Below are 64,421 nucleotides of genomic sequence, written 5' to 3'. Positions count from 1 at the left end.
CCCCCAGCCCTGTCCTGTCCCCCACCCTGAGCTCCCCCACCCTGTGCTGCCCAGGAGCCGCAGAGCTGAATGCAGGCAGCGGCCTCCGTGCCCAGACACCTGAGGGGAAGCAGACCCCGGCACCTCCGAGGACTCTCCTCCCGGCTCCCGCCTGCCCGGCTGTGCCACCCATCAGCAATGTCCCGGCCACTCTGTGCCTCAGTGTCCTCCCTTTGTGAGGAGGGCTGCGGTCCCGTCTGTACCCTGTCTCCCCAGTGGCTTCAGGGGGAGGGTGCACACACAGCACCCAGGGTGGGCCTGGCTGCCAAGCGTGTGGCACGTTCCTGGGGACCACTGACAGCACCTCTGTGGCCCTGGCAAGGCCACCTTGTGTGGAAGCCAGGCCGCCTGCACCGAGGCCCACTGGCTCGTGGAGATCTCCTCGTCTGGAGCTTTTCTGGGCCACCCTGGGCCGCAGGGACTGTGCCGGGGCCGCGTCTGGTCAGCGCCAGGCTGGTCAGCAGCCCAGCCCTCGCCCTGCGCCTGCCCTCTGGCCAGCAGGGTCCCTGGGCAAGACCTAGTGTGAGACACCCCCAGGGAAGGGGCTTCTGGGTGGCAGCGGGGGACAGCCTCCTGGGCCTTATTTCACAGAAGCTGGTGCTGAGCCGGCCCCGAGGACAAGAACCAGCGGTCCCCAGCCCGGCAGGCCCTGGAGCAGGACGTCCATTCAGCCCGCGCTGGGAAGGAGGCTCGGCTCTCTTGACGGCGGGTGGGAGGCTGCAGGGGACAGGGGTGTCCTGTTGACAGTGCCCCCGACCCCCCTCCAGGTTGGTGCCAGGTGCGGCCCCCCAGGACAGACGGGAAGAGCTGGCTGAGGCGCTTGGACCGGCCAGTCCTCGCCTGCCCCCAGCCCTGCAGAGCCCAGGCTTCTGCACAACCTGCCTCCAGGCTCCCTCCAGAGGACAGCGCCTTGGGTTTAAGGTCACACTGGAGGCTCACGAAGGTCACGTCCCTTCTCAAGGAGACAGCCCTTATGGCAGGGCCAACCGCCCAGCAGAGTCCCGCCCTCAGGAGACCCCTCCCTCGCCCGCCAGCCTGCCCAGCGCCCCCAGCTCCTGGCAGGACACAACGCTTCCCACAAGCCAGCTGTGGCCGGGACACGCCTCGAGGACAAGGTCTTCCATTAGAAAAACAGTAATGACAACAAAAACACTGTGTATCAGGACTGTGTGGGACTGATTCACGCCCCCTCCCCACTTTGCAGGGCTGCGTCTCCTCCCCACACCAGGGGCTGGAAATTAGAATGGACACAGAGTGCACACAGCTCTGGGGGTCAGACCCAGGCAGGGGAGGGTCCTTCCCGTCTCTTCAGCTTCAGTGGTCACTGTGTGCCTTGGCTTGTGGCACGAGCTTCAGAACCGTGTTCACGTGTGTGTGTGCGCGTGTCTGTGGACTTCCTAAGGACACAGCCTCTGGGTCAGAGCCCACCACTGCATGTGACCTCACCTTGACCAGGGACATCCACGAAGGTCCTGATGTGAGAGGTCAGGCAGGCTCAGAGGCTCTGCGCGTGAACTCTGAGGGACACTCCCCACATGCCTAACGCGAGCATCCCTCCGCCTCGGCCTGTTTCTCTCTGTTGACCATCGTGGGCCCTTAAGCTTCCTGGGCCAGGTGCTGTGTGTCCTGGAGAGCCACCCTGGTCTCCGTGCTCCCCAGCACCTGGCACGGCCACCTGGCTCCCGGACAAGCCCTGGCTGCCCCAGCCCCTTTCGGGGTGGGCCTCGGCAGCCAGGGAGCCCTGCTCACGGGCCTCCCGGCTCCCGGCCTCCATGCTCCGATCTTCCGTCCCGGGCACCTTCCCCGCGGGCCGCCCTGTGCAAACAGCCTGCTCTGGCCGCCCCCGCCCGGCTCCAGGCTGCTGATAGGAAGTCGCAGGGCGGACTGTCCTGACGCCACTGTGGTCTCTCACAGCCAGCCGTTGCCAAGTGCGTTGGCACCTGGGCCAGGCTCCACCGTGACTTGGCAGGGCCCACGCAAGCTGCTGGCCATGATGGATGTGTGTCCCTGGGCCCTCCCCACCCGCCCCGGCCGACGGCCACCACGGTGCCAGCCCAGGGACCGTGGCAGCCAGCCCCCAGCAGCTGCCAGGCCCGCGTGCCAAGACGCAGAGCGGCCCTTCCCAGCCTCCAGTGGCCCGGGAGGGCTCCCTGGCCCGCCTCTGGGAGGCCGCAGGGTCTCTCCTCTCTCCTCTCCTGGCCAGGCTGCTAGGAGGGCGCGGGCGGGCAGGCGGTACCCTGGGGTGCTCCCACCCACCTGCCGCCACCCTCCCTAGGCCCCAGCTCCAGGCAAGGTCACACAGAGAGTGGACGCAGAGATGCCCAGAGCTGGAGGACCCTGGCCACCAGGAGGCCCCAGTCATCCACGGAGCAGCTGGGGAAACTGAGGCTGGACCAGGAAGACCAGGAGCCCAGAGTGGACCCGGGTGGCGGCTGTGACGGAGACCCTGGCTCAGCAGCTCCGGATCCGGGGCAGTAACTCTAACTGGGCAAATGGCCTTCCCTGCGCCCAGCCTCCCCAGCCAGGGTGGGGACGAGGAGGCACAGCCCCCAGGGCTGTGTCAGGGCCACGGGTGTCCCCCGGCGCAGGGGCGCGCCCCTGCTGTCAGTGTCCCAGGTGGGGGCCACAGAGCCCCTGAGTGGCAGGGTCCCGAGGAAAGTCAGGGGGGCCCTGGGCCCGAGGAAGAGGCAGCCCCCAGAGGCCAGCACCCCTGTGTCCACACATCAGCCACTATGAGGCACCGACTGCATGCAGGTACTGTCCTGTGCTGCTGAGACTCAGGAAGCCCTGAGTCCCCGACTCCAGGTGCTGGCCTCCGGTGACACTACAGAGAAAGGAAGGGCCGAGGGGACGTCAGGGTCCTGCAGATGGACCCAGAGTGGCCTTCCCAGCAGTGACAGCAGGTGCTTGGGCTCAGAAGGGTGCCACTAATTCTCTCATCGGGCTGCTCCCCAAAAGCCCAGAGGCCCCAGAGATGGCCCCTGAGCGTCCCCTCTGCTCCCGCATCAGAGGGTGGACCTCGTCCTCTGGCAGGTGGGGTCAGTGAGGCCTCGGGCGAGGCGGGCCACCAGCAGAGGCACAGCCAGAGGGCAGGAGACCCGCACGGGCGGGGCCGAGAGGGAAGGAGGGCACGTGTCCTCCTGATGGCCTGGCCACACGGGGCCATCGAGCACTTGGCAGGAGGCTCTTGAGACCCAGAAAACATGTTTAAAGACGCTTCATTTTACTGGATTTAAATATAAAACTTGAAGCCCGTGAAGTGGCGTTAACCGCACGAGGACTGTCCCCTCTGCCTGGAGATGGGGGAGCATCCCTGGGGCTCTAGGGACGCATGACCTCGCCTCCGTGTCCTGAAATGGAGCCACCGGCTGAGCCTGCGGCAGCTCGCCTCGTCAGACTCGTGCCACTTTTTCAATATGGCGGATTGTGATTCCAAACCCCCCAAGCGACTTGCCCCGTGCGCCATGGTCAGGGCTGCTCTCGAGGAACAACGGGTCCCCGCGGCACCCAGGGCGCAGGCAGCCGAGACTCGACCCACACCTGTGAAGGTGACAAGGAGTGGTGGCAGAGCCCTCGCCACGTCCCACAGGGCTCAGGGCTGGCCAGCTGTCCTACTACCCCGGACCCTGCCGGAGGGGCTCCATGGATCCCCCCGGACCCAGAGAGACACGTGACCCTCCCCAGGTCACACAGCAAGTTGGGCAGGGACCTGCAGTTCACAGCCCTACCCAGAGTGCAGGCCCTGTGCGGGCTCCCGCGTCCCAGGCACCCAGCACCCAGCACCCGGCACCCAGCACCCGGACGATCCCACCCTGGAGGGTCTAGTTGTGCCTTGTTCCTGCCACCAAAAAACCCCTCCACACAGCGGAGCTTCCTCTGGCCACTTGTGGGAAGCAGGGAGCAGAGGACGGAGCCAGCCCCAGGGGGCCCTGGATGGAGAAGGAGAGGGACTTGGGTGGCAGGGGGCAGCCAGGAAGGTCACGACCCCGGACACTGCAGGGGGAGGGAAGAGCGGGGAGGAGGCCGCGGCCCCCCGTCACTCTGTCACCCAGCCCAGGGCTCGAGGTCCTGAGGCACCCCAGTGCTCAGCGTTGGCCAACTGCCCTGGCCTCACGCAGGACAGGTGCCTCCCACCCTCCCGGCTGATGGGGACACCCAGGTACGCGGGGTCACGAAAGCCGGGGTCCAAACCCCGGGCAGCAGCGCAGCCCTGGCCTCAGCAGGTGTTGAAGGTGGGCGTGGGGAGTGGTCTTCAAGACGGCAGAACTCCGGGCTTCCTCACCAGGGCAGAGGGCCCAGGGGCCCCGGGAAGACTGTCCCCACAATGGGGACAAGCAAACCCAGCCAGGGCGTGCCCTGCTCGTCTCCATCCCCTGCTGGAGAGGTCCCGGCTAGTGGGGCTCTGTGGCCCCGTCTGCAAATCCCCAGAGTCCCCCCGCATCTTCCAGGGGCCACTCAGCCGGGCCAAGTCCCAGAGCTGCAGGGCAGACCAGGGGTGGGACGGCCTGGCTCCGCGGAGCCTCCCTGGTCTGGGACAGAAGAAGAACTTTCCCGGGAGAAGTGGCCGAGACCCAGAACCCGCACCCACTGGGACCCCGGGCAGGAGCGTCCTCGCTGTGGCCAAGGGGCCTCGGGCGGGTGACGACGGCCTCTCAGGAGCCCCAAACACCTCCTGCTCCAGGTACAGAGGGCTGCCCGGCTGTGGCCAGGTGGGCCTGCTGCGGGCGTGGGCTGTGTTCGCAGGACACAGCAAGCCCTGGCCAGCTGCGGCAGAGGCTGGAGGCCCCCGGGGGGGCAGGCTGAGGGCCACCCTGAAGGCAGAACCCGGGCCTGCCCGGCACAGCACCCTCCGTGGCCAGCCTGGTCACCACTGAACCAGGCCCAGGAGGAAGGGTGGCCCTGCCCTGGGTCACTCGGGCACTCGGACGGGCTCTAGACTCCCTGCACAGTGCTCTCGGCCAAGTGCCACTGGGACCTGGCCATCCCTGCCCATAAACTGACCTTTGACCTTGTAAACAGTGACCTCACTGCCCAGGAGGGCCGTGCTCAGCAGTGCTGTCCTAGAAAACAGGACGATACCTCCCGTCAGTCACCCAGAGCACGGGAGGCGGGCATGGCACCCAGAGCTGCCAGCTGTCCCCTCTGTGCCTGGCATTCGCTCCTGTCCACCCCCCGCCCCCCGTGCATGCCCAGACTCCAGTGGGCATGGGACCCCCGCCCAGCCTCTGAGCCCCTCTGGGCCTGGGGGCCACACAACACAGAGGGCCACTGTGACCTGAGGGTCCATGGGCCCTCTTCCCGCGCGGAGGCTGGGGCAGGCGGGACAGGGCCTGCAGGTTCCGGAGTGGGAGGCCACGGTGAGCCCGGCAGGCTCTCCCCTCCTCAGACCTCGGTCTCCTCATCGCCCCGTGGGGACGGCGGCCAGGCCGTGGCAGCTGGGAGAGGAGAGGCCCTACTGCCCGGCACCCAGGAGGCAGCGGGAAGAGGCCACTGCTGTCGTCACTGCGGTGACAAGAATGAGCACACACCAAGGGCCACCATGGGCTAAGGAAGCAACTGCACAGGCCGCGCGGCCCTCCCAGCTCGCGGGGGTCTTGCTTTTCACACGTGCTCAGTGGGGACAAGCGAGACCTAGGGACCCAGCCACCCTGACCTGCCTCGGGCGCAGCCCCATGGGCTGAGCCAGCGTCCCCATAACGGACCCTTGAGGTGACCCACGCACAGAGGTGTGCCTGGGATCGAGTGTCAGGGCTCGGCTCGTGTAGGTGGCCCCCGGGGTTTGGGCCGGTGGTGAGGCTGGGCACCGTGGCTGGCACCTGGCAGAGCACGGGGCTGCCCTCCTGGCCGGCCCTCCAAGGGGAGGAGCAGGGCTGGGCCCACGGTCCCTTCAGGACACGCCCCCGGACCCATCTTTAGGGCTCCACAGCCTCCCAGTGGTGCCCCCCAAGGCCCAGGTGTCCTGGTCAACAGCAGGTGCCACATCTGTACACTGGGAAGAAACCCCCCAGGTGCACACCAGGCAGACGCCACACCAGGCTGACACCTCGCCTCGGCCCGCGTCATGGCATCGGGGCTGCAAAGGTGCCAGGTAGGTGCGCGGGGCCCCTCAGCTCACGCCTCCCACCGGAGCACACCAGGCTCGTGTCACAGGGAACACTGCTGGCTGGGAGGAGGACCAGGCTGACCGGGTCCTCGGGGCAGCGAGGGACCTGGGCACCAAGAGGGAGATGTGGCTCTGAGGTCCCACAGAGCAGCCCCAGGGCCGGCGCCGGAGAAGCAGGAGCCAAGCTGAGGCAGGACGGTGGAGACTGCGGGGAGCCAGGGCAAAGGACAAAGGGCAAAGGGCAGGCACACCCCAACCCGGAGCCAAGGCCAGGGAGAGAAGCTGTGAGGACCCGGGACCCAGGTGTCCTGAAGTCCAAGAGAGGGCCGAGGGAGGCCAGCAGGANCAGAGGCTCCGGGACCAGCCGCACCGTGCTCCCCGGGCCTCCGCCCCGAGGCGGATCCAGCCCTAGGTCACGGGGCCCACCGACGATCCCACCACCCACAAGCAGGTGCTCGTCCCAGGGGACACCCAGGACCTGCCAAGGACCAGGGGCTCGGGGACTACTGCCACCGCGTGTGGAGGGCAGCAGGGGCCTTCGGAGGAGCCTCTGGCCCAGCACAGGGGCTTGGGAGGCCGGGGCAGGAGGACCATGAGGAGGCCAGCCTCAGCAACACAGCAAGGCCCTGAGCAGCTCCTCGAGACCCTGACTCCAAATACGTATAAAAAGGGGCTGGGGGTGGCTTGGGGCTAGGCGCCCCGGGTTCAGTCCTCGATACCGAAAAGAAGGGGTTTCGCCTACCCGGTTCTGCCCGCCAGCCCCGCCACCGCCCAAGAGCCCCGAGAGCCCTTCTGCCACATTTGCTGACCAGGGTCCTCCTTTCTGCCTCCTGGCTCCTCCCTCCCGGGGACCACGACAAACTGTACCCCAGAAATCCACAAGTGGAAGCCCTGGACCCTCGGCACAGAAGTGGCTGGTCTTGGGGACGAAGGCTTTCCGGAAGGCATAAGGGGACTTAGGGTGGCCCTAACCCATCTGCGTCCTTAGGGGAAAAGGCGATCGGGACACGGACACACAGAAGCCCGTGAGAGGACACAGGGAGCAGACGCCGTCTGCCGGCCACCGAGAGGCCTCGGGAGGAGCCGGCCTGCAGTCCCCGGTCCTGGACGTCCAGGCCTGTGCACCCAGCCTTGCCCAGCCCTGCCCACCAGCCAGGAGTTGGGGGACCTGGGAAAAGGACAAGGGCCACCCAGGGCCACTCCCTCGTCTCATCCCAGCCAAGGTCAGGGTCCCCACTGGCCTCCAGAGGAGCAGCCCTGTGGGACGCTCTGACATGGGGCAGCCACACCTCACGCCAGCCCCAGGAGCGGGAGGTCACTGTCCCATCCCACAGGTGTCCCTTGATGGAGGTGGCTCGGCTGCTGTGTTGGGTGGGGAAGCCCAGCCAGCACGGCTTCCCCTCGGGACAGGACACGCCACCCAGGGGACCCTAGGCCTTCCAGGGCCGCCGTCTCCCCGCCCTGCCTCTGGGCTGGGTCACACCCCAAGGGACTGGTGCTCTCGGGGCTTCGCTGATAGATGTGTCTCTGATCCCTGGAGGATGGGGACCCCAGAACCAGTCAGCCTTGCCAGCCACACTCGGGTCGGCACTGCACGCGGGGGCTTCAGAGGCTCTGGTGAGTGAACGGGCCTGGGCGCGGGGGTGGGCCGGCTGGTGGCTCTAGTGTGGCGGCCTCTGCACCCACGACACCCCTCCCGGTCTTGGGCCCAGGTCTTGCTTGGGTTGAATCTTTGCTCCGCTGCTGGGTCCCCACAACCTTACACAAGTGACCTAGCCCCTCGGCCTCCCAATCCATGACAGGACAAGCTGCTGCCCAGGGCCCTTGTGGCATTCGACAGGTGAGACCAGACCTGGCCACCATCCTCCAGGTCTCAGGCCGCGAAGCCAGTCTGCCCAGCTTGGCCCTAGCTCCCTGGATGGCCTGCCCAAGCTGCCCTGGTGAGCTCCTCCAGGCCCTTAAGTACCCTCTTCACTTCCTCCAATCCCATCCCCATGCCACCAAGGGATGTGGAGAGATCACCCAGATTTTCAGATGGATCAATCAGAATGAGATCTGACCCCGTGTACCCCTCCCATCATGTAAAATATGTCTAGGTAAAGGTGATCATGGCTTCAAGAAGTCGGAAGCTGCCACTTTCCTTCTAACTTACTGATTCACACCCCCCCCCAAGTGTGTGACTCTCATCCTCATAGTCCAGAATAGCTGCGAGAGCTCCAGCCATTATGTTCATATCCAAGGAGTCTGGTGACTTGCTTGTCCAAAGGGGCAAGAGTAAACAGAATGCAAGCAGAGGTCTGAAAATCTTTTGTGAATTTAAGCTGCCAACTTGGAGCCGGGGTGCTTTGCTACCATATGAACAAGCCCAGGCTAATTTCCTGGGATAAGGGAGCATTCGCTATTGAAGGTGAGGCCCTGACATGGGGAAAGACATCCTCCATCCAGCCGGGCTGGATCCGTCAGTCAGCCAACTCACCAACCAGAAAAGGTGATGGACCCTCCCTTGCTGTTTTGAGCCACAAAGCTCTGGGCTGTGTGCTAGGCAGAAAAGCCACGGGGAGGCTGAGAAGTGTCTATCAGCTGGGCCACAAGCCCCTGAGGGTCTGTGACGTCAGGGCAGGCATGCACAGCCCCCACCCCAGCAGAAGGCCAGGTCCTGCTCCAGTCTTGCCACCCAGAGTCCCCGTGGAAGAGAGGTGGCCTTCCCACACCTCAGTGCCAAGATCTTCCCTGGCTACCGTGACCTGAGTCACGTGAGGAGGGAGGCTCTGCTCAGGCCACACGGAGGCCTCACCCCCCCAGGTGGTCAGTGGAACAGCCGCTCATCGTCCACCTACTCAGGGGTTGCCCCACCGGGTACACTGGGCCTCCAGGGACCAGCAGCCACTCACCCTGAGCCGCCTCGGTCTGCCTGACTGTAAAATGGACTGCCCCGACCAGGTGTCCACCAGGCACCCGTCTTGGGCTGGCCTCTGGTCCCAGCTCCTACCTGCACTGTCCCCGATGGCGGGCCCCTGCACCCTGCGTGCCCACACGCCCATCCTCTGCAGTCCCTGCCACAGGGCAGCCCTCGCCCATGCCGAGCCCTGACCAGCTCCCGGTGACCTCAGGGATGCAGAGGGCCAGAGGCAGAGCCCCTCTCCTAGCTCGGGCCTGAACGTTCGTAGGTGCACATGGAACAGCGTGAGCTCTGGAAGCTTCCAGGGCGACTTGGGAGGCAGACACTGCCTCCGGGTCCCCAGCATCTCACATTCCTTCACTTGGCCTTCAAGGCCACGCTGACCAGGGATACGCCCAGCCAGCGTTGCTCAGCCTCCGAGGAAAACACCACCCACGGGGGCTCGTCCCAGGGACTCGAGCCTCTCTGGATCATGCAGCACAGCCACCCTGGGAGACGGGGACAGGGGACACCCCGGGGGACTTCCACGTGACAAGAGTCCTGATAAAGGGAAACTCGTAGGGGTGCAGGTGGGGGGCGCTCGGCTTCCCGGCCTCACAGCCACCCCCAGCCACCTCCGTTTGCCTCTGTGAAATGGTGGGGAGACCAGATCAGGGTCCCAGGCAGGGGCAGGGTGCTGTGGCCAACTGGCAAGTGCCCGCCCGCCTGGGGGGGCAGGGGCTTCCCCCTGCAGAGCATCCCCTGTCACTGCTGGAGAAAATGGAAACTGAGTGTCTGGGAGCTCCTCCAGGGGGCTGGACGACGGTGGCCCCACAAAGAAACGTCCACCTCCTGACGTTATGGGCCCATCTGAAAGTCAGGTCGGGCGACCCCACCCTGTTCCCACAGCTCACCCTGCCCGAACTGGCCCCTCCCGTGAGAGCCGCCTCGCCTAGAAGCTGACCCCCACCCACCTGCACCCTGACCACGTGCCCACTGGGGCCAGCTTCCTTCCTGAGTGGGCACGGGAGGTGCCAGTTCCGAGGACGTGGTGACACTTTGTGAAATGTGTCTTAGGACTGTCCTTGCCCCTCCGGCCCCCCACTTTGTGGTTCTTCTGTTTAAATGGCCCCCCACCTGCGCTCAGCGCCTGGGCGGGAGGACTCTCTGCTTTCTGCTCCCTCGGGCCTGGCCAGAAGAAGTCCTTTGTCTCGTCTTCAAAAAGACCCCGAGTTTTATTGGGGATTTCAGAATCGCGCCTTTCAGGCTGCCCCCAAACCTGTCAGCCTGCCTGTGTTGGGAAAGAGGGTCTTCACAGCTGGGGTCGAGTTGGGAACCTAGAGACGAGATCCTCCTGGGGAGCTCGAAACCCAACAGCGTGTGTCCTCGTACGGGATCAGAGGACACACGGGAGAAGCAGACTGCAGGGACGTGGCCACAGGGCAGGGGACACCTGAGCCTCAGGAGGTGGGAGGGCAGGAAGGAGCCTCCACTGCAGCCTGCGGAGGGCGTGAGGCCCTGCAGATGCCCAATCGTGGGTCCCTGATTTCAGGACGGGAGAGTGGCCATCTGCTGTTACGGTGGCCGGTTGCAGCCGCCACGGGAAGCTCACGCTCCCCCGGACTGGGGCCAGCCTTTCCCTTGCTGCTGGGCAGCCAGCCTGGCCCTGGAAGCCCGGGTCAGTGGGGTCTGGGTCTGGCTCTCAGGGTGCAGAGGAGCTGGGGGATGTTGCCGGCCTTGGCTGCCCTGCAGAGTGGAGGGGGTGACCGTGCCCCGGGGCTGGACAGGCGGCAGCCTGGCACACTGACATGGCCTTCCAGGCCTAGCAGCGGGACCTAAGGCCTGCAACGGCAGCGGGCGCCCCTCGCTCAGCGCCGCCCTGCCCGGCTGCCACAGGAAGGGCAGAGGCCAGCCACGGGCCTGGGGCTGCAGCCTGGTCCTCCTGGGGAAGGCAGCGCCGTCACATGGCGGAGGTGCCAGGCTGGTGAAAGGCCACCCCCTCCTGGCACCAGCGTCCCTGCAAATGCCTGGCCAGAGTCGGTGCCAGCAGCTTCAGGGGCCGTCATGTGCCCGGGCTGCGGGCGGCGTCCGGCCAAGGCGCCCGCCCTCCCCTGGACACACCTTTGATTCCGAGGAATGTGTTGCCCTTTTCATTCCTTGAAGGGGAAAGCCCTCCCCCTGCCCAACTCTCCCCGGGACCCCGGCTGCGGGCCACTGCCAGGGGTCCTGGGAAGGTCATGGCCTGCAGGACCCCCACCTGCCTCCCCAGGCCCTTGAAAGCCCTCACATGGGAAGGACACGGGGGCCGGGCTTAGGCCCGGGTCCTGGAGGTCACCTCACCCACTGCCGACCTTGAGCCCCCTCCTGGGACACAGGAGTGCTCCCCAGGGCCCCTGGAGCACCCAGTTAGAGAACTGCCATCCTCATGGCCCCACCTGATGACACCAGAGTGACAGGCGTCCAGAGGGGCTTGGGGCCGGCTGGGCTGTCTGGCCAGCTCTGACGGAGTCAGACCACGACCTCAATCCTGGCACGGGCTCCCGGCGCGGGCTCCAGGCGCGGGCGTGGCGAGCTCGGGCAGCCCGACCGGACACCGCTCCTCCGCCCCAGCCGGGGCCGCGGGCCTGTGGCCTGCCCGCTCTGGACCTCAGCCTCCCTTAAGAGGCAGTGGCCCCTCCCCCAGCGTCTGACCCTGGAGGGAGGCTGCCGAGGCCACACGGGCAGCCCCACCGACTCCGCGTGGCCCTGCTTCAGGGACCCCAAGGCCTGCCCTTGATATGGGCCTTCGGGCACTGTCTCCGAACCAGCCTGGCAGGCCAGGGGCAACGGCACTCCGGCCACTCCGGGTCAGCTCCCCAGACTCTGTACGGAGACCCCTCTCCCGGTTGGGAGGCTTCTCCCCCGAGCTGGGGGTCATGAGTCAAAGGTGCACATTTCACTGGGGTCACCTGGTGGCCAAGGAGCAGGGCCCAGGGGCTGCCCACCCAGGCCACAAGGCCCCACTGTGAGAGGCTCAGCTTCACCAGGGGCAGCTCCTAAGAGCCCCCAGGAGCGTGGGGACAGAGCAAGAGGTAGCAAAGCTGGACCTGAACCTGCACTTCCCAAAGAGACAGCATCTGTGCTGGGCACATTGGCTCGGCCAGGCGTGGGGACAAGGGGACAGCACAGGGACAGCATGTGAACACAGAGGGGACCGGAGGCCATGTCCAGGGAGCTCAAAACAAGGAAGTGACTTCCGAGTGTGCACATGCGCACAACCACCCCAAGGGCATGCGGCCGGCTCTGCCGCCACCCGCTACCTTGGAGATGGTCAACCCTTCAAGAGCTGCGCTCTGCCAGGGATCCTCGGGGACAGAAACGTCAGAGACACCAGTGTGCGATGAGGATGGAGCCGGGCCCAGGCCAGCCAGCGCCCAGCGTGAGAAGAGGGCACCTGGGCCCCGCTGTCAGGGGCACAGGGCGTCCCTACGTCACCGCTCGGAGAATCAAAGTGGGGAGGAGGAAGGGGGCCCCTGTGCCTTCTCGGGGTGGACGCCACCAGCTCGGGGGGACAGCTGGACTGGAGGTCTCATGGGCAGGCCAGACTTCACAAAGGACACTTGGCATTTATGAGTCATGGCTGCAGGGCCCCCTGCAGGACCAAGGACCTGGCACCAGGGGAATCTGCCCCGCCCACTGCGGGAGGCTGGCCGCCCAGCGTGGCCCACAGGTCGGGGGACTCGGCAGGCTGCGCTGAGCTCTCGAGGATCGGGATTTGGAATGCCACACGGAGCAGTTAATGATCAACTGGCCACCCCCACCCAAGAGACCCGGAGATCACAGGGCTATAAAGTGCGCCCGGCGTCTGCCCAGACCAGACCACCAGGGCACCGGAGCTCCCCGGGCTCCCCTTCCCGTGACCTTGTGCAGCCCGCGGCCGGGGGGACCCCACGCGGGGTGGTCTCCACTTCCCACAATGCCCTGGTGGCATTGTGAGGGGACACACTCTTTCCCAAGCTGCAGGTTTGGGGACGAGGCCTGCAGTTTTAAAGTGTGCCTTTGCCACTGGAAGGAAAGGCGGGCACAGGGATGGTCACCGCCAGCCTGGGCCACCTCTGCCAGCGCTGCTGACTTCTGCCGGTTTCTAGGCCAATTCCAGAAACGTTCAGCAAGAGCTGAGGAATGTTCCAAAGGTCCGCGGAGAGCGCAGGGCAGTCGGAGGGCGCTGCGGGAGCTCGCGCCCAGCCCGGGTCAGCCACGTGCTCCCTCAGCTGACCCGGCCAAGGCGAACCGCTTGGGCGTCAAAAGCCGGCAGGGCCCATCTTGACCTTGAGCTCCGCTTCCTGAGAGACCCTTCAGGAAAACAAGGACTGCAGGACAGAACCGGGGCCCTCGGGTGCCCAAGTGTGTCAGCACCGCCTGCTCCCAGCCCCAGTGGTGACCCGGCCCTGGTGTCCCCACAGCCACACCCAGGGCTCCTTCTTCCCCCACCTCCCCAGGACCCTCCCCCTCCACAGGCTTTGCTACTCTGCTCCCACCGCCACCTGCTCCCTTTCTCCGCCAGGTAACAGACTCCTCTGTCCATCTGGCTTAGTGGTGCCCTGGTCAGGGAGGCCCGCCCAGCAGGGGAGGCGAGGACAGATGGGCCACCCTCCAGGAGAGATTCACTGTCCCCAGCACCCCTCACAACTCTGGTGGCAAAACTGTCTGTGCGCTGGGTTGTTCCGTGTCCGAGCGCCTGAGAGCAGGAACCAGTTGACCAGATGCTGACCACCAGGACCCGAAGAATGTGTGTCCGGGACCACAAGGAGGAAAGGGGAAGGAGTCTGGATGGACAGATGGATGGACAGTGGACAGATGGACGAGTGGATGGGTGGGTGGACGGGTGGACGGATGGATGGATGGATGGAGATTGACCGGTGGCTGGACAGGGGGGTGGAGCCACCCGTCCTGGGGGAATGACCTGCATTTCCCGTGTCCCTCCCTGGAGTGGAGCAAGGACCTGCCTGGGCAGCAGGGGGCCGCCTCCTGCCGAGCCTTGGAGACGGGGGACCCTGCAGGCCGACTCCCTGGCCTCCTGTCCTTCCTTCTCTGGGCACGGCTCACACTGTCCCTTCCTAGAGCGCTGCCCCTCCACGTCCCGAAACCAGACTCCCCCTCCAGCTCGTGCCCGCTCCAGAGACAGGCTGAATGACCCATGCTCTCTCCGCCAGGCCCCGACCCCTGAGTGTGAGGGACGTGTGCGCAGGACAATTGACAGCCCTGTCCTTAGACCCCTCGGCCTGAGCCCAAGCCCACAGCCTCTTCTCACCAAGGCTCCTTGCTGAGCCTCAGTCTGCACATCTGAAGAAAGGCACCTCGTGGAGAGTGGGCAGGTCACAAGGGCAGTGCCCGGCGCAGGGAGCTCAGCGCAGCTCTGCCAGGTGGACAGGTTCACCTGAGGCCCAGAAGGGGCAGCCGTCCAGGGAAGAAGGCTCAGGTGCCCTCGGACACGGCAGGGCCTGCAGACGACCTGGCCTGCTCTCCCCTCCCAGCACACCCGCAGACTCGGAGCCATCCTGGAGGCGTCTGGGGTACTCACTGCCCTACTGTCCACCACAAGAGCCAGTGTCCAGCCACCAGGGTGAGCCTTGAAAACGCTCCCTGCTCCACTCTGTCGGCTCCCACCTCCCGCAGCACACGGCAGAGGCTCACGCAGCCTGTGGAGCCCAGGGGCACCGCCTCCGCCCCAGCTGCCCGCTCAGCCGCCGCCCTTCGGACCAGCTGTCTTCACCTGGGCGACTGTCCCCAGGTCTGTGATCAGCTTCCACTGCCCCATCCGTGCCACAGCCACACCCACAGGTCCCACTGGAGACCCTGCTCTCACCGCTCCCCGGGACGGCCGTATCCCAGCCCCTGGGCCCTGAGGGCCATTGGTAAATGGTGACCGGGGGGATGACAGAAGGGTGACGAGCCCCTTCACTCAGTCTACTGCACGTGACTAGAGCTGGCATCAATCAGCAGAGCCTGGTGACAGCCAAGCCCCAGGCTGATTGAAAGGGTCTGCCCCTGTCCTCCACAGTGGGCCGTAAATGTGTAACTGATCAATCAACAAACCATCAATAACTACCGCACCGTGACAGGGCAGGGTCACTACGTGCACACAGTGGCTTGGACGTCTGCCCAGAGAGGCGGAGCGGGTCTGATGGGCACCAGGGGCTCCTCTTGGGTCTCAGTTAAGACCTGGATGATCCCTCAGGATCCAGGAAGGCGGGCGGGTCTCCTGGGGCTGCTGTGACCAACGGGCCAAACTGAGTGGCCTAAAGGTACACCTCTGCTCGCAGTCTGGGCACGGGAGCCCAAAAGGGGCTGTGGGTCCCTCCAGGATCCTCGGGAGGAGCCCTCCCACTTCCTCCAGGTTCTGGGGCCCCCATGCTCCCTGGCCTTGGCACTGCAGTCTCTGCCTGTGTCTTCTGTGGCCTCCTCCTCTTCTGGCCCTCACAAGACACTTGATGCTAGGCCCACAGGATCATGCAGGATGACCTCACCCCAAAGTCACTTTGTATTCATCCACTTCCTGTTTGCCAATAACAAAATACCACAGACTGGGTGAGTTATAGAGAAAAGAGGTTTATTTGGGCTCACAGTTCTGGTAGATGGGCAAGACACCTCCTCTGGTGGTGTTCTCAGGGGTCCATCCTGGTGACCTCAGCTCGTCCTGGTCTCCTCCCCAAGGCCTTGCCCTCTGAAGCCCCACAACAGGGCCTTGATCCCAACATGAGTTGGGGGGGAGGACAAGCCATATTCAACCACCGCCCCCACCTGTATCATACCTACAAAGACCCCTGAGCCATGCCCACCAGTCCTGGGGGTCAGGACTTCCACGTGTTTTTAGCACATGACAAATGCCCTGAGCCCAAGAGGCATGGCACAGGACAGTGACAGGCAGGAGCTGTGACCCGGGTGCGCCTGGGTGGTGGGTGGGGCTGTTCCTGCAGGCCCCGCCAGGGCTGGCTTCACACTGGGAGGGACAAGGTCCCCAGAGGTGGTGGGGCCGTGGGGACAGGAGGAGAGGTGGGCACGTCCACAGAGGGCCGCGGCATCTCAGGCTGGCAGGGGGCGGGGAGGGCGCCAGGCTGGGAGGCCAGCACAGGTAAGAGGGCGGGTGGGGGTGGGCGCAGCTGGGGACCCTCCGGTAGCCGAGGAGGCCCCTCCCACAGACGTGGGCTGCTGCCAAGTTCACGGCCAGGTCCAAGCAGATCTCAGCGACCGCTGCTCAGAGGAGAGGCAGGCAGCACCTGGCCAGGGCCATCCTCAGGGTTCTCAGCACCCAGCCTGGACGCGCCCCGGGGAGCGCTGGGTGTGGGAGCCACCAGTTCCCCTCCCAGCAGGGGGACCCAGCCACCCCTGCCACGGCAGAGCTCGGCCCGGCCCCCCAGGGGCCTCACTAGGCCCCTCAGGCCCTTCCCGCGTCAAAGACCCCAACTCCTGAGAGACCAGAGCCTCGGCCGCTTGGGAAACGTGCTCACTGGACGGCCTCGGCCAGGGGTCACCAGCTTCTCCAGCAAGGGAGCAGCCCGGGCTGCTCACCCCTGCTCAGGACTCCGCCGCCAAGGGGCCTCTCGGACACGGACAGGACACGGCAGCCACCCGCCCAGGCCACACAGCTGCCCCTCTCCCACAGTCCCCTCTGCCGTCATTCACAGCAGAGATCCTTTCTCCTTCCCAGAAATTGAGGTCCCCAAAAGCCTCCAGCTGCCATTTGCTGTCCCCATCTGGCCTTCTGTGGCCAGCCCCCATGGAGCTGGACACTGCTGCTGTCCCCTGACCCAACCACTGGACAGGTGAGGACTGGACCTTGGAAGCCCCTGGCCTGTCCCCTCCGGGGCAGTCTGTAGAAGGCAGGAGGCTCGAAGGGGCTCCTGTCCCCCGACCACAGGCTCAGAGAATCGCCCAGAGGCCCTTTCCCACCCAGCCTGGGAGGCAGGGCCAGCCGAACTCCAGGACTGGACAGTTGGGTTTTGCTTCACAGACCTGGATAAACTGGAAACACAGAGCCAGGCTGGGCAGCCGAGCCGAGAGCAGGTTCACACGGCCACAGCCAAGCACAGCACTGTCACTCAGGCCACCTGCCTGAGGCCCGTGCACCAGCCTCACAGCCGCCACCAGCCGCCACCCAGACCCGGCACGCAGAGCCCCTCAGCAGCGGGGAACCAGGGCCTGGCCAAGCGCGGGCCTCCATCCAGGGCAGATATTAATCAAACGCATCCTGATAGTGATCAATGGAGGGCGCTTGGCAGGCTGGCCTGGCCGGGCTCCAGGCTCACCTCCAGCATCAGGACGCGAAGGATGGCAAATGTGATTCTTGGCAAGGGACAGCACATTGTCTCCTGGCTGTGGGAAAGTGCTCCGTGCACAAGCACTTCCTCAAGACGGGCCCACAAGGAAGTGCTCAGGATGGGCTCATTAAGACCGTCAGCATGGCTGAACAGGACAGGAGGGGGAGGGACCAGGGCCGTCCGGCTCGGAGCAGAGGCAGCCCCGTGGAACGTCACAACCCAAGAGGGCGGCAGGACAAGACTCCCTGGCGCATCCTAGGTCTCGGAGCTGGCGGCAGCGTGCAGGCCAGCTGGGCATGCAGGCCACCCCACCACCTGACCCCAAGCTCGGGGAGGCTTAGGAGGCTGCGGGTCAGGCAGAGCAGGGGCTCCGGGGCCACCACGCAGGAATTTGGGCCCTGGCTTGGTTTCTGAACCTGCCATATGGCTCTGCGTCCTGGGCCCAGGCTGGTAGCCAAGGAGGAGCCAGGCTGGACTGAGTCGGCCACCCTCCAGCCAGAGCAAGGGCCATTTTTCAAAGGTGTCTCCCCACAGCCTCGGGCGGAGGAGCTGCCCTGAGAAGCAGGCTTGGGCCGGGGCCAGGCGGAGATGTCGGGGGCTTCTGGCAAACGCAGCCGCCTCCAAGGATCAAAAGTCCCTTTCTTGGAACTGGCTGCCTCTCTGTGCCAGGTGAATAAGTGCGGGCACCAGGCTGGGCAAGGCCAGAGCTGTCGTACCCAGATGGAGAGACGGGTTTGGGGCTGACCACAGGGCGACCGCCCATCCACTGAAACCCCAACCACAGCAGGCTGGGAACAGGGCTCCCTGAAGACACTGTGCTTCTTGTCCAGGCCCATCCAGGAAAGTGGACAGCGAGGGGACTCACAGGTCCCTGCCTAGGTGTACAGTAGCACAGGGGTCCTGTGAAAGTGACGGGAACTTCTCTCGCCACCACAGGTGGGCGGGCGCAGGGCAAGGCGGGCCTGCAGTGGCGTGGCGAGGGCATCGTCCGCCTGGGGTCACGCTGGCTCAGGGCTGTCTCCTCACCACAGACAAATTGGTGTCAGCTCCTGGGACACAGAGGCTGCCAGGCCTGGGGTCCTGCTGGCCATCGTCAGAGAAGGGCTCCAGGACACTGCTAAGCAGGAGGCCCTGCATCTGCCACTCAGGCCAGCTCCATGCAAGAGGCCGCAGAGGCCAGGTCCTGGCTCCACAGTGTGGCTGATTACCCCAACGCACTGGCCACTGACGCTGCCCACAGGACCCCCAGTTCCCAAGGAAGGAGCGGGATCCACAAGGGCCCCTGACCATCTGAGTGGCCGAGATCCAGAGCCCACACTGATCTCTGCAGGATCCTGGGAGGACACTGTGCCCTATTCTCCTCTGTCCTCACCATGGGTCAGCGAGGGAGGGACTGCCCCGTCCCAGGCCTCTGGGTGCGGCCCCCGAGGGGCAGAAGCCTGTGCAGGCAGCAGGCAGAGCACGTGGCCACCTCCAGCACAGCCCTCAGCCTCTCTGCTTCAGGAACCAGCCTGGAAACAGGGTCGGGGCAGAGTCACTGGCCCCAGGCCAGATAGCCACCAAGCAGCAGGTGGTCACCCTGCCCTTGATTCCTCCCTCCTTACCTGTCCACCTCCCCGCTGGACACTCAGCCATTCCAAGGAATGCTGGGGAAAGTGTCCCACGTGTGAACAGGGAGACACGCTGCCAGCCAGTGAACGTCCCCCAGAGTCACGTCCAGATCTGGAAACACGCTGGACTCAGCAGAGGCCACCTGGAGGAGGGTGGCCCTGAACCCAACATACCTGGCGTCCTCCTAAGAGGAGGGAGATGTGGGCCCAGACACCCGGGGGAGGTGGCCCGACGGTACCAGAAGCAGAGCCTGCAAAGGTGCAGGCACAAGCCAAGGAGGGCGGAGGACACGGGAGCCGCAGAAGCTGGGGGACCAGGCAGGGTCCTCCCAGCGCCTTCGCTGGGAGGGGGCACTCCCACAGCCTGACCTTGCGCCTCTGGCCTCTGAAACCATGAGAGGACATGCTACCACAGCTGAGGCCACCAGCCTGCAGGAGCCCCAGGAGACCAGCCGGGCACCCGGCACCCTGCGCCTGAAGAAGGGCGTGGGGTCAGCCCCCACCCGCCCGCTCCACGCTGGGCCTGGCATGTGCCGACTGGTTGGGGGTGAGGTAAATTCTCTTCTAGGAAAAGCCAGGCGGAGCCAGCACTCTGCCAGGGTGCCCAGCCCCGGAGGCTGGAAGGAGCACTTCCTGCCCACACCAGCTGGGCAGAGCCCCCCTGCCCTCTGCCAGTTTCAATTCCCCCACTTTCCACATCAAGCCTGGGGTTCCCCGCTGCTGGCCACTGCTGCTGGCTGGAGCAGAGATCACTGCCCCACACGCCCGCCGTCACGCGGAGTCACTGCTGTTCAGGTATGTGGCAAAACAACTCACTAGGTGGAACGCAGGACCATCGGCCCCAAGCACCCCAAACATTCCTGGCATCTCATAAAAATGCCAAAGGCATCTGACCCAGCTAAGACTGCCTCCCGGGGGCACTCCACAGGCCATGACCCTGGCCTCCAGCCTGCAAGAGCCAGCGACTTCTCTACTGTCCACCACGAGCCAAGGGGCTCAGGCTGTGTCCCTGCAGCTCAGCCCTGGTCACCACGGCCCCCTGCCCCCTGAGCACCAGAGTGGTCCTAACTAGTGTGCAGGCCCCACACTGCCTCCTAACCCTACCACTTCCTGACCCGTTCAGCGTCTAACATGCTCAGCCCACCTGAGTGTGAGTGGTCCCTCAAGCCACCATAGTCACAGTGCCACCACCATTCGCAGACACCCCATGACAACTTCCCTTGTTCCCCGTCCTCACTGGGGACAGTCCCCAACATCAATGCCATTCTTCTGTCCGTGAGTGGCTGACACAAGGCCACCAGCCCAGGTGCAGAGAGACGGGTGTCAATGCTGGCGGTGTCCAGAACACTCCGAGCTGCACTCTCTTCGGAGAGACAGCCACAGCACACTACAGAGGGCCCCGCGACGGCCAGTCTGAGTTAAGGGTCCCGGGGCCCTCATAGGGCACAAATGGCTGCCAGGGCCACCTGCAGCCTCACGCCCCACAGTGGGTGCCAGCAAAAGAAGGGCACCTGGGTCCTCACCCACCCAGCAGGTCAGCAGCACGCTGGCACAGGTGGCCACTGCTCCTGTGTCCATCCGTCCACAGAAGCTTTCTGAGCACCTACTACACGCCCAGCAGGACCCAGGGCACAGCCCTCGGACTCGACCATGGAAAACAGAGAGTCTGCCCTCCAGACCACGGCACAGCCCGGAAAGACTAAGTTAGGCAGCGGGCGGAGCAGCCTGCACACCAGCCTCAGTCCACTGCCCGGCCACCTCCCTGTTCAAGGGGAGTGTCCAGCATGGTCTCTGACCCCAGGCTTTCCCCCAGGGACTATGGCCCTGCTGCAAAAATGAGATCCCTGGCTGACACCCTCTGCCAGGGTCCCGGATGTGGACCCTCTTCTTTGCCCTGACAAGCCTGACATGGGCCAGGTAAGGGGCGGCTAGCGAAGCCACCTGAGACTACGCTTCCGGGGAAACAGGGTGGAGGGAATTGGAGTCCACAGATCCCCAAGGCCTGTGCCACCCGCTGCCCAGCACCCAGACTCCCAACACAGGTCCCTCCAGAGGGGGACAGGGATCTGAGTGCCTCCACAGTGGCTAGCAGGCAGGGCAGGCCAGGGGCCACCCCAGGCCCACCCAGAAGGGTCCCTGAGCCAGCAGCCCTGGCACTGCCCTGCACCCCGTGTCCAGCGCGTTCAGTGGGGGAGCCCGCAGCCGCCTCGTCACACCCTGTCCCCCCACAGAGAGACCAGCAGCCCCGAATTCAACAATGTTGGCATGGCCTCCTGCCAGCCGTGGGGACACATCCCTGCCACACACAGATCCCCTGGGGCCCCTGGGGCCAGAGAAGTGAGCACAGGAGAGGAAAGGTGGAGCCGCAGGGGGCACTGCTGCCCAGGTGTGGGGCCCAAGAAGGCCCCTCGGAGGACACTCTGCCCTGGTCAGAGGGAGGAAGCAGGGCCAGAAGGTGAAGGTGGCTGCCCTGCTCTCTGCCTGGCCTGTCCCAGCGCCTGCCACTGGAGCTCGGCTGCCCCCTGCTGGCCTGTCCAGGCACTGCGCGGGCCCTGCACGGCAGCTCTCCAGGCGTCTGTCCTGCCTGACCCTGCCTGGACTCGGGCCTCGGAGTCCCTAGGCCCTCACCTGTATGCAAATCATCTCTGAGCACCTGGCCCACTGCCAGCAGGATGTCACGAGGAGCCCGCACTCGCCGTCACCCAAGCCGCTCTGCAGGCGTCTTGTGGGTTTGGAGGGTGCTGGCAATGCCGGCCTGCCCGGGCCCCACTGGGACCCGCTGGACAGCAGCACCTGCCCTTGGTCACTGTGTCTGCATGCAGGTGCTGCCAGCACACCTCATCTTAGGGGGTGCTCAGCAACCTCAAGGGGTATGACCTGGTTTTTGAGACAGCTGACGTCAGGACCCAGACCCGTGCGCAGGCTGCGGGGGGCAGTGCTGGGGGACAGGGGCTCACAGCCCTGCCGGGGTCCTACCTTAGACTGCTGTGGCTGACTGCGACATCCAGCAGCTGTGGGGCTCGCTGGAAATGCAGATCCCCTCCAACAGCGCCTCCCCGGGAGCAGCTGTCAGCACCAACCAGCCACGTGCCCAATGACACTTCCCAATGACACAGCCCCCTAAGTCAGTGCAGGGCACCCCTCTGCCCAGCGGGCATCACTGGCCAGACCCAGGCAGCCTTTGTGGGTACCTTTTTGAAAAGACCAAGATACCCCTCCGCCAGCCCTCAAGAGCTCCCCCTGGACCCAGGCTGCTTAGGCCAGGGGTGTTCCAGAAGTTTCCCTGGGTCACTTCAAGAAAACAGCAGGAAACAGAAACGTTCAGATGGCTGTCTTGACTGCTGTCCCTCAGCACTGCCCCAGCACCTGCCATCCGAGTCCTGGTCCCCCAGGGCTGCGCTCAGGGCTCAGAGCTGCCCCGAGAAGCCACCCCACACAGCTGGCACAGGGCAGGCAGCTGCTCACCTCAGCTCTGGAGGCCAACGCAGAGAACCACAGCGCAGGCCCGCGGGGAGGGTCCTCCTGCCTCCGGCCTCGGCCTCCATCTGCACACACCTCCTCTGTCCTCTCCTCCTCCAAGGACACCAGTCACTCCATGCACAGTCCACCCTAACCCAGGCCCACCGCATCTGTAGACACACAATTACAAAGACCCCATTCCCGAGTAAGGTCATGGGCATGGTACTGGGGTTAGGAGATCCAGACCTCTCTTGGGGGTCACCACTTTGCTAGTATCCCACAGCTGTGCCAACATCCTCAGCATCACTGGGTGTGGGCTAGTAATGGCCCAGGCCCACTGACCAGAAGCCCAGTGGGCCAGCAGGGGCTCCAACAAGACTGGAGAGCACCACAGGCCAGAGAATGTCCCTGCCCACCCTCCACAGCCCTCAAAGCATCTCGGCTGACTGGACGGGGGCCGAGCTCACTGGCTAGTTTGGGGAGAGTCAAGGGTCCCGGGCCATCCCCCGTCCCGCTGTGCCATGGCCCCTGCTGCGTCTAACCACAGCAGGCTACAGCTGAGCCTGAGACCAGAGCACACTCCTCACCCCCTCGCCCTCCAGAGGGGCTGGAGTCCTGAGCCATGCACCAGCCAAGCTGGGCACCAGGGTGGGAAACCAAAGGTATCACCAGTGCCCACACTGCAAGTGGCAGCCAGACCCTGAGGAGTGTCCGCAGGGCTTTGGCTAGGGCCAGGTGTCACAGGAGCCTTCCAACACGGGCCGCCGCAGCAACTCCCCAGGGCCCCACCTTGCCCTCAGCTTGAGCCTGCTCAGAGTAACTGCCATGCAGCTGCCGTTCTCAGCAATGGCACACGCTCTGCCGGAGGTGGCTGTCTGTCTCCACCTCCGCGCACGGTGTGCCAGACTCAGACACTGTGGCCACCTGCCCCGAGCCTGGTGCAATCCAGAAGGTGCCAGGTTGCTGCAAACACCTCTCCACCCTCAGGAGGGGTGTGGGAGCGGCCAGCGTTCCCTGGTCCTTGGGGCTCGGCATGGAGGGTCCACACAGGGAACAGCAGCCTTACAGGCACCAGCCCCCCGCCTGCCCCGCCAACCAGGCCCAGGGATGGCCGTCAGGGTCACGCCCTGCGGCACTGGACTGCAGACCACTGCTTCCACCTGCGGTGGGACGTCCCCAGCCAGAGCTCTTTTGAAACCAAAGGGATTTACAAGGGAGACGGATACAACCTGAGCCTGATTCTTAAGCGCCGTCACCATTGAGACGAGGCACTGAGGGTCCGAGAGGTGGGATGTGCTTCGGGGTGTGGCCGTCCCCACCAACACCAAACCAGGGGCAGATAGGGACAGCGGCCAATGCTAAAGCAGCCCCACCATGCAGGCAGGGAGGTGGGCCGGGAGACAGGGTGGCAGCGGCTCTGGCCTCCAGCCCATGGGCCTAGGGACACCTGAGGCTTCTCAGGGCCAGACTCAAATAGGGAGAGAACACTGAGATGGACAATTTTAAGTCCTGTCCAAGGGACCCTGAGAGGACGCAGGCTCCAACAGCCAAGGACGGTGCCATACCTGCACATAGGAGGTGGCGGGCAGGAAGGAGCCTCTGCAGAAGAACTGCCCACAGACACAAGCCCAGGCTGCCCATGTGCCACCCCCACCCTCCCAGGACAGAAGCCCTCAGCCTGGGCTCTCAGCCCTCCTCTGCAGCCACTCTGCAGGAAGAGGTGGTAGAGGAGGTGTGGGGGCAGGGAGTCACAGGTCCCAAGACGCAGGTCCAACCAAGTTCCTTGGTCCAGCCGTGACCCCCTCCCCTCCTCTCCTCCTGAAGGTGGCGGGGGGCCCCTGGCCTGTACCAGGACTCTGGGACACCCTGATGTCGCCTGCAGGCAGAGCTGCCCATCCACAGCCCCTCCGACGTCACCAGAAGTCCTACTGGGAGCGGCACCAGCCCTCCAGCCCTCTTCACTCTGATGCTTGGCACGAGAGGTTCTCCCAAGGCGAAGGCCACGCCACAGACGGGGACGGCAGGTGAGACACACCCCGTCCCCCCTCCCACCCCCCCATGCCCGGTCCCGAGCTCACCCCTCCTCCCTGAGCAGGCAGCAGGCGCCTCTGAGAACTCGCGGCCTCGCTGGTTCCCCTCCCCTCGGCTCCCCAGCAAGGCAGAGGCCTGGGCTGAGAGCCCTTGGGTGAGCTGGGCCCAGCTGGCCCTCGTGCCAGGAGAAGCCCCGTGGGAAGGCCCTGGGCTCAGGGTAGACAGGGCCACCTGGCGATGGCGCGGTCCTGGCCTGCACGAGGCCCTAGGTTTGCCACCCAGCCCCAGAGACGTCAGACACAGACACGGACACCAAGGGCACCCCGCTGGGCCTCTCCGGTGCTGGCTCGGTCCTTGCTAGAGCTGACCTCTCTGTGATCAGGACGGAAGGTGTGGGGGAGAGGCCTCTGCCCCCTGGTGTCACAGGACCAACAGAACAGCCCTAGAGGAGGCCGAGGCCTGGGGCAGCCCTCCCTGCTTGCTCTGTCCGCGGTTTCCCCAGCAGCAAAACATAGATGGTGGCTCTGTGGTTCCAAGGCCTTCCAGATCTAGAGTTCTGGCCTCTGGGTCCCACTCCCTTGAGGAACCCTGGGCCTGAACCGCCTCCTCAGGGTGGTGAGCCCCCTGTCCCCTCTCCGAGGGAAGGAGGAGCTCATGAGTCCAGGGGCAGAGCTATCAGGCTGGGCAGGGAACCCTGTGGTGGGAGCCCAGCAGCCTGGCTCTCATCTGGTGTGTGGAGGAGCCGGGGGTCAGCCAGGCACAGCTGGGGCCAGGGAGGGGGGCCCCAGAGACAGGTGCGACCACTCCAGGGGCAGAACACCTGGGGGCAGCCTCCACTCACTGGGGGTCCACTTGACAGCGAGGACATAGGCACAGGGATGCTGGTGGTCAACAAGACCACAGTCACCATGGCTGAGCCAAGGCCCTGACCACTTGGGACCACAAGCACGCACTCCACGCCGGGGTCAGCTAGCAGGGCTTCCCCGCCCACCCTCCTCCTCCATCCTCCAGAGGACACAGCTGCGGGGGCAGGTCACTGCCATCCCAGACCCAGTCCTCGACCCCACCAGGGCACCTCAAGCTATTTTAGATGGTAGGCCAGATGGGCGACCCCACCTCTGCCCTCCTCGTGCCCAGGACCTCCTGCTGGCATTCTGGCCAGGGGCATGACGGGGCTTCTGAGGTGCTCTGTGCCCAGCTGTGCACTTGTCACAGGCCCTGAGCCGAAGCGAATGGAGGGAATGCCCCCAGCCCCTGCTGGCCACCACACATCCCACCAACGGGGTGGCAGTCACAGTAGCACCAAGCCAGGAAGCTCCCCTGAATCCTCTGCCTAGAGGGAACCACAGAGGGTCATTTGGCCACCTGGTCACTCGCCCTTTCCAAAGGGCTGCCTTCAAAACTCTCCACCAGCTGAGGGCTTCTTATTTGCTGAAAGAAAACAGGAAAAGGAGAGGAGGGAGGGAAAGAGGGGCGAAGGGATGTCCACTTTGCCTGGCCAGTCTGGGACATCCCTTGGGGACATCCAGGTCCCCAAGGCCAGAGCCCTGGCACAGGGGGCTCTTCCCTTGAGCTGGGCACGTGACAGATGCTGGGCTTCAGACCTGGGTTCAGCCAGAGTGGTCTTGACCGGGGACCCTGCTGTCAGCAGCTCTTTCTTGTCCCCCACCCAGGTCAATGACCCGTCAGTGGTGATTGAGAGACGGCCACAACCCCTGGGGCCAGGGAAGCCGAGAGGCAGAGTGGGCTCACCTGGCGACAGGTGTGGCGGGGGACGGGCCCAGGCCTGGATTAGGCAACTGTGGTAGGAACCAGGCCCGCCAGGCCCCCGCAGATGTGGGCCCCACCACCTTGCCGAAGGCCCGATTGAATTACCCAGAAATGTGATCAGAGGGAGGGCACCGCCTGCGGCTGCGCGGCCGTCTGCTGGCCACTTTGATGTGGAGGACATCATCCGAGCCCCGCCGCCCCCTCTGGTTTTTAAGAGCAGTGTGGTGCGCGAGCCCCACTTTTCTTTTCACGGCCGGCCGGGAGCTGTTCTAACCTTTGCATAAGAACCGCCAATTACCTCGGCAGCAGGAAACCCAATCCAGCCCCACTGGGGACAGCCCTCCTGCTGCAGGGAGCAGCCCAGACACAAGAAAGGCCAGCCTGGCGCACCAGGAGCAGCTCCTGGGGCCAGAGACAGACTGGGCACGGTCCTGGACCCCATGCAGCCGCCTGCACAGCTAGGGTCCGGGGAGAAGACCCGAGGGCCTCAGCCTGCTCCTGACGGCGACAGTGCAGCTGCAGAAACCCCGCCCTGGCCAGCCCTGCCCTTGGCCCCTGGGTGCAGAGGACCCCTAAGCCACCCCGGCCTCACGGCTGCCCCACCCTCCTCCACAGCCACTCCTGGTCTCTACTCCCTCGTACCGCCCAGGCCCTCACCCGCTGGCCAGCGCCTGGCCCTGCTGCCCCTCACACCCTCCCACAGCCCACAACTGCCCCAGGATGAAAAGGTGGCTGGGGGCTGGCCACGTGCTCGTCTCCGTGTCCTCGCCTCTTCCTTCCTTAACACATTGTAACACACGTCCCCAAGAGCTCCCGATGGCAGCCTGTGCGCCCTGCCAGACGGTCCCCCCATACCACCCCTCCCCCCAGAAGGGGACCACTCCCTCATCTCCCCTGATGCCGGCGGGCAGGGGTTCTTGGAAGGAAACTGCAAGAGCACCCTGGGGCTGGGCCCAGGACACCCCTCACCCACCCAGGCTACCCGGCTGCAGGCACTCGAGCGCCCGGGGTCACGGGTGCTGGAATCAGCTCTGGATCTCAAACCCGAACATCGACAACGGGAAAGAGCCAGTGTGGTCTCAGTGCTGCTCGAGTGTCCTCAGTCCACGGCTTGTTCAATCCGCGGATGCGCAACCCACAGAGCAAAGCGCTGGCTCATGCGGGTGGACAGGGGCGGTCGACGACAACAGGCGACACCTGAGGTCCTCAGAGGCTCAAGCCCAGACCTGCTCCCAGAAGTCCCTGCGCTCGGCCAGCGGGGGCACGAGGCACCTGCCTGTCCCTCATCACCAGTGAGGAGAACCAGCCCCTTCCCGTCCCTGGAATCGCTAGGCCACAGGAGGGGCTTAGCTCTCGATTCTGCATGTCCCCGTAAACGTTTAACCACTTATCAGGTGTCCTGAAGAGCAGTCACGACGTGTGATCACAGCTGCCACGGACCTGGGAAGGTCTTCCGTACGAGGGCAGAGCCCGGGGGACCCCAATGACCTCCCATGGGGAGTGGGCTGGATGTAGGAGGGTGAAGCCACTCAGAGCCTGGGTAACACTCGAGAGCACAGCTGACTAGCAGGGGTGACCATCCCAGTGACCTCATCTGGTGACACTTTAAAAGTCCTGGGCTCCCTCTGAGGAGCCTCAAGGGTGCAGGGATTGGAGGTGAGGGGCTCTCTGAGGGTGAGGGGCCATAAAGCGAAGGGTAAAGGTGGCCTCTGGCTCCTGAGAGCAGCCCCTACTGGTGGCCATCAAGGACACAGGGACATTGGCACACAAGTGGAAGTAACCCAGCCCCCAGCCGAGACGCAGACTTGTCCAGAGCCCCGGGGACGCGGCCCCACACACACACTTGATCTCAACAATCGCCTGGCACCCAGAGCAGAGAACAGGCCAAGCTGGACGTGGCCCACGGAGCCAGGAGCTCAGGGAGGGCCATGTCTGGCTGCTGACCAAGGCAGTGGTTGGAGGCGGGGTGACGGACACACCATCGCAGTGGACACGGGCACTGGGGACTTCCTGTGTGCAGGCCTGCGGTGTCCTGCGTGATATCGACTTTCAGGACCTCCGGGCACGTACCCAATTATGGCGTCTTTCAGGACGCAGCTTCGAGAGCCTGCAGCTGTGGTCGGGAGCACCTGAGGGCAGGCTCCTGGCCATCCCTTCTGCTGAGCGCACACTACTTTTCGTAACTGCGTCTTTTCTGAAGAGACAGTCGCCGTCCGAGGATCGGCATCACTCTCCTGCTGTGCTTCTGCCGTGTCCTGTGCCTTGTGCCTACCAGGAGGCTCAGGGGAGGCTCTGCAGAGCCACATGCCCCCAGTGCCCCTCACCTGCTCATTCTCAGGTCTTAGGGAGCTGGCGGGACCTGCTACTCCTCACTCAAGGACCTGACCGACCGTCTCCACATCTGCCCTGGAGGCAGCAGGACAGCCCATGGATGGAGGCCTCCGTGCAGAGACACAGAGCCAAGCCAGGTGAGGGGAGTCTGTCTGGGGAGGGGGTGGCACTGATCCAACAAAGAAATTAAGGAGAATAGAACCCACCAGAGAAGGGGCCTCACAGCCCGGCAAAGCCACAGGGCACCGAGGCAGTGGTGAGGGAGGCTGGAGCAATCTCATGGCCATCAGCCAATAAAGCGACGAGCGCTCTAACTGTCCCCGAGGGAGCCCGGTTCAGATGGCAGCATCAACCTCCTGCCACGTCCAGCGGCAGACACTTCTCTCATCTGAGGGATGTCCCCACAGCTCCTTGGAGATGGCCCCCCAGACGACAACGAAACAGGGCACGGGTGGACGTTAGAGAAGCCCTGAGCATCTTTTTGTGCCAAAAAGGAAAGAAACCATCAAAAGGCAGTGGCTGCAGAGCCGAGGCACACAGCAGCCAGAGGAGGAGGTCCCTGCCACAAGGGCCACACCACCACCCAACTAAGCAGGACAGAACCCAACCGGCAGAAGGAACAACCAGGACCCTCCACGAGGACGCCCCCAGGGAGCAGGAGGCGGGAGGGCACGGCCGGTTCCACCACACTCCACAGGCGCGTCCAGAGCCAGTACTGGGCAACCCTGCCCGACGGGGCCATTCCCCAGAGTCACGGCTCACAAAAGCCAGGAGGACTGAGCACATCCAGGAGGCGGGGACACAGCCACAACGCCACGTGTCTCGGGACCCATGTGCTCGGGGGGCACGGAACAGAGGACAGTGGCCAGCGTCACCTCCTGCAGAGGGCTCAGGCCAGCTCGCTGCTGTCCTGGCAACTCTTCCCCAAGGCTGCTGCCGCCTCCGAGTCACTGTTACCAAACACGAGCAAGACCTAGGATCTCGCCCTGGACCTGCTCCACGCCACCTGGGTCACAGCATCTGTGCCTTGTGCCATCCGGCGCAGAGCCAGTGGGGCCCAGCAGCTCTTGGGGAGGAGCAGAGGTGAGAACAGCCCCTGGTGGGTGGGGTGTGAGGGTGGGAGCAGGCTCGCACCCGCCTCCCCAGCACGGGGCCAGGCGGTGCTCCCAGGGGCTCTGCTGGCCATGGAGAGCCAACCCTCCTGGGTCCAGCGGGGCACGTGAGGCTTTCAGGCCAGGGGGCTTTGGTGCCTGCCAGAGTGGGTCCCCTCAGTGACCTCATGTGCTCCCCAGCTGACCCCACACGTCCCGCCCCATCATGAGCTGCTCAGACCCACAACCGTGTCGCTCCAGTGTGTGCAGCACAAGCCCCGCGTCCAAGCCACAGGTGCCCACACACCCCACCCGTGGCCCTGACAGGCTGCTGTCCCGCGTGGACCCCAGCTCCTTCCTGCTCTCACACTACAAGCCCAGCTGCCTCCACCCTGTCTCCTGCTGACCCTGCGGACACAGGCCTTCTTGGTGCCCAGGCCCAGGCCCCCGCTCACCTCCCCTTCCTCAGGCCTCCTTGAGGGCCGAGATTCCAGCTTCACACGGTGCTGGGTGAACCTACGATCCAGCAGGACAAGCCCCGACCCTGTGCCCAGCCAGAGCACGGAGGTGACCACGGGAGACGGCTGGAGATGCTCAAGGCTGCTGCAAGGGCCATGAGGGGCCAGCACACTCCTCAAGGGGGTGCTCTCCATCACAGCTGCATGGCCACCGCGCTCCACAGAGCGCCTGCTGAGAAGGAAGAGGGTGGACTGGTCACTGCACCAGGGCTGCCCCCTGCCCCCGACCAGCACAGCCAAGTCAGGGCCCATCTTTGTCAAACTCAGCGCATATGAAATTGTCAGGAGCCCCCAGAATGCCCGCAAGACCTCAGGCCACAGTCCACAGGCGCCAGCAGGCCCAGCCAGGCTCCTCCCTCCCCTCCACACACTCCTCCAGGGACAGCGCTCCCAGCCTCCTTCCTGAGGGCAGCACAGGTCGCCCAGAATCATCCACCACCTGGCAAGAAAAGCCATAGAGGTGGCTCTGCACCCAGCCCAGACACAGGTGGACAGCAGGGCCAGGGAGGGACAGGCACAGAGGCAGGACAGAGGGCACAGCTGTCCATCCCACAAGTGCCCCGAGGACTAGGCTCATTTGGAGATGGGACACTCCACAGTTCAGACAGGTCAGACCAGCCTGGCCTCTCAGAGGACTCGGGAGACGTCCACAGGGAAGGTGCCGCCCAGATGGCAGCAGTGGCTTACGGGGTCCCAGGGCCCACCGCACATTGGAAAGAAATCAGCGGAACCCATGCCACCACCAGGTGGCGCCCGAACCTTAAGAGCAAGGGGTGGCAGGCCCCACCCTGTCCCCAGAGCAGCAAGCAGCCCAGCCCTGAGGGTCCTTCTGCCCTAACCAGCCCCCCCCTCAGAGGCAGCCTGCTCCAGGAGGCCCAGCGACCAAGGCAGAGTGTCAGGCACAGGCACAGGATTCCAGGGGACACCAGGAGCCACAGGAAGCCAGCATGTGCTGTCACAACCACCTAGATCCTCATGATCCCACATTCTGGGGCTACACAGTGTCCCTGGGCCCCTTTCCAGGATGTCATCCTCAAATCCCATCTCCACACAAGCTGGCAAGACTAGGGCGCCTGTGTCCTGCCAGGCGCTCACCCTTCAAGCCCACGGCAGACCTCACTCGTCCACCCAACGCTCTCCTCCATGAAGGGGCTCCAGGGACTAGGCAGCAACCCCCTGAGCTGGTGCCCCAAACGAGAGCCCTGGGCCAACCTGGGTCCAGAGTGGATCGAGAGATGACACGGCCTGTCGCACACGCCCACTTCCCCCTCCCCACCCTGGCCCAAGCAGGGCCACCTCGGGCTTGCAGGCCACCGTGCAGTGGCAGGAAGCCCCTCAGCCAGGTGTTCGCGCTTTCCCGAGCAGCCCTGCCCCAGCAGCAGGCCCCGCGTGGGTAGAAAGCACAGACGTCTCAGCCTCCGCGGGCCACCGTGGAATTATTGGCACTCTGATCCACAGAAACACCCGGCCCCCATCACGCGCACAACCCGTGACGTAACGACACACCCAGGTTCCCCCGTGTCCGACCACCAGCACCCCCAGGCCCGAGGCTGCAGGGGACCTGCCCAGCCCACGCGGCCCTGTCCCTGGAGGCCTCCAGCAGTGAAGGCACCGCCTCTGGCTTCCAGGCTGGCTTCAAGGCCCCAGAGTCGCCTCCACAACAGAAAAGCAAGTGCCTCCCGGGAGCAGCTGGGGAAGGACGGCAGCAGGGCGCGGCCACCTGGAGAGCCCGACAGCGCAGCGGCTGAAGGGCAGCAAAAGAGGGACTGGCTTCCTTGTCCCCCTGCTGTCCCCTAGGTGGTCAGTCAGAGCACAGGCTTGTCCTGCTTGGTCATGTGCCATCTCATCCCCAACCAGCCTCTCTCCTGCCGGCTGGCCAGGGGCCGTCAGAGCGTCACCTGCAGAGCCGCACGTGCGGGTGGTTACGCAGCCTGTGCATCAGCTCTTCCTCCTTGGGCTCCTCCAGGATGTCCCTGTGAGGCAGAGGACCAGGCGCTGGGTGAGAGCCACAGCTTAGGGGAGGGTCCCCAAACCAGACGGGCCGGAACGAACACACAGGGACTGGGACCCCAAGGACCAGACCCAGCCTCGGGACAGACGCAGGGCCGCCAGCAGCGCCACCAAGGCTCACAGACACCAGCACAGGCCGGAAGGGCACTGCCGGGGCTCCGCGGTGGCTCCGGCCCCAGCAGTGCGGGGAAGCAAAGACAGACCGTAAAAGCCCAGACACCCGCTGGGCACAGCTGGCACCCGTGCAGGAAATGAGACCCTCAGCAGGCCACCTCCAGTGTGACTGGCCACCTTCCTGGACCAGTACAGAGGCATTCAAATGGTCACAGGAAGGAAGGTCACAGGAGCACCCAGAGGCCAGGAAACTGAAAGGGGGGGCTCTTTCACGTGCTGGAGCCGCGTCGAGCAGAGAGCCCCAGCCCACTCCTGGCCCTGGCCCTGAGCTGCTGTGACCTGCTCAGCTGTGGCTCAGGAGAAAGGGACATGGTGGCAGGGAGACCCATCAGGGCCTGCTGCTGCACTTCACCCCAGGAGGCTGCTCACAGTGGCTTCCCAGTAACGCACCTGAATATGAGCTCTGCGGTCAGCTGCATCCCCGAGAGGTGCCGCTCATGACTGCGGGGGTCCCACCTGTAAAGGAAGTTCTGGGGAGCGGGAGGGAGGAGGGCGGCCAGTGAGTGTGGGCCCTGTGTGAGGCCAGCCCTGCTGCTCCTGGGCCCAGGTGGCCAGCATCACTGCAAGGGTGGGCATCTCACCCTGGACGCCTGGACTCCGGCAGCGAGATACTCACTCCTGCCGTGGCACGGGCTGGGGCCCCTCCTTCAGCACCAGGCCAGGGCCTGAGCAGCACCACCATGCTGCGTGCGTCAGGCGTGTCCCAAGAAAGCCCAGCAGCCAGGGCAAGCCGCACCCACGGCCAGACCAGCCCAGCACAGCCATCCAAAGACCAGAAGGCCCAGCCCCAGCTTCCCACCAGTAACTGACACGCGAGAAACCGAGACAGGCCTGGGCAGGGACTTCCGGTACCTCCAAAAGCAGAGCCAGAAAGAGGTTGACCCAGATGACGGACGACACCAGCCACCACAACACGAAGTAGACCAGTGACCACCTGTGGGGGACAGGGGGTGCATCCTGGGGCAAGCAGAGCGGGGAGGTCCAGTCCTGACCCCACCATGCACACCTGTCAGGACCTCATCCATGCCCAGCTGGTGTGGGGCACTGGTGTCCCCACTGAAGACCCCCCGGCACCAGCTCACGCAGGAGGGTCCAGGCCACGAGCTCACGTGGGAGCTCAGCACCACACACACCTAGGCCTCCAGGCCAGGCCCTTGTTGGGCTGGGCAGGGCTGTCCTGCCATCTCCCTGGCCCAGCCCACGGAATTCCCGTCACAGCAGGCCACCAGCGCCTCCACACCACACCCGAGAGAGAGTACCTACGTCCTCGGCCATCGCCCAGGAGCAGTGTAGATGGGACACGAGGTCGGCCAGGATGAGCGGCCAGCCACCCCGCACTGTGGAGCCAGCCGGGGCACCTGGAGCGGAGGCGGCAGCCGTCTGGGGGAGCCTGGCTAGGGGTGGGGCTCACCTGCCTGCGTAGCGCTCGTAGGCTTCCAGGAACACCTGCCAGTTGTTCACCACCATCACGTTCCACAAGGTGATCAGGGCGGCCTGCGGGGCAGAGCAGGGGTCGGGAGAGTCCCTGAGGGGGGCAGGGGAGCAGGCCGTAGGGGGGGCAGGGGGGCCTGGGGGCAGGGAGCCGGGACTGGGAGGGGTCAGGCCACAGGACTCACCGCAAAGTCATCAAAGTTGTTGGCCCAGTACTCCAGCTGCTCGAAGCTGCCACAGGGCGCTGAGCCGTTGTCGTGGGCCAGGCTGGGGACACAACACCCCTGTCAGCAACAGGGGCCAGAAAAGCAGCACTCAGCACTGCCCTAGCCCCCTGCTCAGCCAGGACCTCCCTCAGGCCCCTGGGAAAAAGGAGGAAGAGCAGAGTGTCCCCCACGCAACAGGACCACGGACACAGCTCCTCTGGGCTCCGGGGCCACAGTGGGGCTCCAGGTTCTGGGCCTGTACTGCCCACCCCCCATCCCACCCACTTCTGCAGCCTGGACTCAGAGAGGGGTATGGGAGCGGTGGTTCTCAGGAGCCCCAGGCAGGGCACGGGGGGGGCCACAAGGGGAGCAGGGACCCCTCACCTGTCATTGCCAGGAGCCACGATGGCACCTTGGAACAAGTTGATCCCTAAGATGGCAAACACGTAGTACACCACCTAGGAGCCCGGCAGCCCCATCAGCCTGACTGCCCAGAGCCAGCCAGGGTCTGAGAGGCCACAGCCTTCCGCCCTGGGCACAGGCTCCCAGCCTGGCCACTGCCCCCAACCATGAGCCCCACTACTTCAAAACATTGTCAACCTCCGGGGCCAGGTGACCTCAGGTGCCAGTGGAGCTGGGCAGGTATGTCCATGCTCCCCAGGGGACCTGGGTGCTGCCTACCAATGAAAGGCGGCTCAGGGACCCCAGCTAGCATGGGGCCCCTCCTCCCAAGCTCAGCCAGCAGACAAAGCCATCCAGTCCCCAGTGACAAGGTGGCCCTGGGATGGCATCCCAGACTCCTGGCAAAGGAATGCCGATCCAGCCCCACCCATGACAGCCCCAGGTCCCGCCTCCAGGAAGGGGAGCAACCTGGCTTCCTGCCCAGCCCTGTACCTCCTTGGCCTCACCTCCCTGCTGATGCCCCAAGCAGGGACCCTGCTGCCCACAGGGCAAAGTCGGCCAGCCGCTGCTCCCGTCAGCCACTATGGAAGGCCAGTCCACCCAAGTCCACTGCCCAGGGTCCTGGTCCCCCGCCACTAGCACCCTCCAGGACTCACCACCAGGATGCCGCCAAATGCCCGCAAGTTCTGGACAAGGCCCAGGATGGTGCTGGCCACCACGGCCATCAGCTGCAGGTAGGAAGAAAGCACAGCCTCTCACTCCTCCCGCCCACTGAGGGACACCAGCACCCACTCTATGACCCTGAACAGAAAGGCAAAATGGACACCAAGCCACAAGCCACACACCCACAGGCACCCAGCAGCCACCCACCCACACATGGCCACACCTGGCCACACCCTACAGCTGTCCCCACACTGCTCACACACCTGGACATACAGACTCAGCCCACAGCTGCCCACACCCACCGGGACACACAGGTACACACATCCTAAAGCCAGCCACACACACTGGGACACACCTAGACAGGTGCATGACCTCCCACACACACCTGGACACACCTAGATGTGCACCTGGCTACCCACACACCCCCTCACCTGCACACACCACGCCACCCATACACCTGTCCACACACCACACCTACACCCATCGACACACATCCACACCCCAAATGCCTAAACCCACCTGTGCCAGGAACTCCTCACATGGCCGGCCGCCTCGCAGGCCTAGTCCTGTGCCCCTGGGCAGAGCCCCCGTGTCCAGGGCCTCAGACCAGTCTGCCTGCCCACCCGTGGGCCAGGGCAGCTCCGAGGAAACAGCCCTGGAGGTGCCCACTAAGACGGATCCCCACCGGCCAGCCAGGCCTGCAACCCCACCCCCCCGCACACTGTAGGCAGAGGGGCGCCAGCAGGTGGACACCACAAGGGCGAGGGTGCAAGCCCACGCCAGACACCCACATGCACACAGGTGCCTGAACAGTGTGCATGTGACACCGTCCTGCGAGCATGTGTGACATGGCAGACCTACAACCCACATGTGTGCGGTGTGCACACTGTGGATGATGCGATGACATGTATGCATGTGCTGTGCTATGAGCACGTGACTGCACATGGTTACGAGGACATGTGACTACATGGGTTACGTGGACATGTATGTGACTGCACCTGCTTATGTGGACATGCGTCACTGCACGTGGTTATGTGGACATGTATGTGACTGCATGTGCCTCTATGGCTGTGTGCAGGAGTGCCGTCTAGAGTTCACATGGTTGCACATGTGGGCCCTGCAGTTGCATGCAGCCGTGTGTGCACAGTGTGACTCCATGTGGACACATGTGTATGCACGCATGTCCTGTGCAGAAGGCTCCAACGCAGCAGCTCCATCTGCACCCAGGACCCCAGCCACCTTCCATGGTAAACCCACTGCTGCGGCGAGCACAGGGGAATGGCACACCCTCGGGAGAGGTGGGAGGAAGGAACAAGACACCTGGAAGGGGGGTCTGACCTCCTCAGTTTCACCTCTCCCATAAAGAGTTTAGGATGGGAGCAGCGCTCTGCCTCCACTCCAGGGGCTGCGCCTGAACCCACTGACCACCTGCCTGCCCACAGGTTGCGGCTCCTGAGGGCACATTAGAAAAACAGGGGCTCAGAGAGGCCACCAGCCACCCCCCACCTGCCCCTCACTACCACACCAAAGCCTTTCCGCCATCTCCAGCACGCGGGTTCCTAGGACAGCCGAGGGCACGCACACCCAATCTCGCTGGCCCTGATCCTCACCACACACAGGGCTGGACTCGCCTGCCTCTAACTGTGGCCCCACCTCAGATGCAGGCATGGCTGAGGTGTGCCCAAGGGCGTCTGGGGTGGTGGGGACGGTCCGTGGCCTCAGACTTGCCTGTCCCAGAGCCACATAGTGCTGAGGACGACAAGAGAGGCCAGCGCACGCACCTTCATGTTGGGGATGATGCGCAAGAACCGGAACACAATGAGGATGTTCACCAGCCGCATCATGTCCCACAGCGACAGCAGGCCCCGCATCTCTGGCTTCCTGGGGAGATGCACGGGCAGAGTGGAGGCCAGAGACCCACCAGGGGACGGAGGTACGCAGTAGGGCATGGCCTGCAGACAGCCACACACGGACCTCACGGTCACACCTCCCGGGGCAAAGACCCAATCTATAAAGGTCACTGAAGTCCTGAACTGGGCGCTCAGATCCCGGCAGGACAGGCCCTTCCCCGACCCCATTTCCAGACTCCCACCCTCCACTGTTCCGTGTCTCCCACCCCATTCCTCGGCCCCTGACCTCCAACCCTCTTCCTGTGCCCCTCACCCCAGACCCCATTTCCTGTGCTGTGACTCAGTCCCACCCCTTGACCTGGCCCTGCCCCACCTGGCCCTGCTTGGGGTTTCTCTGTGTGCCCCTTGCCCAGAACATCCACCCACCACTCCCCGGCAAGGACCAAGAAGAGGACAGGGTACAGTGCACACTAGAGACAAGGGGACGCCTGTCCTGGAGTGCAAGCGGCACAGCCTCTTGCCACCAAGGTGCTGGCCACGCAGCTCCTGCAGGGCACCCAGGTCCCGGCACTGTGTCCTCCTGCAAGCTCTGGGCCCAGGCCAGCCCCCAAGCCCCTCCACGACGGGGCCACCCGTCCTGGCCTGCACTGTGCTCTGGGACATGCTCGCAGCACCAACCGGTTCCTGACAGATCCTGGGACAGGCACCACACCAGCAGGCGTCCACCACACGTGCCCTCTGACTGGCCAGAACCGGGGACCATGGGCACAAGCCCTAGCCCCACCACTTACAGGGGGTAGACTGCGGAAGGGGACAACCAAAGGTCCCACATAGGACAGGTACTCCCTCCAGGACCTTCCTGAAGCAGAGGGGCCCAGCTGACCCCAGTGATCACCAGTCCCCAGGCCTGAGTTTGGGGGCTCGGGGAGTGTCTGCTTCTGGTCCTCAGCACCTCAGGGGCCACAGGCCCATGGCAGTGCTGGGACAAGGAACCCCTGCTGCTCAGGAGGGCACCTCAAGGGGGCCACTGCCCAACGCCTGGGGCACCAGAACAGACCCTCACGAGCACAAAGAGGCTGCCCCCCTCCCACCAGGCAGGCCCCGCCCTGGCCGAGCTCGCCTGCTGCACCACGCAGAGCCCTCGGCAAGGCCTGGGCCACCGGAGGCACGGGGTGGGGCTGCCAATGGGGCCCCCAGGGTTCTCCTGGGTCACATACCAGCCTCGGTAGGGGAACCCGTACACAGCCAGCATGAGGATCTCCAAAACCTTCAATGACAAAAGAAAGCCTTGTAGAGCAACGCCAACCCGCAGCCTTCCAACGACCCGAGCTGGCGCGCGACCAACGTGTTCTCCCCAAAGGCAGAGGTCAGCTCCGTCTGCACCCCCATGGTTTGGCTCCAGATGACAGGAATTGTGTCACTCTGGCCTAGGAGTTGCAGACACAGGAGCAGCTCAATCAAGGACAGACGGGAAGGCCCCGAGTTCTCCTGCAGTGTGGTCAGGGGCAAATGCTCCCGTGGACCACTCCAGCGTCCTGCTGCCCCGCCCCCAGGCCCAGCATCTGGGGCAAGGCGTGGACACTCCTCTGAGGGCACCCTGGGCACCTGAGCACACCAGCAGGCCCTCCCCCACACCCAAGGTCACACTGAGGGTGGAGTGTGTGCGGGCCTGAGGGGCCCTCACTCCACTGCACTTGGACGCTGTAGAAACCCCACCTCCTGCAGCCCCCGGTACCTGCCAAGCAGCTCAGTTGGGCTAGGCCAGCCCCCGTCCCTTGAGGCACTTGGGTCCTCAGCAAAGCCTCAGACCAGCACAGCCCGAAGCCACAGGCCGAGCCCACACCACGCGAGAGGATGGCCGGGCATCTCCAGCCTTACCAGCAGAGCCAAGGTGACGAGGCCATCAAACAGGTTCTCGGGGTAGGACAGGTAGCCCCACGGGCCCAGGGCGAAGACCTTGAGCAGCAACTCCAGCAGGTAGTACATGATGAAGACGCAGTTGAGCACCTGAGGGAAGAGGCGCCTCAGCCATCGCGGCCCTGCGGCCACACCACCCCCTGCCCGACACCACAGCACCCGGCACCCCGCTCTGCCCGTCTCCCCACCCAGGCCTCCCCAGGGCTCCCGGCTCACAGGTGGCTTCCCAGTCCCTGGTGAGAGTTTGGGGGGGCTCCTCGCCAAAGGTGGCTCCACCGGTAAATAAAATAGCCAGTGGCTCTCCCCTCCAGGCGGCCACAGCACCCCTCCCACACCACAGGCCCACAGCCCTCAGGGAGGCGCAGGTCACGTTCCCAGGTGTGTGGCCTGCCTCCTACTCCCAAGTGAACGTGGCCTCCGTCCTCCTGGGAGGAGGTGACCACTGAGGAGGAGGAACAAACACCCGACTGCATGGAGGCGGCTGCGTGGAGGGGCTGAGCATGGAGCCCCCTGGAGGGCCAGAGCTGGCTGCCTGCGGGTCCGCCTGGTGGCCCTCCCGACAAGCACGCTGCTCCAGTGTGGACAGCCTGGAGGAGCCCGGCCTGAGAGGCGGAGGCTGGCCTGGCACGAGGAGGCCCAGGCTTCACTCCAGCACAGAAAGACAAGCAAAGCTAAGACAGACAGACAGGCAGGCCTGCCCCAGGCTTCTCAGGAGGAAGAGCAGCCAGCCCGGCACCACCCGGCCCTCAGGGCCCGGGAGCCCCCTGGCGCCGGCCAGGGAAAAGCCCGACATGAAGAAGGGGAAACGGGAAACGTGGTCTTCCCAGAGAAGCGGAAGCCAGTAGAGCGCAACCCCCACACTGATGGAGTGACACCCTCCACTCCAGGCCTCACGTGACAACGAGGTCACTTTTTAATTTGGCAAATCGAGCTTCACTCTTAGCTTTATTCTTAGGCATGGTTTCAGGGACTCGGCAGAGCCCCTAAGGCAGGGGACACAGCAGGGTGCTGGTGGCTCTACCTACTGCCCGGGAGAAGAACTTCAGCTCTCTGAGGGATTTAACAGAGCTCTCCACATGAGGTCCAGGGCCAACAGCCAGCTGCCAGCTGAGAGCGGAGGGCCAGGAAGACCCTGCCCACGGGCCCCCAGCTCTCCCGGCCTCCTGCCACGGCGCCACGCTGTGCTCTGCACCAGGCCACCCTGCCTCACTTCTCCTCAACACAGCGGACGGCCTGCCAGGCCAGGGATCCCAGGGCTTACCCCTAGGACAAAGTTGTCCCGGTCACTGGGGGCCACGTCCTCATCCAGCACCAGGAACACCTACGAAGCCAGAGCAGAGGGCAGCTCACAGGGCCAGCAGGACACACGGCAGGCAGCACGGCCAGGGCAGGGGGCTTGAGAGACCCGCCTCCCACACCAACAGGGGCAGCCGGCGCTCACACAAATGGACACGAGGTTCGCCAGGGTGATGCAGTTGCCCAGGTAGTCAAAGTAGCGGTGGCCGAAGAGGAACTGGGCACTCTGCAGCAACGGGGACCGGTAGCAGGGCCTCGGCGGGTGCTGAGGAGGGAACCCGCAGCTCAGAACCACACGGCGGCAGGCCCAGCCGTCGAGGAAGCAGTCCCAAACCGCCTCCCCGCCACCAGGGAGCCACAACCCCACGGGCACCTCAGCAAGCCACCCTGGGACCCACGGCCATGTTAGGTGCGTGCCCGGCTCACAGCCTGACACAGCCAGGCGCGGTGGGAGCGCCAAGGGCAGCAGGAGCCCAGCGCCGCCATGGGAGTTCCGGCCTGGCCCCCTCACGAGACCAGCACTTCCCAAGCTCCGTGGCCTTGCTTCAGACACCTCCCGTGTGCACAGGATGGGGACGAACAACCCGGCAAACCACACAGAAAGCCAGAGACTCAGCAGGGAAGGAGGTGCTCAGGTGTCCACGGGAGTCGCCAACCACACGTGGGCATTTCCTTTCAACCCAGTGAAGTTGGACACCATTTCTGTGGCAAAGGCCACAGGTCAAGTGCCGGCCAGCCCCACATGAGAGGCCACTGCGGCAGGTGGGCAGAAAGAGAGCAGTTCGTCCCCACAAGGTGTTCCACAAGACGCGGAGGCAGAGGAGGGGCTGCAGGAGGAGAGCACGGGGCCTGCACTCAGAAGGGGCAGGGGCTGCCGTGGCCTCAGACTCACGCAGCTCAGAGGCCAACCACGCCGGGCCATGGGAACAGAGGCCTCAGCAGTCAGGTCCCGTCCCTGGGCTCCCAATTCATCCTTCACCACCTGCCCCATGGCGACAGGCCAGTCCCCAACAACATCCCTGGCCACCAGTGAGCATGAGGAACGCTGGACGTGGTGGGAGTGCAGGCTCTGGGTGCCCTCTGGGGTGGGGCAGGGGTGTGATAGGGGGACATCCAGAGTCCTCCAGCCACCTGGTACTCCAGGTGACCCAGAGCTGCAGCCTGACCTGGCGACGTGGAGGCCAGCACCCAGAGGCCACCTACCTCCAGCACACCCTGACCACTGGCAGCCTAGGTGCCATACCAGGGACCACTGCCTCCTGCATGCCCACCACCTGAGAGCTGAGCCGCACCACAGAGGACTGAGCGGCCTGGGGAGGGGTCCACTCTGTGCCTGACCACACACGGACACCTTGGCCAACAGAGTTGAGCACCCCATCACAACCGCACAGTCACACGGAGAGAGCACTTCCATGCTGCATGTGACGTGGAATGACAAATCATGTGATCGGATGGGTGGCCTCCAGGGGCAGCGAGGGGGCTTCGCCACCCTTTGTTATTGTCTACTACAGCCACCGCCTCGTCTTTAACCCAAAGCCCCTCGTTAAGAGGACAGGCTTCTTTGGAAACTGGCAGGGCGGTCTCACTTGCAGCTCGTCAGCAGCTCATCAGCATGAATGGACCAGCAACCTGGGCAGGGCCAGGATGATGGACAGGAGCTGACCTCCCGAGTGCCCATGACTCTGAAGGGGCCACCAAAAACCACAACCTACCCACCATGGTGGTGGAGGCCTATGATCCCTTCTGGAGGCTGAAGCAGGAAGACCTCAAATTTCAAGGCCAGTCAGCACAACGTTAACGAGGCCCTGTCTCAAAATAAAAACGTCCAAGGGCTGGAGGGGTCGCTCAGTGTGGAGCCCTGGCCTGGCATGCTCAGGGCCTGAGTTCCACCCAACGTCCAGCCTTCCTGCTCCTCACTCCAACTGAAATACGCCCCCTGCCCGCAGCCTGTGGGGAAGAGGGTGGCATCCAAACAAGCTGCACCACAGCTCTCAGGACTCTACCCCAAACTCTACCCATGGAAGAGCAAACTGGCAGGCGGGGAAGGACAAGGCCAGAGCAGGGATGTGGCTCCAGTCCTGGCCTTCGTGGCCCCAGCCCGCCCTAGCCTGCTGCCCTGGATCTCGACAGCCACAGCCCATCTATCTTCCCTGCCTCCTGGAAGGTGGGTCACCGTCTCATGACCCACAGGTCCTGGCACTGGGAGAGGGCAGGAGAGTGAATGTGACTGTGACCACAGTACCCCCAGGTCTGCAGACGGCTGCCAGGGACAGCCAGAGGCCAGTGGGCATCACTGGGAGAGCTGGGGAACCAGAACCCTGGGTGGCCAGCTGCAGGAGAGACACCGCCCACTACACACCCACCACGCTCCGGGCCCTGGTGCTAAAGAGGGGGCCTCCACCTGGGGCAGGAGCCACCCCCTGCAGCAGGCTACACAGAGGCCTGCTGGCCGAGGCCCTCCCCAATCCACGCTGACCTCCAACACACTCACTCTGCACCTCCAGGTGACTCCACCTGACAACTCAGAGCCACCCTGTCCCAAGCAGGGGTGTGGTAGCTGAACACACACAGGGTCCCCTGCTGAAGTATCACTAGCACTGCCAGGCCCCAGGAGGGACACCCCAAACGATGACAGGGACAAGCTCACACACCATCCCATGCAGGTCGAGGTGGCCTAGAGACACCTGAGGAAAGCACGTCCTGAAGAAAACACGTGACAGGCTGAGCCCACGGGGGGCCAGCAGGAGCCTGGCTAGCCGACAGCCCAGGGCAAGCGCTGCCTCCCAACTGTCCCTCTGCTCAGCGCAGGCCGGTACCCCAGGGGCGGCTGCACCTGGAAATGGGGCTTTGAGAGTTCAGCAAGTGAACACAGGCCTTCACGGGAGGACCACGTGAGGAAGGCTCTCGCCACCTGCAACCCAAGGACAGGCCTCGGAGGAGCCAGCCTTGATCTTCGACCCCCAGCCCCAGGATGTCAGACAAGGCCCTGAGCCTGCAGCCCCTGGTGCAGGCTTATTCCCGCGGCCTCCCTGCACAAACGTAGCAGGATGCAGAGGGCTCTGCCTCCTGTTCTAGCCCTGCTCAGGTTCCTGCAGGGTCCCCAGGCCAAGGAGTGGAAATGGCAGCCCCTCCACTGCCCCTCTGCTGCCCAGGACACCTCTGCTCCTTCCAGGCACCTCCGCCCACCAGAACCTCTACACAGTGCTGAACTGGAGGCCAAGGTCCATGGTAGGATGAGAGGTGGAGGCTGTGCAGAGACAGTACTCCACCTCCAGGGCGGACAGGACCCCAGGAGGCAGCTCCCCGGGCAAGCCTGGCCCAGGCCAGCTCCCAGCGCTGGTCTATTTCTTCAGACCAGAGCAAACTGGCAGACGGGGAAGGACAAGGCCAGAGCAGGGACGTGGCTCCAGTCCTGGGCCTTCATGGCCCCAGCCCGCCCTAGTCTCCCCAGTTTGCAAAAGCCAAATGACCTCCACCCACTGCCCATGAGGGGAAAGACCCCAGCAGACAGCATTAGAAGAACGCAGAGTCCCCGCGCACCCTGGTGGCCCTGGGCTGGGCAGGCGGCACAGGCCCGCCCCGTTACCTCTCTGACCACACCTCTGTCGACCTCACTGAAGATTTTCTGGAACTCGTCAGCTGACAGCAGCACACCATCAAGGGAGCGCACCTTCTGCGGAGGCAAGCCTGTCAGCAGGCCGCAAGGGGACTGCCACGCCCCAGCCCCAACCCCACGGGCCGTGAGCGCTGGCCTCGGAGAGCCCACAGGCTGGGCAGACATGGGAGCAGCTACCTCCATGACGGCCTGCTTTTGGGAACTGCTCAGCTGGGCTTTCTCAAGCACCTGCAGGAAGTCCTGGGGCATCACCCCAACTCTGTGGGACGGAAACCCGCCAGTGAGCACTGCCCCGTGGCAGCCCACCCCGGCCTCCCCGGCACTTGTCCTGAATACCCTCACTGCCCTGGGCAGGGCCTTGCCTGAGGGGCACCTCCCAGCAGCACCCCCCCTGCAGGGGTGGTACAGCCACCAGCATCTAAGACCCAGGGAGACACTCGTCCCCCTCAGAGGAGCAGACTCCACTGCCACCAAGCAGCAGGTCCAGAATGCTCTCAGTGATGCCCTTGAGCTCTCTGACCACGTCCACAACACAGCAGAGTGGACGCCCGGCCCAGGCAGGAGCCAAGGCAGACATGACAACAGCAGGAGCCCAGAGAGTATTTTCAGGATTCCACATGAACCCGAGCCCGTGGCCAGACAGCAGGGGCTGTTGGGGAGACCCCTCGGGGATGCCCAGACCCCACCCAGGGCAACAGCCCCTTTCCTGGGGAGAAAGGGCCCTGGCCACACGCAGGCCTGGAGAACCCCAGCCTACCCTGTCAGGGAGCAGAGGACTTCGTAGGCAGCACGGGTCCCCAGCCGCCTCCGGAACAGCGAGGTCTGCAGAGATTTCTGCAAGGAGGACGCTCTGAGCAGTGGACTCCCCCACACCCCGCCGGCCCCTACCCCTCCCCGTCCCCCGACGGTGGGCAGACGGGAGGCCCCAGCAGCCTCCAGGGAAGCCAGCCATCCTCGGCCTCTCACCCCTCAAACAGGGGATGACAGATCCCAGGGGGGCTGTCCTCAAAGGAGGGAGGTGGCCAAGGCCCAGGGGAAGTGAAGCCCACTGGCTCACTCCTGTGTGGGTCCCTGGCAGCTTCACTCTAAGGTTTGGGACAGCTCTGGGGACCCTGGGTAGCCACGGCAACAACTCCTGCACTCCCACAATGACTCAAGGCAATGACACAGGGTGTGTCCCGGCTGGCTCACGGGAGGCAGTGGCCCCTGCCTGACCCACATGGCCTTCAAGGCTGAGGGCTACCCCCTGGCCTGCTGGGGCCACTCCACGCTGGGTCTGAGGACACTTCCAGACACAGCCCGCAACGCAGCTCGCCTCACCATGAGGTAGCCCCGGAACTGGTTGTAGATGATGGCGGTCAGCAGATTCATCAGGAACAGGCTCCCTGCCACAGAAAAGCCTCGGTCAGCTCAGAGTGGCCTGGAGCCCCAGCATGGCAGGTCCTACACACTCCCCTGGGCAAGGTGAGTGGGCACAAAGAGGACTAGAGACCACGGTGGCCGCAAGACTCCTTGCTCGCAGCAGGACAAACACCTCAAGGGCCTCACGCCCCATCTATGAGTGGGCACAAGCAGGCCAGGCCGGCCCGGGTGGAAGGATGGACGAGGGCAGCCAGGGGTGGCAGGGAGGCAGGACCCGGGCGGGGGAGGTGTCTGCGGGGTCCAGGTCAGGGCACACCTGAGCACCGGGGCTGTGACCTGGGAGGCTCCGCCCGACGGGGCGCTCACCTATCAGGGTGAAGACGATGAAGAAGATGGCGTAGGCCCGGTTCTCGGAATACGCAGGGATCATCACTGAGCAAGGAAGGGACCAGAGACAGAAGGCTCAAGCCCGCGGGGACCCTCCCAGCTCCCATGTGACTCGGGCCAGACGCCCCACAGCACAGGAGGCTGTGGGAGAAGTAAGGTTTCTGGCTCGAACCCCAGCCTGTCACCTTGGGCCCTTCCCGGGATAGGAAGGTCCCATGGAGGTCCACAGAGGACAGTCAACCCTGAGCCAAGCTGAGATCAGCCTCCCTGCGGCCATATCCCCTTCCCCACAGAGACTGGCTGGGTCTCACAGCACAGGGAGACCAAGCTCAGGGCAGGGTGCTTGGCTCTCCCGGGTGGGCATCCCAGGCTGCCCATGGGGAAGGCCTCATTGGTGCGAGCATCCCTAAGCCCAAATGAAAGGCACCAGCCAGCGTGGCAGAGCCACAGCCAAGCCCACGAGGCCAGAGGCCTCCCTTCTGGGTACAGCTGCACCTGGGCAGGTGGGGGACCAGCACCCATCACAGCCAGCCAAGACCCCAGGGTCTCTCGCCTGCAATCCTCCCCAGCAGCACGCACCTCACGCTGGGCCTGGGCAGCGGCAGGGAAAGTGGCTGGGCCCCAGTGAGGCTGCCAGAGGGCCCACTGACCACCGCCATTCATCGTCACACAGAGAACACGGCTCACAGTCAGCTTCTCCAAGGAGAAAGGAGGCAAGATGCAGGAAGCAGGAGAAGCAGGAAAACAAGGAGCCAGACAGAAAGACAAGCAGCAAGAAGGGAGAGAGGGGTGAAAAACAGGAAAAAAGGACAGAGGACTCCAGAGTCACCCGTCCCCTGGTCGGACAGCCCTGGACGCTCCCTCCAGGCCGCGGGGCTCCGCCCAGGCCACCTGCCCTGCCCACCCGCACACACCGTCAGGGTTGTTGGCCGTGGTCAGCAGCACCAAGAGGGAAGTGAAGGCGTCCAGGAGGTTCTGGAAATAGGTCAGCCTCTCCTTTTTCTCATGTTCGTCCTGCCGAGAGCAGAGGAGGCTCTGGGAAGCCACACAGGCCCTCACCCCACGGCTGGGCCTCCAGTCGGCCGACCTTGGGACCCAGCAGCCAGGACCATCCACCAAGCTGTCCTCATCTACTGCTCCTCCACCCACCCGCCCAGGTGTGCTGAGCATGGACTGGTGGCAAGGGCACCACAAACTCCTGGAGGGGAGGACTTCACAGGCTCCAGGGGCCTGTCTGGCACACAGCCCCCACAGGGCCTCAGCAGGGCCAGGATGGAGCAAGAACGCAAAGGGCCAGGGGGTGGGCAGCAACTGGATGTGAGCTTGGCCCTCCTGGGCTTGAAACAACCCACCCCCCAGGCCTAGCGGGCTCTGAGCTGACCGAGGAAGGCCTCAGCCCGGCACCTGGCACCCAGCGCACAGCACCCGGCACCCGTTTCCAGACAAGGCCACCCCTGGTGGGGCAGCTCCCCAGGAAGGCAGGCATCGCCCAGGACCTGAACCCAGCAGGGCTCCTGCCAACACCTCTACAGTCAATTCCTGTGGGGGCCGCCCCATGGGACCCTCCGACCCCAAGCCCCCAACCCAAGGCCCACCCTGTGGGGGAGCAGAGGAAGCCTGAGCCCAGGGTTTCTGCCCCACCCACTGCCAGCAATGACAGGCTGGCCTGGGGCACGGTCCAGAGGTGGGAAGTACACTGCTCCATGGGACCAAGGCCCTACACCAACCCCAGTCCTCAGAAACACCTCCAACCAGACTGCATGGGGACAGCCCGCATGCCGAGCAGGCTGGCCCCGGACTGTGCTTACCAAAGGGCTGAAACGAGGTCAGGCACTGGGACAGTGGGCACGAGCAGGGGACACTGAGCAAGGCCACCCAGACCTACAGGCGCAGGTTCCCAGCCTGCCTTCCAGGCCATGCTAGAGAGGGTAAGAACCTCACGGGGCCAGTCACCACCGCCCGCCCCGCCCACTCCAGCCAGGCAGGGAGCGAGGCTCTGCCAAGACCAAGGGCAGCATCTTCCTGCGGGTGCTCAACGTCACCCTGCTCAGCCAGCTCCCCTGCTGGGGCCAAGACCCACCTGGAGGGGGAGCCACACTCCCAGAAGCTGGGGACACTTAGCACTCCCAGGCTAGAGGCTAAGGACACCTCCACCCACACTGACTCCGCCTCCCCTGGGCTCTGGAAGCGGGAATTGACGACCACCCTCATGGGACAGTCACTGGGGGTCAGCAGTAGGGCCACCTTCACAGTCCAGCAACTGCCCTGTCACCTAGGGACACACCCAACAGACACAGACACACCCCAGACACAAGCACGGAGGTGCACACAGGCACACTCACGCACAGAGACATGAAGACGTGGGGCCGTGGCTCAGGCTGACCCCTCTCCCGGGTTAGGAGCGCACCTGGCTCCCCTCCTGGGCGGCACAGCCCAACCCTAGAGGTTCTTCAAACTCACAAAAACCAGCCCTGACTGCTGACCACGACCAGCCACATCCCAGGACAAAGGAGTAAAGAAGAGGGTGGCCAAGGCCTGAGGCAGACAGTGACCCCAGCCAGGACATGAGGGCAAACACAGAGGATGGAAAGTGGGGGGCCCACAGCAGGCATTGAGGCCAGGTGACAGGGGCACACCCTCATACAACACCAATCTGCTGGGGGTCAAAGGCTCAGCTGGGGCTGGGCAGAGCGGGGATCAGGGTCAAGGGCTGGAGACAAGGATGTGTTGGCAGGGGCACTCCCAGAAGCCAGTGCAGACCCAAGGGGCCCCAGTCAAGGAGGGGTGCAGAGGAAGGCTCAGTGTGAGGCCCGGTAGCCCCTTGGGGAGGGACCTAGGAACTACCTCCTGGACAACCGGCAGGAAGGTGGCAGGGGTGGCGCAGGATGGGAACAGTGGCCCCAAGCCCAGGAGAACTGGGGCCATCAGGGCCCCAGCAGTGGGGCGCTGGGAGCACTAGGGCCCCTGAAGATAGACCTTGGGCTCAAGGTGGGCCACATGACTCCTGGTTACACAGCTCAGGCAGGGCCGCGCCGGCCCTCACTCCCTCCAGCCTACTGACTCCACAGACACCGTGCGCAGACCTTGCTTGAGGGTTAGCCAGTGCAGAGGACAGCCCAGCCCCACCTCTGGCCACGCCCACCACCTCACCTCCTCGCCCACGGTGAACAGCAACGTCCCAAATATGGTGAAGAGGCAGAGGTGGACAACCAGCAGCAGCCCGACGCTGGGGAGAGGGCGGGGCTCAGCACCCACCAGGTGTAGGCCCCAGCCGACTGGCCTAGGGGGCACCTGGGGCAGAGTCAGGCACAGCCATCCCCTCCTGTCCCCAGAGGATCTGCTGAGCACTCAGCCCAAGAGGCTGGAAGATGGCCTGCTCCAGCCTCGCAGAGCCGGCCTTCTGTGGTGGGACAAAGACAACCCCAGGGGCATGACCCAGGGCCCAAGGCCACCTCCATCTTTCCGGCTGAATGAGAGGGACATCAGCCAGATGTGCCACCAAGGAAGGGATTCAAGGCAGAGGGAGGACCATGAGTGACATTTCTGTGGGCAGGGGAGGGGACTTATGGAGAGCTAAGAATGGCCCCAAAAGCCCCAACTTTCTGGTGATGACAAGGACTTGCAAGCAGGGACGCCATCTGAACTTTTTAACACCCAGCAGCAGCCACAGAACTGCGGGTGGAAAGAGTGGAAGGAGACGGCGGAGCAGGGGCAGGGGACCACCACGGGAGCACAGGGGCAAGCAAAGACCTGTCAGGGGGCACCCCAGTACCAGCAGCCACAGGGGAGGAGCAGCAGGTCTGCCAGGGCCTTTAAGGGGCCCGCCAGATCCAATGACCTCCTCAGAGCGCCAAAGCACCCAGTGGGCCTCTCAGGCAGCACTCTGGGCAGGAGTGCCCAGGCCAATCCTCAGGCCCTCAGGCTATGCACTTGCACGGGAGCCTTGCAGCCCCAGGAACCCAGAGCACACCTGGCCATCTCTGGCAGCGACCACCGGATGCACTTCAAGGTCTTCTTCATCATGGAGGAGTTCTGCAGCAGGAAGAAGGGGCGGAGGAGGCGGCGGATGCGCAGACGCTGGAAGAGCCCAGGGCAGACTCAGAACCCTGTCTGTGTCCTCACTTGTACCCACCCCTGCTATCCCAGGGGCAGACATCCCAGGGGACTCAGGCCCATCGAGGGCCCTGCTGGATTCAGCACCAGCCTGCCAAGCTCAGTGGCATGTCACGGCCATCCCTTCCTCTCTAGCTTGCCCTGGTCCCCCATGACAGAGCCAGCTGCACTGTGGAATGACACCTGGGTCTGGCGTTCCTCAGGGATCAGCAGCCTCTCCCTCACACAGAACCTGGGTCCCACTGGATAAGGTCCACCAGCCCCCGGCACGGCAGGCCCTCTAGAGTGACCCATCCAGGAACTTGCTGGCCCTCTCTGGGTTGCATCTGTCATCCTTGGAAGGGCCCCAGCCCCGGGCATGGGCTGAGCAGGCCAAAGGGAATAGAGGTGACCTAACAGAGCTAGGGGCTCCAGCCTGCCCCGGCTCTGCAGAGGCATGGGTACCCCACATGCCCAGACGCAGTCACAGGCTGCCCACAGGCAGAGGCTCTGGTCTTGTGGTCCAGCATCACAGGGCTCCCCCCACAGGCCATGTAGCATGACAGCCCCACTCAGCAGCAGGGAAGGACAAAGGTCAGTTAGGATATGACCAGCTGGACAGCCAGGGCTGTTTCCGTGCCGTGCATGGGTCCTGGCAGGCGGGGGCCTGCTCGTGCTTACCAGTGGACTCTTCCCACCACCCCTCCTCGCCCTTCTCAGTGAGGTCAGGTTGGTAACTCAGCCCATGGGTTAGAATATCTGCTGGCCAGTCAGGCGGATGCCCTGTCACTCAGCTTCACGATTGCTGGGCTGTCCTCCCCTTCTCAGCCGAGAGAAGGGCAGCACTTATGGGAGAGCCAGAGGCTGCCCCTCATAGCAGCAGGAGGCCATGGGGGGGCTTTCCCTCTCGGGCAGTGGCTCCCTGCGCTCATGGGCCTGGGTCTGCCAGCTGGAGGTGGAGGGCACCACACTTCCTCCTCTACTGCATTCCCAGCAGCAGCCCCCGCTGGGCCACCCCTCCCAGAGGTCCAAAGGCAAGGAGGGTCCCAGCTCTGGAGTCCCCTCCCAGGGGCTTCGGGTGCCAATATGCCAACAACCCCACCTCTTCCTCTGGTTCCCCGGTATCTGCGTGGTCTTTCTCCACTTCTCCCTACAACAGCACCCGATGGCTCTCCTTCCCCCACAGACCCCAACAGACGCGGCTGAGAGCGGCCAACCTGTCACCGCTCGACACCACCAAGGCACCAAGGGTGCTCTGCAGGGAACAAAGGCCCTGCGGTCAGGACTCTGGGGTGGCTGTGGCTGTGCAATGCTGCTAGGTTGCACAGAGCTTGGGGTAGGGCTCTGGGCATAGCAAGGGACCAGGGTGGCACTTCCATGGAGACCCAGGCAAGTGAGTCTGGCTGCCAGGCGGGCTGAGGGCCAGGAGCTAGAGGCCCAGGAGCTAGAGGCCCAGGATGTGCTCCCAGGTCACCCTCTCACGCTCGGGATGCCCAAGGACGCCTCCTGCCTTCTCCAGGCAGCGGGTCCCCATGCGCAGGTGGGAGCATGTTCCCTGCCCAGCAGGAGCCCAAGGGCTCAGGGTGAGGGCAGCGCTAGGCAAACGGACAGCAACACCTGTGCCCCACAACCCCAGGGAGCTCCGCCACCTCAGAATGTCCTCACCACGCACCTCCTGACAAAGGAGACAGAGGGACACGGTCCAGTCCACAACAGACACAGCCAGCACCGCGACGTAGGCCAGCAGCCACACATTCCTCTGGAACTGGGCGCGCCCGACCAGGAAGCACTGCAGGAGACGAGGGGGAGCGGTGAGCAACGCGCCTGCAGCCAGGCGGGGACGTCAGTGCCCACGGGAGGAGCCCACAGAGCAGGAGACTGCCCCACAGGGCCACCTCCACGTGGTCAGGAAGTAGCCTCTGGCCAAGAGCACCACCACTAGCTGTGCAACCTCAGGCCTCGCCCTCAGCCTCGCGGGCCTCAGCGTCCTCCCTGGTCACAGGGTTCCCAACTTGCCCATGCAAGCCACCAGTGCAGGAGGGCAGGCTGGGAAGGCATCCTGGGGGGACGGACAAGACAGCGCCCCAGCACAGGGCACCTGGACCACAGCAGGAGGTAACGTGGGCTGGGCTTTTAGTCTGCTCTTCCCTGTCCTAACCGCCACTCCCACCAGCAAGACAGCCTCCTGAGGTCACCCCTGCAGATAAGAGCAGGTGGCCACTCTCGTCTAAAGACCACCAAATGCACCAGCCACTCAGAACAGCTCACATCAACTTCTTACCCGTTTTGGTTCCAGTTTAAAAATCCCCAGACCTGTTGACCGTTTCTGGGTTAAAAAGAGATGGGGAGGGCTGGGCTAGGGCTCAGGGCAGAGCGCCTGCCTAGCACGGGTGAGGCACTGGGTTCAAGTCTCAACACCTCATATAAGCAAGATAAATAAATAAAGGTCCACCAACAACTAATTAAAAAAAAAAAAAAAAGATGGAAGAGCTGCCAGGGCCTGCGTGTCTCTGCACACCCCCCAGGGTCCAGCCACGCAACCCACCCCTCCTAGGAGGGACTGCAAGGCAGGCTCCCAGCAAAGGTACCGCACAACCAGGAGGCACGTGCAGCCTGACCCAGGCCATGGGGGCCCTGGGACCACAGTTCTGGAAGGCTTCACACAGCCCCCAGAGTGCCGGCCCTTCCGTGCCCAGTGGGGGAGTTGGAGGCTCCTAGGCCGACAGAGCCACAGGCCCACATGAGCCAGAAGGGCCACCTGCAGCCTCCAGAGGGATCTTGTCACAGACAGAATTGAGAGTCAGATGTGCAGCAGCCACTGTGTGGGCAAGAGACCCCTTTCTGTCCCACACCCTCCTCTTTAGGGGATGACAGGGTGCCCTTAGGTGAGACCACTCAGTCCTCCTGTGTGGCCGCACTGTCCCCCCACAAAGGTCAGCCTCTGAGTACTCCCAGAGGCACCCCGGCCGCCCACCATACCTTCACAGACACGTCGGTCATGAAGACCAGCAAGCACAGCCCCTCGATGCCCTCGGTCAGGCCACAGGGCGGCTCCCAGTGCAGGGAGCGGTAGCGCACGTCGGCAGTCTTCGTGAGCGAACACGGGCTCTCAGTAAAGGCCAAGGCCAGGATGGAGAAAATGGTGAAGTTCAGGATCCTGGGAAGGAGACAGAACATGGTTAAGGCACAAGCAGCAGCTGCCCTCAGAGCCAAGAAGTGCCTGGCAGGCAAACGGCAGGCCGCTCGGGGACAGCAGGGGCTGGCACCTCCCGGCCCAGTACTGCCCTGGGCTGGCCGCGCATCCTGAGAAGGGAGCTCTCATCACCCGGAGCCCCACTGCCCTCACGGGGGCTCCTGCCTCAGGGAGACTAACGCCCCGTCTGAGCCCACAGGGAGGGTGCCCACCTGGACAGAGGCAGGTAGAGTCTAGAATGGGTGAGGCCACCACCCCCACCAAGCAGGACATGGAACCCCACACCCCACAGGTGCAGTCTCACCGTTGGCACGCGTTCGAGTAGTAGCATCGGTAAAGCCGCATCGAGCCGGCGTCCATGCGGTGGGAGATGGAGCGGTACTGGGAGGGAAGGGTCACAGGGAGGACGTGAGCAGGGCCCTTTGGCAATGCGGAAGTCCTGACGGGCGTCCCCACATTACCACAGGCACAGCCAACACAGGGCACACCCAGCAACCCACTCGGACAAGCCCAGGGGTAGGGATGGATTCTGTCCCTCTCAGGCAGGATCTGTGTCGGCGCGTGGACCCGGCCCCAGGTGCCCCCCGGCTGCAGCTGTAGACCCTCTCAAGCTGCCAGATTTGCCAGGCAAACAGAGTTCCCCAAAGGCCAGCTGACTAAGGGGACACTGGGGAAGATCTGCAGAAGGCACAACTATGTCCCTGCCTACCTACGAGGCTCTTCTATGTGTGAGGCCTGCCGCTGTCCCCAGCACTATGTCCTCCTCTGGGATGTAGCCCCACCTAGGACCTGGAGCGGGGAGGCCCAGGACAGGACCTGGCATGTGGTGAATCAACACCTCAAGGACCGCAGTACCCAGTCACCTACCTCTTCACAGCAAGAACTCCAGGACAGCCACCAGGCCAAGGGCCCGCTGTCATGCTACTCTAACTCGCAGGCCAGCAGCTGAGGCCTTGACCCAGGACAGCAAGGACTGGAGGGGCAGGGAGATGCAGCGGCAGGGAGCCCGCACTCACCTGCATAGCATCTTCAATGAACACCACAGCCTGGTCGATGCAGAGGTCCCGACTGGCCACGGCGGCTGTGGGCAGAGAGGACACGTCCAGTGACCATGTAGGATCATGTGGCTTCACCCTCCATGGTGGTCTGACAGAAGACGACCACTAGCCACAGATCCCTCACCCTGAGCTCAGCACCTGACACCTGGCCTCCGCAGGTCCCCACCAGAAGAGGAGCGTGGCAGCCTGAGCTCCTGGCACCAGGCCTAGAGAGAGGCAGCTCTGCCCTCAGGCCACCACTGCCCAGAGGACAGAGTGCAGAGGACACCTGCCCCCAGCAAAGCCCTATGGAGAGCAGCAGAACTCTGCAGAGCCCCAGTGCTAGACTGGGGTCCAGAGACCTCTCCCACCCGGGAACAGGCTCTGCAGGTGACTCCATTCTGCCCGGCAGGAGTGCTGACAGCCACTGCCCGGTTCTGAGAGGACGCTGTGAGGTACAAAACGGAGTACAAGAGCCCCCAGCCAGTCTGGCACCCAAGTATGATCCATGACAGGGCTGTGTCACTCCTTAGCCGCTGGGTCCCACCACCAGCCTCCTGCATGTCCCCAGCATCCCCAACAATATAATGGGCCACCACGACCAGCCCACTCCACCCACCGAGGTCACAGAATTAACACTGACACATAAAATGGAAAGCATCGAATACAGAGACCAAGCAGAGTCCCATTCCCTCCTGGTCCCTGCCCCAGGACCAGGAACCCAAGTCACCCAGGGAAGAGCCCAGGCAGCACCCAAATGCCAGGCCTCTTCCAGGCCCTCCCTGGCAAAGGGAGCTGTGTCCTTCACCATGTACAAGTTGGTTCTCAGGGCACAGGAGGTGGGGCCTCCTGGAGGCCCAGGTGATGGACGCAGCCAGCCCCTGACGGAGGGGGGCTTTCAGGAAGAGCCTGGCCAGCTGCTCATGGGCACCTCCCGCCCCTCACAGCACAGCCAGCAAGTCACCTCCCCGGGCTGACTGGCTCAGTCCCCACACATTCAACCACAGGCTCACCCTCAGGACCCTAACTGTTCCCACAGAGGGGCTGCGGTGTCCCAGAATGGCTGTAAACAGACGCTGTCTGGCTCTGTGCCCAGCACACAGCAGACCCCAAAGCTGACTTACCCAGTGGGCAATGAACAGCCCGGGGAAGCAGAGGGTCTGAGAGCCCAGCCATCACGCAGGTCCCTAAAGGAGGGACGGACACCAGACCACCCTGTCCCTGTGGTTCACTTCACCTGGTTTCTGGTTGCGGGTCCTAAGATTCTGGGTCCAGCCATCAGAGCCCACCCAGCCCTCAGTATCCAAGGCAGTCCCACCTGAAGTCCCAAGGGATCTTGTCGCAAATCCCGGGAAGCCCACACAGCGTCCCATGAGTCCTCCAGGGTCACACTCCGTCCAGCCTGGTACTGCAGGGGGACCCCTCTGCCCACCACTGGCTCGTGCTGTTTCTCCACCCTGTCCCCCACCATGCCATTCATTGTGACGGTGGCCCCGCCAAGCCCTTACCCAGGCTGCTGCCTCTGCCAGGGGCACCGCCCCACCTTGTGGGAATGGGATCTCACCCTGGGCAGCTCACCTGCCCATCACGGTGGCAATCATCTGCCCACACCCCATCACCCCACTAAATGTGGGTCTGCAGGCTTGGGGATCCCTCACTCCAACTATTTCTCAAGCTGTAGAGGGAGATTTTGACCCGGAGGGAAAAGCACTCTTCCCAACCTTCGATGGAGCCCTGTTAGGTGGGCTGAGCCAGAAGGACCTGGCCACAGGGCCCCCCCAGGTCCCTGGGCACTCTATAGCAGCAGCTCCCCTCCCTGTGGAACACAGGGGCCATCTCAGAGCCCAGCACAGTGCTGGGACAGACACAAAACTGCCCTCACCACAGTGACAAGGCCAAGAGCCCTGAGACCCCCTCATCAACACTGCCCACCCTGGCTCCTGTCTCAACAGCCAGGGTCACACCTGCCAGAAGTCCACTTGGCCAGGCTGGGACCTGCAGCCTCACGGCTCTCCTGCCCTGGACGGCCAGCGGCACCCACACCACCTCTCAGATGTTCTCTGAATCACACAGGCCCCTCCACCTATCATGGCCCCCTTTTACTGAGACTCAGAATGGATAAGCAACTGCCATCCTCACACAGCCAAGAAGTAGCAGCCCCAGAGATGCACCCAGCCCTCCAGACACAAAGCCTGTGTCCCCTGAACCATTCATGTATCCTGTCCCAGCCTGGCAGGGGCTGGAAGGATGTCTGGTCCCAGGAAGCAACTTAAGAATCTCCCTGGGGGCAGAAACAGTGTGGCCAGCTCGTGGCCAGCTCAGCTCTAGTTCCCTTATCTCCTGTCATGTCAGGCACCTTCAAGGATCCACCACCCCACAGGTGGTGGTCACTATCCCAACACAGTCCCCTCCAGGGCAGAGGAGGAAGAAGCCCAGAGAGGGAAGTGGCAAAGCAGGACGGTCCAGTGTGTTTCTAGCAACAGCCACCCGTGACCTTGGGCAGTCTGGGGCCTCTCCAAAGCCGTTTCTTCCTGAATAAGATGACACAGCTCCTTCTGCCTCTGACCCAGCACCTAATTCCCCTGCGGTCAGCCAGGGATGGTGGACTCCACCCTTGCACCCTCCCAGAGATTCTGCAATCCCTGACCAGAAACAGGAAGGGCAGGATGAGGCTGGGGAGGGAGAAGGGCCCCAGGCCCACCAGCTGCTGGGGCCCACCTGCTGTGACCAGGCCAGGAAAGTCACTCCAGGAGTCTGGAATCCCCATGAGCCACTCCTGGCTTGTGACCTTGAGTGACACCTCCCTTGGGCCTCAGTTTCCCCCACAAGAAACAGGGAGAAGGAGGGGATGAAAGTGCTGCCTCCTAGGAGCCTTAAGGCCACCACGGAAACGCCGCCGTCTGATCAGCCCGGCACCCTGCGGGTGCTGCCCGACGTCCTCTTCCCCGGCCCCTCGGGGCCGGCCACGACCCCCCAGCGCCCCAACTCCGCCGGGCTCGGGACAGCTGCTCCCCTGCGCCCGGCCGCGCTCGAACGCCAGCCAAGTGGGGTCCCGGGAGGACTCGCGGGTGCGGGGACCGCGGGACCCTCGGGGGACCCCGGCCAGCCCGGCCCGCTCACCAGGACCAACTTGAACGCTGCGGCAAGTGGACAGCGCCTGAGGGCAATCGCCGTCACCGCTGCCGCTATGGGCCCGGCCCAGTAGCGGCTTGGACTCGGCCTGGAGCTCCGCCATCCAAACACCACGCGCCGGACCCGCGAGCGCCCCTTCACTGCGCAGGCGCGAGGCACGGGCCCTGGCGTTCGGGAGGAGGAGCGAGCGCTCTGTGACGCGGGGAAGCCCTAAACTGGCAGCCAATGAGAACGGAGGCCTCGAGCGTGGGGGCGGAGTTTACAGGGCCCGCCCCTCTGGTGGGACCAGTGTCCTTCTCGGGAGGGGCAGCTCCTTCGGGCTTCAACTACCTCCCGGGGCTGGGAAAGAATGCATTTCCCATTACTGTTGAGACCAGAAACTGAGCGTCCCCTGGGAACTTTTTAATAATGCAACTCCTTGGGCCCTCCCAGACCTCCTGAGTGGGGAACAGGGCCCAGGACTACGTTTTAACACGCATTCTGGGTGATTGTGATGCATGTGAATATTGGGTAGATGGGACATCCACAAAAGCCAACCCCCAAAGTGGAACTTGAGTTTGTCTTCGGATAATTAGAGAAGGTAAATGTAATCTAGGGTAAAGTTTAAAAACACAATTGACACACTTGAAAAAATATTTACAACATATGTTAAAAAGTGTTTTCAACATGAATATGTAAAAATCTCATGTTGGTTTTCTGTCGCTGAAATGACAAATTACCACAAACTCAACTAAAACAGCTCCCATTTACCTAGCAGTCCTGGCAGTCCAAAGTCCAAGGCTGGACTGAGTTCCAGTCTCCAGACCTCCCCGGCCACTCTGGGGTCTTCACCTGTAGACTGAAAATGTACTCCCCGCCTCTTCAGTATGCTGCGGAATTTGTTGGCCAGCACTGAAGCTCACCTCTACTTGCTGGATGTTGGCGGCTGGTGGTTCTCAGGTCCTGGGGGCCATCCCGTTGTGGCCCACTCCATCACCACAGCCAGCAGGAGCATATTGAACCTTCCTGCTATGACAGTGGGAACCAGGGTTAGGTCCCTTTTCCTCTCAGAATCACAGAACCAATAAAGGAGACCAGCCCAGATTGAGCAGTGAAGGAAGGTTTTTTGTTTTGGTTTATTTGGGGGGGCTTTATTGTTGTTGTTGTTGTTGTTTGTTTGCCAAAGAACAGAAGAAACAGAAAGAAAGGCTTGCAAATCTGTTCCTAAACCCGTGGAGTGGGTAGGCTAGTAAAAGAAATGAGGAGGAAGGACAGGCTAATAAAGGGGAGGAGGTCAGAAACCAAAGTGGCAAAGGCCTGTAATCCCAGCTACTCAGGAGACTGAGACAGGAAGATCACAAATCAGGCAGATCAGGCTCAGCAATTTAGCAAGACCCTGTCTTTGTAAATACAAAGGGCTGAGGATGTAGCTCAGAAACAGGGTGCCCCTGATTCAATCCCCTGTACTACAAAAAGGGGGTCAGAGGAATATTTGTGTCTTCTAGGAGTGGGGCTGGAGTTCATAAAGCATGCAGATGGGATTAAAATAAAGTTAGAGATTGCCTGGAAACAATCGTAGACCCAACCAGTTCTGGCTAGTGCATCAGAAGAGGGACCCCCGGCCTTCACACATCTTCCCTAAAAGATGAACAAGATTTGGTCCAGATAGGAGTTCAGCTAGGTCCCTTAGGCAAGGATGCTTCTTCGAATGGGATGCTTCAAAAGACCAGTATGGGTTCCTCAGTGGCCCCTGACTAAAGAAAAGATACAAGCAGCCCATGACCTGGTCAAACAACAATTAGCAGAAGGACATATACAACCTTCTGTATCTCCCCATAATACTCCCATTTTTGTCATCAAAAAGAAATCTGGTAAATGGAGATTATTGCAAGATTTAAGAGCCATTAATAATGAGATGGTTATTATGGGACCTGCTCAATCAGGGATTCCTCAATTGTCTGCTTTGCCAAAAACCTGGTATGTTTTAGTTATAGATATTAAAGATTGTTTTTTTTCAATTCCAATTCATCCTGAGGATAGTCCACGTTTTGCATTTACTATCCCTGCACTGAATCATGAAGGTCCTGATCAGAGATATGAATGGAAAGTACTCCCTCAAGGGATGGCTAACAGCCCAACTATGTGTCAAATTTATGTTAACAAAGTAATCCAGCCACTTAGAAATCAAAATCCTGAACTACAAATATTTCACTATATGGATGATGTATTATTAGCACACAAAGATAAAAACACATTGCTAGAATGTTATGCCACACTTACAAACTTATTAAAAAATTATAATCTAGAGATAGCAATAGATAAAGTACAATTAAATTTTCCAATTAATTATTTAGGAGTTCTATTATCCTCAACCATGGTCCGTCCACCAAAAATTCAAATACGAGTAGATCAACTCAAATCACTTAATGACTTTCAAAAGTTATTAGGAGACATAAATTGGATAAGGCCTTATTTAGGTATACCAACAGGAGAGTTGGGACCTTTATTTGATATCCTAAAAGGTCCATCAGATCCAAATTCACCCCGAATGTTAACGCCTGAAGCAAGAAAGGCATTAAAAATCATTGAAACATATATGGAAAATATGCATTTGGATAGAATTGATATAAGTTTGCCTTTATTATTTATTGTACTACCAACAAAAAATATTCCTACAGGAGTATTTTGGCAAGAAGGTCCATTATTATGGATACATTTATCTTATTCTCCTAACACTATTCTTACTAGGTATCCTGAGGCTGTAGGACAATTAATACTCAAAGGAATAAAAGCAGCAAAGGGAGTGTTTGGAATTTCTCCCAATAAAATTATTACTCCATATACTATGAATCAAATTGATGAGTTAGCTAATGAGTTAAATACTTGGGCAATAATCATGTGCAAATCTAATGTTTCATTTGATAACCACTTACCATCTAATCCTTTATTGTCTTTTTGGTCATTGCATCCTGTAATTTTTCCAAAAATGACAAGAAAAACACCTATCATGAATGCTCCAAATATATTCACTGATGGGTCAAATAATGGTACAGCAGCAGTAGTTACCCCTGATCAAACTTTTACATTTTTAGTACCCAAACAATCAGCTCAAAAGGTAGAGCTTAATGCAGTTTTACAAGCTTTTGTGATGTTTAAAGATTCTGTATTTAATTTATTTTCTGATAGTCAGTATGTAGTTAATGCTATAGTATCTCTTGAAGATGCTGGTAGGATTTCCCCTTCTTCTACTGTTTTCTCTTTGCTTTCCACTATACAAAGTCTAATCTGGGACAGAAAAGATCCATTCTTTATAGGACATATCAGGGCACATACAGGATTGCCTGGAGCCCTTAGTTTGGGCAATGATTTAGCAGATAAAACTACACATGACATACATATTTTCTCTACACTAGAAGAAGCTATAAATTTTCATAAAAAGTTCCATGTCAATGCTAATACTTTACAAAAGCGTTTTAAAATAACTAAGGAACAAGCTAGACAAATAATAAAACAATGTCAAAATTGTGTGACCTTTTTACCACAAGTTAATCTTGGAGTCAATCCTAGAGGATTGATACCTAACCATATTTGGCAGATGGACGTCACACACTTGCCAGAATTTGGAAAATTAAAATATTTGCATGTTACAGTTGATACTTCTTCTGGATTTTTGATGGGCTCCCTTCATGCCGGAGAAAAAACTAAAGATGTTATAGCTCATTGCTTACAAAATTTTGCCACTGTGGGTGTTCCAAAACAGTTAAAAACAGATAATGCCCCTGGTTATACTTCTACCTCTTTTAAACAATTTTGCTCAACATTTGGCATTACTCATATAACAGGAATCCCATACAATCCACAGGGACAAGGCATAGTTGAAAGAGCTCATCAAACTATTAAAATGTACTTATTAAAGCAAAAAGAAGGAATTGGGAAGGGGTATATATTCCCCAAAGATAAACTTAAAATAACCCTTTTTACTCTAAACTTTTTAAATTTGGATTCATCAGGACTTAGTGCTGCGGAAAGGCATATGTGTCCAAAAAATGTACATAAGCCCAAGGTACTTTGGAAGGATATTCTAACAGGACAATGGAAAGGTCCTGACCCAGTAATTGTCTGGAGTCGGGGGTCTGTTTGTGTGTTTCCACAGGGAGAACAGCAGCCGATTTGGATTCCAGAGAGATTAACCAAGGTCCTGACCCAGTGATTGTCTGGAGTCGGGGGTCTGTTTATGTGTTTCCACAGGGAGAACAGCAGCCGATTTGGATTCCAGAAAGATTAACTAAAGCGATTTCTACAGACCAAAAAGAAGATGATTTGGCTCAAATCCATAACAACTGATATCCAAAACTCCAGTTTGGCTATTCTTACATCTGCAACAGAACCAGGATGCTTTTTTCAATATCTATTTTATTATTGCCCTTTGCCATATCATGAAGTTCTATTTTGTTTTTTGAGCTCATACAGACCTAGGTTAATGTTTTGCTGATCAGTTCTATTTTTTGACTATAGAGTTTTTAAACATTGCAATGGAGATTTCACCTGTAAAAAGTTATAAGGCCTTTACTATAATGTTATGTGTTGTATGTATTATATTATGTGTGCACACTTGTGTTTTGTGTTATATGTTTGAATGTATGTATGTCCATATATCATATATGATGAGCGCTCATGATAAAATGGATCCAAATATTTTTTTTTCACGTGATTTATATGGTTTAATTTAAATTGGGTAAACAACTGTTGAGGATTGTTTTAATATGTAAACAAAAAAGAAGGTTAACAGATCTGTTTGTTTACTTTCACCTTTCCTTTTCATTATATTTAATAATTCTCTTAAAGACAATGTAAATTGTTAAGAAAATTGTTTTCTTTTAGTGCCTTCTGTAATGTTACATAATTTTTTCTTTAGCCATTATTGCCAGAATTCCTATCTTCATCCCAGTGCTGGTGAAGTCAAAGATAAAACCAATCTACAGCTTCTACAATAGCCATCACTGAACTGCTTGCAGAACTTGCCTGGACACATTGTGAGCTCACCTGTATGCATTGTGAACTATCTGTTGGTGCAGCGACTTGTGGTAGTGTTGGGGTATTTTTGCTGATGATGTCACCGGTGGTACAATTTTTCAAAGGAGCCCTCAATTGGCTTAATGTCATGGCATTTTGCATCCTCCTCTACTAGTGATGGTCTAAAATTTGGGGGCCAACAGAGGTGAGGCAAAGAACCTCACCCCCCCACTGGTGCAAAGGCCTATCCACAAGTATAGCTGTATGCTGGACCGGTAGTCAGTGACGGGTATGATCCAATTGCAGTGGTACCAACCTAAGACAGGAGGCTGACGCCTAGAGGTCAGTTCATCCGATGACGGGTAAGGACCATATGTTGAATTGGACTGCCTGGCAGACACGGTCCCTAAGCCACATGCTTGTTGTTTAAACAGAGAGGGGGAGATGTTGAGAGCCACAGCCAAAGGGGCCCCAGCAAACTTCCAGCTGCCAGCAAACTTCCAGCTGCCGGCTGATGATTGGCTCACAGCGGCCCCAGCAACATCTAGCTGATTGGCTCCTCTGCGGTGATGCTCATTGGGCTGTTTCCCTGCCCTTTCAGACCACGGAGCTGCTCATTGGGGGACTTTTTGGCTCCACCCACGTAACTCAGCCAATCGGCCTCAAGAGCAGGAGGATTGTGGGAGGTGGAGAGAGGCTTGGGTTGGAGAGAGAGGCTTGTGGAAAGCCGGTGGTGGCAGTTGAGGCTCTGAGGGTTTTTCCTGAGAGGCTGTTTTGTTTGGCGTGTGTGGTTCTAAAAATAAAGTTAGTTTCTTTTGACAAGTGGCTCCTGATTGTGCCCAGCCAGACTGCGGCAGAGCTTGAAATCTGACTTCTCCTTCTGCCACATCTCTGCCCTTCTTCCCCTGGGGTCGGATTTTCAAGTGCACAGTTCAATGGGATTAAATGCATTCATAATATTATGCAACTATCACCCCGAAGGGAGGAAGATGGCGGCACCTAGTGGTTCTCAAGTGCAGCCCACCCCCAGCAGAGTAGAACTTGGCCCAGGAAGAAGAAACCCGCTATACCCTGCAGACAGGTGCATACAGACACAGGGAACAGCCCTGAATTATCCCTAGCACTGAACATGCCCACTGTGCCTTTGAATCACTGTTACATCAGGCGTCCCCACATCCCCAAACTGCCGTCCACGTCCTTCCAGCTCCTGACTCTTGGGACCCTACCCTGACTCATACTTCTGACTGATAGTTCTCTTCAAATTGATTTGAATAGACTCATTTTCTCTACTTAGTTGTGTTGCAAGCAATAAACACTACAAACTCGATTTGAACTGCTAGTCATATTTGTTCCAAGATACATCAAAATCAGTGTATGCATTAGTTATTTCTTGCTGAATAATGGTTTCAAATAATGTTTATTATCTTCCCATTTTTTCGTAGTCAGGAATCTGAATGTGGCTTAGTTGGACACCATGGGCTCTGGGCTCTCAAGAGGTCTCAGCAAGAGCGGTGGTCATCTCAGAATTTACAACCTGTTTTACTCACACTTCTGACACCAAATGTGCTTGGGGTTTTCCAAATGCCAACCAACTCACTGGACACCAACTTGATTCTCACACTGTTTACAGTTAGTGCAGACCCACAGGCTATGGCTCAGGCCCACAAGACTCCCCTGTTGCAGACACGAAGAGCAATCCTTGGTACTTCTGTACTTCTGACCAATTGGCTATGACATAAAGGGTTCCTACAACCCCCTTCTAAAATTAAATAATTTGCCAGTATGGTTCACAGAATGCAGGACAATAATCCCAGCTACTCAGGATGCTAAGGCAGGAGGATCACAAATTTGAGGTCAGCCTGAGCAATTCATCAAGACCATCTCAAAAAAAAATAAAGAAGGAGGAGGAGGAGGAGGAGGAGGAGGAGGATTAGTATGTAGGTCAGTGATAGAGTGCTTGCCTAGCAACTGCAAGAGCCTGGCTTCCATCCCATGCACAGCAAAAAAATAATTAACTAATTAATTAGAGCACACAACTCAGGAATACCCAAATAGCAGAGATGCCTAGGGCAAGCGAGAGGAGGGAATTTTCATGACTTCTCTGGACTCACCGCCTTCCCAGCACCTCCAAGGATTCTTCAACCTGGAAGCTCTTTAGACACTGTCATCTAGGTTTTATAACCCAATTGCAGAAGTGTCATCCCATCACTCTTTCTATATTTCTATGTATGGGAAGCAAGTACCAGGTCCAGCCCACCCTAGGGGAGGGGCTCATGCAGGTATGATCACCAGGAGCAGGGGCTCCTTAGGGATTGTCTTAGTCCATTTTGAATTGCTGTAACAAAATGACTGGGGCTGGGAACTGTATAAAGAGAAGAGGTTTATTTGGCTCATTATTTGGGGAAGCAGAGTGGCCTCACTTTGTAACAGCAGCTCCAAAAATAAATAAACAACTGCCCCAAACCACTCCTCAATTCTTACATAGAACCACTTGTCATGGGAGAAGAGGCGTCTTCCCAGAAGTTCAGGGTCCC

The 64,421-nt window shown here is 61.7% G+C and overlaps 2 protein-coding genes and 1 long non-coding RNA gene across 20 annotated transcripts; 1 reads left to right on the top strand and 2 right to left on the bottom strand.

Moving 5' to 3' along the window:
• The first annotated feature begins 4,061 nt into the window (after positions 1-4,061).
• LOC125618081 lies at positions 4,062-18,973 on the top strand. The gene is made up of 3 exons (XR_007349319.1): positions 4,062-4,074; positions 5,093-5,096; positions 18,839-18,973. It is a non-coding gene; the product is annotated as an uncharacterized LOC125618081 (long non-coding RNA).
• LOC125618080 lies at positions 8,321-18,845 on the bottom strand. The gene is made up of 2 exons (XM_048807816.1): positions 14,773-18,845; positions 8,321-14,698 (listed from the first exon to the last, which is right to left on the bottom strand). The coding sequence occupies exon 2, from the start codon at positions 14,554-14,556 to the stop codon at positions 13,267-13,269; it is 1,290 nt and encodes a 429-aa protein (XP_048663773.1). The 5' UTR covers positions 14,557-14,698; positions 14,773-18,845; the 3' UTR covers positions 8,321-13,266.
• A 12,571-nt stretch (positions 18,974-31,544) lies between the features above and the next one.
• Positions 31,545-57,066, bottom strand: Tpcn2 (two pore segment channel 2). Of its 18 annotated transcripts, none has more exons than XM_048807814.1 (25): positions 56,884-57,066; positions 53,743-53,807; positions 53,031-53,107; positions 52,513-52,690; positions 51,206-51,322; positions 49,412-49,518; positions 48,592-48,667; positions 46,356-46,455; positions 45,421-45,486; positions 45,013-45,077; positions 44,450-44,526; positions 43,870-43,951; positions 43,663-43,749; positions 40,222-40,341; positions 40,042-40,101; positions 38,742-38,870; positions 38,081-38,130; positions 36,795-36,894; positions 35,007-35,151; positions 34,333-34,378; positions 33,928-34,009; positions 33,723-33,805; positions 33,164-33,245; positions 32,702-32,767; positions 31,545-32,100 (listed from the first exon to the last, which is right to left on the bottom strand). In XM_048807814.1, the coding sequence occupies exons 1-24, from the start codon at positions 56,996-56,998 to the stop codon at positions 32,747-32,749; spliced, it is 2,130 nt and encodes a 709-aa protein (XP_048663771.1). In that variant the 5' UTR covers positions 56,999-57,066; the 3' UTR covers positions 31,545-32,100; positions 32,702-32,746. The 18 variants fall into 18 exon arrangements, 6 of the variants coding, with proteins under 6 accessions (XP_048663771.1, XP_048663769.1, XP_015358773.1 ...); XM_048807812.1 differs by having other exon boundaries at positions 32,702-32,781; positions 56,884-57,065; XM_015503287.2 differs by having other exon boundaries at positions 32,702-32,781; positions 34,333-34,406; positions 35,007-35,078; positions 56,884-57,065.
• Positions 57,067-64,421: the final 7,355 nt, after the last annotated feature.

This window comes from Marmota marmota, unplaced genomic scaffold, assembly GCF_001458135.2.
Source record: "Marmota marmota marmota unplaced genomic scaffold, marMar, whole genome shotgun sequence".
NCBI lineage: Eukaryota > Metazoa > Chordata > Mammalia > Rodentia > Sciuridae > Marmota > Marmota marmota.
Note: the sequence above shows the minus strand (reverse complement) of the source record. Positions and strands in the feature narration are given on the sequence as shown.

Excerpts from the sequence above, each read along its gene's own strand:
- LOC125618080 (XM_048807816.1), bottom strand. The coding sequence starts at position 14,556 with ATGGCTCCGAGTCTGCGGGTGTGCTGGGAGGGGAGAGCAGGCCAGGTC.
- Tpcn2 (XM_048807812.1), bottom strand. The coding sequence starts at position 56,998 with ATGGCGGAGCTCCAGGCCGAGTCCAAGCCGCTACTGGGCCGGGCCCAT. Across the intron at positions 49,519-51,205 it reads TCTGTCTCCTTTGTCAGGAG|CGTCTGCGCATCCGCCGCCT; the intron begins GTGCGTGGTGAG and ends GGGCTCTTCCAG. Across the intron at positions 45,487-46,355 it reads CACGGCCAACAACCCTGACG|TGATGATCCCTGCGTATTCC; the intron begins GTGTGTGCGGGT and ends TTCCTTGCTCAG.